General features: G+C 42.6%; 1 protein-coding gene across 1 annotated transcript; it reads left to right on the top strand.

Moving 5' to 3' along the window:
* Nucleotides 1-24,175: 24,175 nt before the first annotated feature.
* On the top strand, nucleotides 24,176-48,335 carry LOC110496833 (immunoglobulin superfamily DCC subclass member 3-like). Its single transcript, XM_021572852.2, has 14 exons — nucleotides 24,176-24,179; nucleotides 24,407-24,718; nucleotides 26,225-26,369; nucleotides 26,629-26,759; nucleotides 27,071-27,208; nucleotides 27,861-28,019; nucleotides 34,719-34,884; nucleotides 35,510-35,760; nucleotides 36,085-36,249; nucleotides 38,034-38,222; nucleotides 42,494-42,607; nucleotides 42,845-42,974; nucleotides 43,225-43,360; nucleotides 44,129-48,335. The coding sequence occupies exons 1-14, from the start codon at nucleotides 24,176-24,178 to the stop codon at nucleotides 44,231-44,233; spliced, it is 2,145 nt and encodes a 714-aa protein (XP_021428527.2). The 3' UTR covers nucleotides 44,234-48,335.
* The last annotated feature ends 13,839 nt before the right edge of the window (nucleotides 48,336-62,174 follow it).

Genomic DNA, 62,174 nt, shown 5'->3' with positions numbered 1-62,174 from the left:
GATGGTGTTGATGTGAGCTATGAGCAGCCTTTCAAAGCATTTCATGACTACAGATGTAAGTGCCTTGTGGTGATAGTAATTTAGACTGATTACGTTGGCGTTCTTGGGCCCAGGGAATATGGTGGTCTGCTTGAAACATGTGGGTATTACAGACAGGGTCAGGGAGAGCATGAACATTTCAGTGAAGACTCTTGGCAGCTGCTCTGAGTACGCGTCCTGGTAATACGTATGACCCTGCTGCCTTGTCAATGTTAACTTGTTTAAAGGTCTTACTCACATTGAATCTGTGATGACGCTCGCCGGAGCCAGTCTTAGTCCTGTATTGACACTTTGCTGTTTGATGGTTCGTCGGAGGGCGTAGTGGGATTTCTTATAAGTATCCGGGTTAGTGTTCTGTTCCTAGAAAGCGGCAGCTCTAGCCTTTAGCTCAGTGCGGATGTTGCCTGAAATCAATCACTTCTGATTGTGGTCACTGTGGGTACAACGTTGTCAATACAATAATTTATTAAGGAAGCCAGTGACTGATGTGTTAAACTCCTCAGTGCCTTCGGATGAGTCCGGAAACATTTTCCAGTCTGTCCTAGCAAAACACTCCTGTAGCTTAGCATCCGCTTCATCGGACCACTTCCGTATTGAGTGCATCACTGGTACTTCCTGTTTGAGTTTTGGCCTGTAAGCAGGAATCAGGAGGATAAAGTTATGGTCAGGTTTACCAAATGGAGGGTGCGGGAGAGCTTTGTATGCGTCTGTGTGTGGAGTAAAGGTGATCTAGAGTTTTTTCCCCCTAGTTGCACAGGTGACAGGATGGTAGAAATTAGGTCAAATGGATTTCAGTTTTCCTATATTAAAATCACCGGCCACTAGGAGCAACACCTCTGGATGTTAATTTTCTTGTTTACTTTCGGCCCTATACAGCTTGTTGAGTGCAGTCATTGCCAGCATTGATTTGTGGTGGTAAATAGACAGCTACGAAAAATATAGATGAAAACTCTTGGTAAATAGTATGGCCTACAGCCATGTGTGCCTGTGTGACGTAGGATGTGAAATCTGAAACCACTTGAAGCTGGGATGTCTCTCCTACAATTTAATTTGCTCTTCTGACTGTCCATCGACTCCTGCCTGAACTCTATGTCATAGCCACTGACAAAGCCACTGACAAAGCATAGCCACTCTCCGCCCCCCACTTGGTGGCGGAGAGAAGAAAATGCAATTATGAAGTACATTTCCTGCACTTCTACACATTTTGCCATGAGTAGAACATTTTTGAAATTCTGAAATTTTACACATTTTGCCATGGGGTGGAGAGAGAATTTAACAATTTAAATACTAATTTCATGCAATTCTGCTAATTTTCTGCAATTCTGCTCATTTAATGGGGTGGAGAGAAACTTCTGCAGTTTTCTGCTAATTTCCTGCAATTATACACATTTTGCCATAGGGTGGAGAGAAAATTTTGCCATTTTAAAGCCAATTTCCAGCTAATTTCTCACTCAGATATCTGAGTAAGAGTGACTAACAAAATCAATGAGGGCCCCCTAGAGGACTGGCATGTGCCCTGTGTGCCTTGTTGTTAATTCGGCCATGATTATGATAAGGTTTAGATAGCTGGCTAGATAGCTTACCTAGAACAAAAATAATTAATTACATGGTATTTGTTAGTTAGTTGAGATCTCAACTGAGTTTATTCATTTATTATTTGGGTGGGTGGGCTCTGTCATTCTGGAGTAATGTCTGTAAATTGATTGGAGAAGAAAGTAAAAGTGCAATATGTGCCATGTAAAAAAGCTAACATTTAAGTTCCTTGCTCAGAACATATGAAAGCTGGTCGTTCAATTTTCCCATTTCTTCAATATTCGCAGTTAAGAAGTTTTAGGTTGCAGTTATTATAGGAATTATGACTCGTCGACTATTTCTCTCTATACCATTTGTATTTCATATACATTTGACTATTGGATGTTCTAATAGGCACTTTAGTATTGCCAGCCTAATCTCAGGAGTTGATAGGCTTGAAGTCATAAGCAGCGCTGTGCATTCAAGCATTGCTAAGAGCTGCTGGCAAACGCAGTAAAGTTCGAATTCATTCTTATGAGCCTGCTCCTGCCTACCACCGCTCAGTCAGACTGCTCTATCAAATATGAAATCATAGACTATAATATAATAAACACAGAAATACGAGCCTTTGGTCAATTATATGGTCAAATCCGGGAACTATCATTTTGAAAATAAAACGTTCATTCTTTCAGTGAAATACGGAACCATTCCATATTTTATTGAACGGGTGGCAACCCTAAGTCTAAAAATTGCTGTTACATTGCACAACCTTCAATGTTATGTCTTAACATTGTCATAATTATGTAAAATTGTGTTTTGTTAAATTGTGTTTTGTTAAATCATCACTCGTTTGGCGAAGTAGGCTGTGATTCAACGCAGAACAAGCTAGTTAACCTAGCAATAGCATCAACCATGTGTAGTTAACTAGTGATTATGTGAAGATTGATTGTTTTTTATAATATAAGTTTAATGCTCGCTAGCAACTTACCTTAGCTCCTTGCTGCACTCTCGTAACAGGTGGTCAGCCTGCCACTGTCACGTTGTGAGTTGGGGTGGGCACTCTATGTTTTGTGTTTCTATGATTTTCTATTTCTATGTTTTGGCCGGGTATGGTTCTCAATCAGGGACAGCTGTCTATCGTTGTCTCTGATTGGGAACCATACTTAGGTACCCTTTTTCCCACCTCTGTGCACATAGCCTTTGAGCTTCATGGTTTGGTTTTGTAGTGTTTATTCTTTTGATTGGCGTCATTTTGAGTTAATAAAGAAAATGTACGCTTACCACGCTGCACCTTGGTCCAGTTCCTTCAACAGCCGTGACAGCCACGCAGTTTCTTCATGGAATGCAATGTAATCAGCCATAATTACCGATTGTTATGAGAACTTGAAATCGGCCCTAATTAATCGGCCATACCAATTAATCGGCCGACCTTTAAAACGTACCAAGACAGTCGTGAAGAGGGCACGACAAAACCGTTTCCCCCTCAGGAGACTGAAAAGATTGACATGGGCCCCCATATCCTCAAAAGGTTCTACAGCTGCACCATTGAGAGCATCCTGACCGGTTGCATCTACCCCTGGTAAGGCAACTGCTCGGCATCTACAGAGTAAGGCACTACAGAGGGTAGTGCGAACGGCCCAGTACATCACTGGGGCCAAGCTTCCTGCCATCCAGGACCTATATAATAGGCGGTGTCAGAGGAAAGCCCATAAAATAGTCAGAGACTCCAGTCACCCAAGTTGTAGACTGTTTTCTCTGCTACCACACGGCAAGTGGTACCGGAGCGTCAAGTCTAGGACCAAAAGACTCCTCAACAGCTTCTACCCCAAGCCATTAGACTGCTGAACAATTCATAGAAATCGCCACCGGACAATTTACATTGACCCCCCCATACACTGCTGCTACTCGCTGTTTGTTTGTTACCTATGCATAGTCACTTTGCCCCTACTGTACAGATTACCTCAACTAGCCTGTACCCCTGCACACTGACACTGGTACCGGTGCCCCCTGTATATAGCCTCGTTATTGTTATTCTTATTGTGTTACTTTTTATTATTACTTTTTATTTCAGCCTACTTGGTAAATATGTTCTTCTTCTTGAACTGCACTGTTGGTTAACGGCTTGTAAGTAAGCATTTCACGGTAAAGTCTACACTTGTTGTATTTGGCGCATGTGGCAAATAAAGTTTTGATTTGATTTTTATTTTTTATTTGTTCAAATGAGCACAGCACAGCAATGGTGAGTCCAAAAATGTCTTGTATACTGCTGCATAAATTATGTAATATGCCAGGGAGATATGTACACTATACTGTAGCTAAGAAAATAATACTGAGTGTATGTTGTTAGTAGCCCATGTGCCTCACCCTAATAATTTGGTCCAGTTTCCCCTCCTAATTTCGCCTACTGTTCTGACTTGGTGGTGCACATGTAGCCTATAGCCTGTTTTAGAGAAAGGTCATCAAATATTGTAAGAGCTTTCATTATCTGCTCATATGCCCCTACTATTTATCCTACGGTTCTGACTTGGTGTACAGGGAGAATACTGTAAGAACGGCCCATGTTCTGAATTCTGTTGCTGTACATTTCAAAAGTGCTGAACAAATTGTTATATTGACTACGTCCGTCCTAGCCTCTCATGAATGTCTTAATCAAAATTATGGATTGCCTCTCATCCGCAAGTCAGCCATATCAGCTATGTTTTGTTAAATGGCAGTAAATAAGGCTGAATGAATTTTTTCGCTGCCAGACAAGGCTCCGCTGATAGCCAGGTGAGGCAGGAGTAAGGATTCACTCCATGGTGTTGAAAAGAAAGCTCTGCCGTTGGGAATGCTTTATGTAGGCCCTAACAGTTTGTGAGCACTCTTTGTCACCATTATATTGCAATTGATCTATTGTTTAGTGTTGTGTAATGGCTATGTTGAGTTGGCCCCACCAAGATGTACATGCTAAAATCGCCACTGATTACAGTATATTCAATGGGCTACACCAACCCTGCGCAATTGCTGTACCCACACACCTCCAGAACCCAATTGACCCATTCAAAGCTTTAAATAACTCTACCTTTGCAGGCTTTCAACTCTCTTGTAGTCCAATAGTTACTGTATGATATTTCCTGACAGTGAGCTGTGAAAATATAACACTGCAGACATGCTGCAACATTCTGCATACAGTGGAGTTCACTATTTGATGCAAGACTGATACCCTCTATAAGAAATGTGCTAAAGGCCATATTTTACAGTCTAAATGTAATTTTAATTGGAAAATTATTGAATGGTGTACAGGCGGCGGAGAAGTCGAAAACTGATTTACAACCGTGTCGTTTAATCAACATAAAACCACCGTAAACAGAACAAAAACCCGGTAATCACCAGCATACCGTGCACAAGCACTACCAGAAACAGTTCCGGACAAGGACATGGGGGAAACAGAGGGTTAACTACACATGTAATTGATGGAATTAAAACCAGGTGTGAGGAAAGACAAGACAAAACCAATGGAAAATGAAAGGTGGATCGGCGATGGCTAGAAGACCGGTGACGTCGACCGCCGAACGCCGCCCGAACTAGGAGAGGGACCGACTTCGGCGGAAGTCGTGACAAATGGAAAATTCTCTTAACATTAATGAATAACTTAAAATAAATATAACTTAAATATACATTAACTTCTTCAATTAAAATACATTTACATTGTCATCTATAGACTGAAATAACAAACAAAATAATAAAATCAGCAGCAGATTTTTTGAACTAAGTATATATACCAACTAGAAAATAAGCAGCTGTAAAAGTGGAACTGGAAAATGGAAAACAAAATAGAAATGGAAATGAAAAGGCCTGATGGTGGCGCTAGAGGAAAGGTCAAGTGGTCACCAAATCAATACGTTTTTTCCACTTGGGGTCTTGATTGTGCAGAAACACATTTTATGGCAATCCTGCCATTAGTTTGAGATATATCTTGTTCTCAGCCTGTGGGCATCATGTCTGTACTGTTCCAATATCCATAGCCATTTAACAGTTATCACTGGCCCTTGCTCCTTACCCACCAAGAGCCCAGCGCCAAGCCTTCTTGCTAGCAAAGTCACTGATCAAGTCTTTGAAGTACAGCTTTCTAGATAACTGACTTTCAATGGACATCATTGCAAGACTGCAAAGCCTGTCCTGGGACATAGTGGACCTCAAATATTTTTTTTTAATCAGTTTTAGCTTACTGAAAGCTCTCTCGCCACCAGCAACAGTCACAGTCACAGTGTGCAAAATATACGTAAGGCAATTGTCACGTTGGTATAAATAATTCGGGAGACAGATGCAGGAATGCATAAAATGGGTTTTTATTTCACCCAAATGACGGCGTGCCTTATAAAGGCACAGGTACGAAGACCAAACAAACACGTAACAAAACACAGGATAGAAACCCAAAACAAAAGAGCGAGGAGCACCTCGAATAAATATCACACGCGTACAATGATTAACCCTCGGGACAAGACCCGTAATCATCTGCGCACCCCAATGGCACGAAAGTCAAAACACACAACACAGGGACCAACAGACATTGTAAAAATAATCGACAGCACCACGGTGAACATAGGGCACATATTTACAAATACACTGCTCAAAAAAATAAAGGGAACACTTAAACAACATAATGTAACTCCAAGTCAATCACACTTCTGTGAAATCAAACTGTCCACTTAGGAAGCAATTCTGATTGACAATAAATGTCATATGCTGTTGTGCAAATGGAATAGACAACAGGTGGAAATTATAGACCACTTCTCAGTTCCTATGCTTCCTGGCTGATGTTTTGGTCAGTTTTGAATGCTGGCGGTGCTTTCACTCTAGTGGTAGCATGAGACGGAGTCTACAACCCACACAAGTGGCTCAGGTAGTGCAGCTCATCCAGGATGGCACATCAATGCGAGCTGTGGCAAGAAGGTTTGCTGTGTCTGTCAGCGTAGTGTCCAGAGCATGGAGGCGCTACCAGGAGACAGGCCAGTACATCAGGAGACATGGAGGAGGCCGTAGGAGGGCAACAACCCAGCAGCAGGACCGCTACCTCCGCCTTTGTGCAAGGAGGAGCAGGAGGAGCACTGCCAGAGCCCTGCAAAATGACCTCGAGCAGGCCACAAATGTGCATGTGTCTGCTCAAACGGTCAGAAACAGACTACATGAGGGTGGTATGATGGCCCGACGTCCACAGGTGGGGGTTGTGCTTAAAGCCCAACACCGTGCAGGACGTTTGGCATTTGCCAGAGAACACCAAGATTGGCAAATTCGCCACTGGCGCCCTGTGCTCTTCACAGATGAAAGCAGGTTCACACTGAGCACATGTGACAGACGTGACAGTCTGGAGACGCCGTGGAGAACGTTCTGCTGCCTGCAACATCCTCCAGCATGACCGGTTTGGCGGTGGGTCAGTCATGGTGTGGGGTGGCATTTCTTTGGGGGGCCGCACAGCCCTCCATGTGCTCGCCAGAGGTAGCCTGACTGCCATTAGGTACCGAGATGAGCTCCTCAGACCCATTGTGAGACCATATGCTGGTGCGGTTGGCCCTGGGTTCCTCCTATAATGCAAGACAAGTCTAGACCTCATGTGGCTGGAGTGTGTCAGCAGTTCCTGCAAGAGGAAGGCATTGATGCTATGGACTGGCCCGCCCGTTCCCCAGACCTGAATCCAATTGAGCACATCTGGGACATCATGTCTCGCTCCATTCACCAACGCCACGTTGCACCACAGACTGTCCAGGAGTTGGCGGATGCTTTAGTCCAGGTCTGGGAGGAGATCCCTCAGGAGACCATCCGCCACCTCATCAGGAGCATGCCCAGGCGTTGTAGGGAGGTCATACAGGCACGTGGAGGCCACACACACTACTGAGCCTCATTTTGACTTGTTTTAAGGACATAACACCAAAGTTGGATCAGCCTGCAGTGTGGTTTTCCACTTTAATTTTGAGTGTGACTCCAAATCCAGAGCTCCATGGGTTGATAAATTTGATTTCCATTGATCATTTTTGTGTGATTTTGTTGTCAGCACATTCAACTATGTAAAGAAAAATTCATTCTGATCTAGCTGGTGGTAGCACCTCCAACTCCAGAAAACACATATTTGTAAGACTTTGGTTCAATTGGCATTTCTCTTCCCTAACTTCTAAATAAATGTTAAAAAAATGCTAAAGGACAATGGGATTCCATTCTTCTTTATAATCAGTTCTACATAGTAAGCCATCCCTTTTATGAAACCATCCCTTTTCAACATTACAGGTAACATTATGATATTAGTTAGAGTTGTCAAGAGTTTTCGGTAGGATTCACAACTATAACCCTTTCTAATTGGCGAGAATCCCTGGCATGGACAACATTATGCACATTATGCACAACATACAGCTCATGTATAGTGTAGCCCTCCCAATGTCCATTTAACATGGCTATTGAGAGGAAACAGTGCTTGGCTCCTCAATGAATGACTCCCGACTCCCAGTCTGTTGCTTGTCAGTTTCATGAGGGTTCCCTATTGCATAATGCTTAGGAAAATAAAAGCTAATTGTGTGTTTTGGGGGAGGGGGTCAGGAGTGGCGTCGATGCAACTTTCTAAATGTCATGGCCAAATCAACTGAAATCAACTCAATTATTTGGTTTGACATGACATAAAGTTGATTTAAAGTTGACCTCCAGCAGGTCCAGGTTTCCACACTATAGAGCAGGGTAGGAATGACCACTCTCTTAGACGTCAACTTTGGTCTTGGTGGTGATGTCATGGTGTTGCACACTCAATATGACCAGGTGCTTTGGAAATCGTCATATTGGATCAGTGACTTATCCGATATGGGAAACTGAGGGGGTGTTTTAAAGAAGAACACTGTTGGCTGTGATTGTAGGGTCAGGTGTGTACACCCGGTACTGGCTGATGTTGGACCTTTTGACTCTCTTCCTGCTATCCCGCTGTTAAGGTATGTAACCTGCAGAGGAGTTAAGAGATATGGAGACACTCTTGGGTTTGATCATTGGTTTGAACATTGACTGGCGATAGGGAGGAGTGGTTCCCCTCAGTGCCCTGTAGGCAAGTACCAGAGTCTTGGGGGATGCGGAGGAGTGGGCGAGTGATGGCAGCATTCATCATGCTTAATGACTTGAAGAAGTAGTGGAGTGGTGAGGGGCAGAATGAGAATGAACCAGTTGGGATGACTAGGAGGCAATGGGGAAAAAAAACTCTGGTACAAATATTTTATACAAATAATAGACACATTTTCAGAGAGGGAAACAGTTGAAAGAGGGATGAAAGGTAGAGGTGGAATGGGGGATTGAACCCTGTCTCCAGGGTAGGCTATATATGATCCTGAGATGGGCCCAACGCTGGATCAACCAACAGCACCACTGACCATTCTATTAGACTTCACTGTGCACATCTCACCTTTCATTACATAACACAGAGTCATGGGATTTCTTGCCATAGGACATATATCTCGATATGAATCTGTATGACCATTATGTGTGACATGAACTGCTCTGAAAAGGACTTGGTTAAGGTCATGTGGCTTGTGATGACAATGGACAAAATAAAAAGGATTATGTGAAAGGGGTCAATAAATATGGATAGCCCAGTTTTGCATAAAATTGCATCTTTCTGATACTGTTTTTCACAAATTAAAATAAACCAATGAGCTTTATCTTATTACATATTGCAATATAGTCATATATTGTATAAGTCTTACAATGCATTATAACCACATCATAAATGCATATCTGCAGGCTTAAAATAGTGCTACCAACCTCATGTCTCTCTCCACTTCTCTCAAAATATTGTCAACAAACCAAGACCTGCCTTGCCTTCATAGTGCCATAACTATATCCTGAAGAAAACAGAGCGCATGCGACGTCACTGCTCTCCGGGGTGACCACAGCTGTCCGTAGTGATTATGGTATGTGTATGTGACATCAAGCCAGAGCAGCGGAGCGGAGAAGTGGCCGGAGCTCCATTCAAATGAAAATCAATCATGCCTATGAGGCACAACGCACCTCCGCCTCCGAAGCCGCGCGTTATGTGATTGGTTCATTGGGCGGGACCAACCTGCCAGCGCCGGTGAAAGCTGTTGTGTCAATGTCCATTCACTGACCGCGGGTGTCAGCAGGGACAACAATGACGCTGCATACCTAATGTCCGCTGTCCCTTCCGTTGGTCCTGAATAGGCAAAACAGTATTCTGAAAGTAGCTTTGGACGTGACCATTTGCCAGCTCCGGCCAATACGCTGGACAAGGGTTTCTAAAGAAGAGTATAACTGTTTTAATAAAAGTGAATCACGTGTATTATAAGCTCTCCAAAGAAGACATCTCAGCACAAGCTTTCCAAAGACTCGTCTCAGCAATTGGAATATATATTTTTCGATTTTTGTTTTGTTTTTGGGAGGGCAAGAAGACATTTCAGCAAAGCCAAAATACTATTTTCTTTATTAGTAAAAAAAAATGAACCGGCCAAGGATGCTGCTCGCCTGTTTGGTGGCGTTCATCTGTTTGAGTAAGTATGCCTTTTATTATATGATTTATGTGGTTATATGGGTTTGTTGTTTGTGCACTACAACTTTGTAGTGGGGGACTGGGGACCTACTAACAGGCAACAATGGTTCAGCGGTTTATTCTTCTGTCTGTGTGTTTATGAAGTTAGTGTGTAACAGTTGGCCTATAATTCCTAGAAACTGCATGGTTTCTAATCGAACGTTTTAATTCATTGTTTAGTTTGTATAATTGAACAGCATCTGGTTATTCTGTTTCAATAGCCGTGTGTAAGCCCATATGCATTTTCTTTTGGTCGGCTCTACGTTTTGTTACACAGTATTTTCTCTCTTGATTTGAATTGATAGTGGTAGGCCTAGTTAAAGATGGATTTGGTCAGCTGCAATTCAAGTTTTATACGACGAGTCAAAGTTGATGGGATGTGTACCACCAGCTTTTACGATATCCACAGATATTGATGGTTGTGTATTAGGAAGAAGACATACCAACTTGTTTTCATCTGATGCACAGCAAACTAATATTTAGCACCTGCTCATGAACGAATGGTCCATTCCATTCAATTCGGGTTTAATCAAGATAATTGGACATATGTGATCGATTTTAACTGCTATGATGTTGTAGATTTTATGGCTTTGAATTATATCAACAATATCCATCATATAGGTGCAATAAGTTTTTGGAACTTGAAATAAAGTGTTGACCGAAAACGTCAAGTTCAAGTGGAACTTTGAATGTTGCGTTTTTCATTGATAGACTGATAGTACAACCCAAATCAAACCTATCTGATCAGGAAAGTGATAAATAATCAAATGTACATCGAAATCATTTATAGCTATGTATGTCAGTGAATCCACAATGACAATGGATGGCTGAGAATGACCTGAAATCATGCCACAGGACTCAGATATTCATCAGCACACCTAATCAGTACCAGTGTTAAGCAGTGTGCGTTCCCCCCTTTAATAAAAACAATGCGAACCGCATTGATTTGAGGATATTGAATCGAGGGGGAGGGGGGAGGGGGGGGGGTGGCTTATTTCGTATTACTCGGTTAATTACAATTGAAAACAGTAGGCCTACATTTGTATCCCGAAGGCCACCCCCTGGGAAACGACGTGGTTGATTAGGCTTAATTAATGAGGCTGTTAGCGCGCGTGCATAAACATGAGTGGAGCGTTGTGTGAGCCCAGTTTACACAGCTGTTCCGGACGGGACCCTTGTCATTTTGTTAATTGGATGATGAGTAGGCCTAGATATAAGATTGTTGAGAAATACATGTCAGAAGAGTTTTACTTGCCTTTCTCATGAACTGGTTCAATTACACGTAGATGTATACATTATCTATTAATGTATTGTTAATCATTTTACAACAATTTTGCTATTTTCAGGATAACATTCAACTTGTTGTTTTTCAGAGAACATTGAACACACACGTGTGTGTGTGCCTTATTTTGAAGTTAGTGTATGCCTATGTGATTATATGGGAATCTGTTTGGATACAACCTTTATAATTTGACCCCTTCCCCCTCCATTATTGCTGATGTAGAGTTCATTTTCCAACTCAAACTTAAAAACAAGAGGCTATTTTGTTTTACCTTTTTTCAAGTCAATGATAAATATCAAGACCAAATCTGGCGATATCAAATGAGTTGAAGAGGCCAAGGGTAGTTTGATTAGGCCTATACATAATTTGCCTAACACATACACAACATTGGGTTTACAGATAGGAACAACTCTCTTCAACCCTAGAATGTGATGATCAACTCTCTCAAGTCAAGTTAATTTCAGCTCCTTTCAGAACAGTACCAAAAAAATCACCCCCTCTTGTAACAAACTAAGAAATTAATAAGCCTAACAACTAATATAAAAAGTTAATATCAAGTAACTAAGATTTAACATTTCATATGCTTTAGAAAGTTAAGGCCTAACTTAAAATAGACTCTAGGCCCAATGTTTAGGGTCCAGTGTGTTGCGGTCCTTTGTATTGTAATGAAATCAGGCCTCATATAGTGTCCCATCCAAACAACAACTCATTGAAGGAGCAGAACTGGTGTTCTGGGATAGTTGGACTGGAGAAAGGGGTCGAGGGAGGGACCTATGACCTTTCTGGGAGAAAGAGGGGGCTGTTGTGACCTAGGGGGGTGGTGTAGTGTGGGGGACTTAACCCTTGGGGTCCCCCTCCTGGTCAATGGAGTGATTGGTGATGCGGGGACAAGAAAAGCCCAGGAGATAATGGCTAGGCGCCTCACCCCGCCCCAGTTGTGATCTGACCTTCACACACCCTCATCTCCATAACACTGGCCCCCGCTGCCTCTCTGTGAATCTGGCGCAGATTGAGACCTTATTAAAAAGGCTGTGTGTGTCCGTCCGCCAAGGGTAATCCTCCCACTGTTGCCCGTGACCATGTTCACATCACAACCACAACCACACACACACACACACACACACACACACACACACACACACACACACACACACACACACACACACACACACACACACACACACACACACACACACACACACACACACACACTGCCCAGAGGTGGCTAGATATAGGGATAACACCATAGGACCGCTCCAAGTCCAAAAAGACACCCCATTGGTTTAATCCACACGTGGACAATAGCCCTGTGCTGGGCCACTGCTCCATCCCTCCATACAGCATTAAAGGAGGGCAACATCTCTATCCTCCTAGGGCTTATAGTAATACATAGTAATACAGCAGATTTTCTCTGCTGAAGGTACAATTATAGGGGCCAATGTGACAGGCATATCGCAGCATGAGTCTGAGGGAGCTAATCCGACCCCAGAACCCATGCACGCGGGGCAACTCGTGGGAAACCTGACCCAGAGACATTGATAGGGTGCTTGTGACATGGTGTGTGGGTTTTACCACTGTGTTGTGTAAAGCAGATGTAGAACCAGTTCCATTCATCTCTTAAAATAATGTTCCACTCGAAACATAACCTAGTGTGATTTTTCAGATACATTCGGAATGGTATTGGATGATAATAGCATATCACAATCCCTACAGATGTAGGATCATAAGTTGAGGCCGCACGGAAACAATCCTGGAGCAACAGGAAATGTTAATTATTATGTGGATTATGATCAAGGGACATTGTTATAGGTGTCAATACATTAGGGAAAATTAAGTCTGACATTTCAAAGTGAATATTATAAACATCAGAAGCCTTTATAAACCTCAAATACACTACAAGGGTCAAATTAAGATCCTACATCTTTTAGGTGCTTAAATAGTTAAATAGTTAAAGTGTTTAATAGTGTGAGTTTACCTAGGCTACCTAGAGTTACCTGGCCTTAACAGAGGTTCAATATACTCTTCCTGTGTAGCATAGCAGCTCCCATTTGATTGGCTGCTGCATGAGAGGTGGCAGGTAGCCTAGTGGTTAGAGAGTTGGGCCAATAACCAGAAGGTTGCTGGATTGAATCCCCGAGCTGACAAGGTAAATATCTGTCATTCTGCCCCTGAGCAAGGCAGTTAACTCACTGTTCCCTGGGAGCCGAAGACTTGGATGTCGATTAAGGCAGCCCCCCCACACCTCTCTGATTCAGACACATTTCAGTTGAAGGCGTTCAGTTGTACAACTGACTAGGTATCCCCTTTTCCTACTATCGTCTTCCCCATCACTGACACTCACTGATGGGATGATGGGGACAGAGGAGTCCCTGTCATGATCTGCTAATTGATGCTACTGACATTTCTAATTACACAAGCAGTAAGCACCATTGGGACATGCTATTGTATTCTTACAGCTATGTCATCCAAACCGGTATCTGCAGAGAGTTATATACTGTACCATTGGCTATTTGTGGGCTATTAGTGAGACAAAAACTTGCTATACAGAACTGCAGCGGATATGAGATACAGACAGTCATTTGAAGTTGGTGACAAACATAGAACACTGTCTGACACACTCCAGTGGTTTCAGTAAGGGTTACATGTGTTTATCATCAAGGGCACCTGGGACTTTGGATATGGCTCTTGGCATGGGTGTTTATCAATGGACCGGAAGACAAATAGTGGCCTGATCGAACACCTGGTTAGTTAATCCTCTCTCGTATTAACGCTCGTTGTTTAACCCGAGCGCCAGTGTATACTACACACATTTGTTATTTGAATTAAAACACCCTCTGGTGATTACCGAGTGTGAGGTAACCTTTACAGAGGAGCTGGTGTTTTTAATTAAAAGACTGCATCATTGTAGGTTTTCATCAAGTCCCAACCCATCGTGTCGGTAAATAAAGTACAGACTTGTCAATGACAATTGTAGTGGTACCAACAGTGTACCTTGCTTGGTGCAATTTTCTGAAACCATATCCAGTGGTCGTGACCGTGGTATCAAACCCAAAAAGGAGGACATTATACTCAAAATTACCATAGAGGCTCTAAATACTTTAGCCAGTGTCCAAATCAAACAGACATTCAGACATGGAGAAGGTGAATAGAAGTATTAGTGACCCTATCAATGATCAGACAATAGTTTTCGAACTCGGCCGAACTATCTGAACTCATCCAATAAGAAAAGCTTGTTTTTGTTTTCCGTTGCAAAGCATTTTCTATAGTGTCCCCTGCTGAACATCACCCAGATACTGCAGGTATACCAGTAGATTGATTTGTCGAAAGCCTTTAGGCCCAGTGTGGTAGGACCTTACAAGATAGGGCCCTTTGTGTAGATTATTGTGTTATGTCCTAGGAGGACCCACCATGGCCCACAAGGCCTTTCTTTGTTTAATGATATTTCCTTGTTGGCTGTGTCCCCTTCTGCTTGCTTACATCCATCCCAGTGATTAAAAAGAGGGCATGCAGTAAGGTCTCCTCCCCATTGCATTGGAGATTATTTCTTATCGATCCTAAGAGGGGTCTAGAGTTGGCAGAAATTTGTTCAGGTCGTTTTAAGACCTGTGTGTTTGTCCATCCCCATCAGAAACAATCCAATCTACAAATGCAGATGGTCAATTCTGCTTTTTGACCTCTGGGGACTGTGATATCAATCAGAACTGAGAGGATCAATAATTTAAAAATAAAATAATAATTCATTGCTCTTTGTGTTGAGGTGGAGTGGAGGTGTTTTAAATTGAGCCTGGATTTTGTAGTTGATCCAAACACACAAATAGCCTGAAATGTAAGTCTGCCTGTTAAATGTGTTAATGTCTCCAGGCATGAAAACAATCCCACAACTAAGAAAGCCAAACTCAAAAATAGCTGATTCATTGTTTTTTCTCCCAATGAACTGGATGAATGGATAATATGGTGTGTCCATTATAAACAAAAGCAGTGCAGCAATTTGCGTGCAGTGTTAGTTAATTGCCCCCCATTGCCATTTATAAGGGAGGAGTTCAAACATGGGTGGCACATGCTTAGCTTCCTCCTCAATATTGGAAACAGTGATGTCGTGTTTATTCCACTTTGAACTTGGCATATGCCAGCTAATTACGATCAATCCTTAAACAAAAGATTTGGGCGACTTGGGTGTGTGTGTCGCCCCCCCACAATCTCGTAGCCCGCTACAATAGCATGTTTGCATAACCACTAAAAGGAGGCGGCGGGCTCAGAGCGAGGGAGAGAGTTTAACTCCCATTAGCGAGACAAAGGAGCGAGCCGCAGGGCACTGAGTCTCACACCTCCCAGCGATTCCCATTTTCCACACCCTGTTTCTTCAGGATTCCTCTCCCAAGCTCCATAGCTCCCTAGCTCCGCATTCAGCCATTGTTTACTCCGGTTCCCCCACTGCTTTAATATTTCTAAAGGGGGAGAAGGGTGGAAGGGAGCAATTTTTGGAGGTGCATAGTATACATTTGTAATCCCCACACAAAAAGCCGTGGATTACTTTTTAGATAGGAAGGATGGAGTTTCAATAGCTTGTCTTACGTTTTTTAATCATTTTTTGGCCACAGAAATTAAAATTATAATCAGTTGTGAACCAAGTAACCGAAGAAAGTCACATTGCACTTTTCTTACATTTGCATTTTTTACCATAAGATATTCCAAAACGTATTATCAGACATTATAAAAGCTCATAAGTTATATCAAGTTATAAAGCATTATGCCTGCAGGCTTTAAGTCTAGCACGGCCAAACTTTTTATTTTTTTATTTTTAGACATTTTTCAGCACAAGTGCAGCCTACGTGTTGATGCACTATTGATTATAAAACATAGGCCAATAGTGTCAGTAGATTTCTTCCCTCGAATATGCCACCCGATTACTAATGTGAGACCAAATCTTCTCTCCTTGCCACAACACTTCATTGCTCTTTTTAACAGCCCTGTAAAGTATGAGTTTCTCAGGTAACCCCTCCATACAAGTCCATTCAATAGATTGTTTATTGCCATATTAAAGCCTATAGCACTTTGTATGTACGTTTGGTCCAAGGCTCAGTTTTAATATACTGGTTCTTCAGTCACAGTGCAGCTGTAGCTGGCTGCCACTCAAACATGGATAAAGGGAGAGCGGGGTAAGGCTATGTGAGAGGAAGGCGTAACGCAATCAATGAGGGGATTTGCGCAGGTTTTGCCTTATCCCCGGTGCTCAGGACCCCCTTTCACTCACTCTCCCTCTCTTTTTGAGGGGTGGGTGGCTGGCTAAGATGATCCCTGGCCGCCATTACAATAGCCTGTAAAGTTCAGGGCCAATGGCCTAGGAGACAATGGTTTCCCGAGTGAGTGGGGATTCGAGGCAGACCTGGTGGCCGGACGCAAGCTGTCCCCTCCATCACCCACTCCCCCCTTCCATCAACTCTCCTCCAACTCTCTCATGGCCCCTGAAGGGTTAGGGTCGCATCCTCCAGGGTGGGGACTGGGTGGGGGATCCCCTGCTGCTCAGAAGAAGAAAAAACTCATTTCGGACCCTCCACCTCTGAAATTGGATTAATCCTCTAACTTGAGCACTCCATCCCACATCAATATAAGAACAGATCACATAGGTTATAGTGGATGATTAGCATAGTTGGATCAACATTTGGTAATCTTACAGAGAGAGAGCACATGTGGGCAAACCTCAAAGGCCTTAATCTAGCACCCTATTGCCTTGTCACTAGCTAGCAATATGTAGCAGCCAAGGCCATAGTGATTACCCAGATTAGGGCCATATGAATGCGTTTATTGGCATACAAAAGAAGGGGACCCCTGATCAATCTCTTTGTTGATGCATCAAGAAGCAATGTCTAATGCAGAAAGGCTATAGAGATGCATATTATTATCGTGGCTATTCAGTGCAAAGTTGGGTTGAGGCCTAGCAATTTGAACACATCTTAGAGAGCCATATATATAAAATATTTTGCTCTATTATACAGATACAGTGCCTTCTGAAAGTATTCATTCCTCTTGACTTATTCCACATTTGTGCTGTGCTGTGTTAGATTTCCCCAAACATAACGCTTTGTATTCAGGACATAAAGTAAAAAAATGTGAAGATCAACTTTAGTGCCTTATTGGGAAAGTTGCACAACCCCTTTGAATCAGAGAGGTACAGGGGGATGCTTTATTTGACTTCATCAGTGCCCAGGATGCAGTTGTTGGAGGTTAACTGCCTTGCTCCAGGGCAGAACAACGGATTATTACCTTGTCGGCTCAGGGATTCAATCCAGCAACCTGGCCCAGCGCTCCTACCTGCCAGGCTACCAGGATGCAAGTTTTGTAATATTTTTATTCTGTACAGCCTTCCTTCTTATCCCTCTGTCATTTAGGTTAGTATTGTGGAATAACTACAATGTTGTTGATCCATCCTCAGTTCTCTCGTATCACAGCCATTAAACTCTGTAACTGTTTTAAAGTCACCAGTGTGAAATCCCTGAGAGGTTTCCTTCCTCTCCGGCAACTGAGTTATTTTTTAATTTGACCTTTATTTAACTAGGCAAGTCAGTTAAGAACAAATTCTTATTTTCAATGAGGACCTAGTGGGTTAACTGCTTGTTCAGGGGCAGAACAACAGATTTGTACCTTGTCAGCCCCAGGATTTGAACATGAAACCTTTCGGTTACTAGCCCAACGCTCTAACCACTAGGAAACCCTGCCACCCCAAAAGTTAGGAATGATGCCTGTATCTTTTTAGTGACTGGGTGTATGGATACACCATTCAAAGTGTATTAAAAACATCACCATGCTCAAAGGGATATTCAATGTGTGGTTTAAAAAATATATTTACCCATCAACCAATAGGTGCCGTTTTTTGTGAGGCATTGGAAAACCTCCCTGGTCTTTGTAGTTGAATCTGTGTTTGAAGTTCACTGCTCTACTGAGGGACCTTACAGGTAATTGTATGCGTGGGGTATAAAGATAAGGCACACTGTTATTGTACATAGAGGGAGTCTGTGCAACTTATTATGTATCTTCTATGCATATTTTTATGCATACTCCTGAACTTATTTACTCCATAACAAAGGGGTTCAATACTTTTCAGCTTTTCATTTTTTATTAATTTGTAAAAATAAAAATTCCACTTTGATATTATTAAGGGGTATTGTGTGAAGGCCAGTGACACCAAATTCAGCCTGTAACACAACAAAATGTGGAAAATGTCAAGAGGTGTGAATACTTTCTGAAGGCACTCTATACACTATATATACAAAAGTATGTGGACACAGCTTCAAATTCGGGGATTCAGCTTTTTTAGCAACACGTGTTGCTGACAGGCATAGAAAGTCCAGCAGACAGCCATGCAATCTCCACAAACAAACATTTGCAATAGAATGGCCTTACTGAAGAGCTCAGTGACTTTCAACGTGCCACCGTCATAGGATGCCACCTTTCCAACAAGTCAGTTCGTCAAATTTCTGCCCTGCTAGAGCTGGCCTGGTCCACTGTAAGTGCGGTTACTGTGAAGTTAAAACGTTTAGGAGCAACAACGGCTCAGCCGTGAAGTGGTAGGCCACACAAGCTCACAGAACTGGACCGCCAAGTGCTGAAGCGCATAGCATGTAAAAATCGTCTGTCCTCGGTTGCAACACTCACTACCGAGTTCCAATCTGCCTCTGTCAGCACAAGAACTGTTCGTCGGGAGCTTCCTGAAATGTGTTTCCATGGCCGAGCAGACACACACAAGCCTAAGATCACCATGTGCAATGCCAAGCGTTGGCTGGAGTGGTGTAAAGCTCGCCGTTATTGGACTCTGGAGCAGTGGAAATGTGTTCTCTGAAATTATGAATCAAGCTTCACCATCTGGCAGTTTGATGGATGAATCGGGGTTTGACGGATGCCAGGAGAACGCTACGATGCCCGAATGCATAGTGCCAACTGTAAAGTTTGGTGGAGGAGCAATAATGGTCTGGGGCTGTTTTTCATGGTCCGGGCTAGGCCCCTTAGTTCCATTGAAGGGAAATCTTAACGCTACAGCATACAATGACATTCTAGACGATTCTGTGCTTCCAACTTTGTGGCAACAGTTTGGGGAAGGCCCTTTCCTGTTTCAGCATGACAGTGCCCCCGTGCACAAAGCGAGGTCCATACAGAAAAGGTTTGTCGAGGTCGGTGTGGAAGAACCTGACTGGCCTGCACAAAGCCCTGACCTCAACCCCATCGAACACCTTTGGGATACATTTTCTACGCCGACTGCGAGCCAGGCCTAATCGCCAAATATCAGTGCCCGACCTTACTAGTACTCTTGGGGCTGAATAGAAGTAAGTTCCCGTAGTAATGTTCCGACATCTAGTGGAAAGCCTTCGCAGAAGATTGGAGGCTGTTATAGCAGCAAAGGGAGGACCAACTCCATATTAATGCCCATGATTTTGGAATGAGATGTTCGACGAGCAGGTGTCCACATAATTTTGGTAATATAATGTACTGTCTGTTGTATGTGATATATTGGTCTGAGCTTAACTTGGAATCTGACTTTGCCACTTTGGACCTGTAGAAGCTTATAGGGAAAATCCACTCAAAATCTATCTTTTGGTATTTTTTCTCATTAGTCCACTGTTGAAATTCTCTAAATGTTTTGCATGTCAGCAGTCAAGTTTTCAAGATATTGGACTTTCAAGAAGCAAAGTGTCACCGGCCACATCATAATGAGGATGCAAGATGAAAGACTTGACAGCTGACAAATATTTTGTGACTCTATCAACAGTGGACTAATGGAGAAAAAAATAACATTTATATAGTTTTGGAGTTAAGTTTTATTTCAAGCTTGGCAAGTCACATATAGAAAAGAGGTGTTCTTCTGTCCAAAGTAAAAGTAATGTCTTCATTCCCCAGTTTGTGGGATTTGTTAGTCTATATATACTCTTTGGTCAGGGCCGTCTCCTAACAGTACATCAGATCATTTGTATTGCAATGGAAGAGATTATGACTGATTTTGGCACTGTGGTTCAGAAATAGAAGAAGAACACACACTTGATCCATACAAATGTTTATCAATATCATAGACACCAATAACATAAAATAGCCACCTGTTGTGACATAACTTAACCTGGTTATCACCAGGTTGTATCTCTATATCTTATACATCACTTACCCTGTCGTTCACAACCCCATATCATGTCACTCCTTCCCCCACACCCCTATTTTGTCAAGATAGACATTGGCCTCTAATGTCTTGCAACGCCATGTGTTCGATAACTTGGGCCACAGAATGTGACGCAAGTCCCCCATTTTTTTTAATTTAACCTTTATTTAACTAGACAAGTCAGTTAAGAACAAATTCGTATTTATTGGGACCCCTGAATTTCATTAAAACCCATATAAGGGAGGGGGAGATGGTATTAGAGGTGGGTGCGGGGCTGTGGCCAGCTGAGCTAGAGAACACCCACACCCCACCATACTCCTTGCTACATCTGCTGGGTGTGACTTAACTCATTCTAATGGGTGCAGATGCAGGGAATCTCTGATCAAATCAAATCGTATTGGTCACATACACATGGTTAGCAGATGTCATTGCGAGTGCAGCGAAATGCTTGTGCTTCTAGGTCTGACAGTGCAGCAATATCTAACAAGTAATCTAACAATTCCACAACAACAACCTAATACACACAAATCTAAGTAAAGGGATGGAATAAGAATATATACATATAAACATATGGATGAGCAATGACCGACCGGCATAGGCAAGATGCAATAGATGGTATAAAATACAGTATATATATGTGGGATGAGTGATGCAAGATATGTAAACATCATTATTAAAGTGGCATTAATAAAGTGACTAGTGATCCATTTGTTAGAGTAGCCAATGATTTCAAGTCTGTATGTAGGCAGCAGCCACTCTATGTTAGTGATGGCTGTTTAACAGTCTGATGGCCTTGAGATAGAAGCTATTTTTCAGTCTCTCGGTCCCAGCTTTGATGCACCTGTACTGACCACGCCTTCTGGATGGTAGCAGGGTGAACAGGCAGTGGCTTGGGTGGGTGTTGTCCTTCAAGATCTTTTTGGCCTTCCTGTGACATTGGGTGCTGTAGGTGTCCTGGAGGGCAGGTAGTTTGTCCCCAGTGATGCATTGTGCAGACCGCACCACCCTCTGGAGAGCCCTGTGGTTGTGGGCGGTGCAGTTGCCGTACCTGGCAGTGATACAGCCTGACAGGATGCTCTCAACTGTGCATCTGTAAAAGTTTGTGAGGGTTTTAGGTGACAAGCCAAATTTCTTCAGCCTCCTGTTGCACCTTCTTCACCACAATGTCTGTGTGGGTGAACCATTTCAGTTTGTCCGTGATGTGGACGACGAGGAACTTAAAACTATCCACCTTCTCCACTGCTGTCCCATCGTTGTGGATGGGAGGGGGGGCTGAGACACCAGGTGGGTGCAATTAATTACCAGGTGGATGTCCCAATGTCACAGGGACAAGCTGAAACCTTTATCAGGGTGTGTTGGAGAAAAGGACTGCTGACATCTCAGGCTGTGGGAATGGCTTATGGCTCTGCGATGCATTTATGGATGAAGTTTGGTCATGGTTGTCAGTTGGTTGACTGGGCTATGTTGGAGAGGATTTAATTTGAAGATGCTCTGATTTGATTGGTTGTTTCACAACCTTGTTCAACCATCAGATCACTTGTGATCAACCCTGCACAACAACAATTTTCTATACTTGCAACATGATCACAAGGGACAGATTGTAATTTTACTGTAGGGTCAGAATCAGTAGATCTATCTGTATATGTTATGAATAAAGTCACAATCAGTCCTGAAGGTTATGCAATATCTTGTAGTATTTGTCCTGCTGCAATCAAGAGATCCGTCAACAGACTCCGTAACATATTCTCTGCTCAATAGTATGGTATACGATGTATATATGTTAACAGAACTAGACAATCATTTGTGCCAGGTGTGATATCCCTCCTAAATAGCTCGGGCTAATGTTCCTATCGACTCAGTAAGGCCAACAGGCTAGTCTTTAAAAAAATAAATGTTTTATTGGTATGTAACTGTAATGAAAGTTGTATTGTCAATTTTGTTTTCTATTTAAACGCAACTTTAAACGTGTACATGACACTGCAACAAAATATACCCATAGGGACAATAAAGTAAGTAAAAAACGATTGACTTGCATTATTTACGTATTTAGATGGGGCACACCATTTGATAGAGTGCTCAAACTCAACCCTGGACCTTGAATCCAGTTCCACTGTGTTTCTTCATTGTTCCCCTCTAATCAGAGATTGATTTTGACCTGAGATACCAGGTGGACGCAATTAATTATCAGGTAGAACATAAAACCAGCAGGCATCAGACCTTGTACGAGTTGAATACCCCTGGGACAGAACGTTGATACAGGCACATTTATGAGCCATAGCATAGCCTTCAATAGAGATGAACCAGTTTAGGTTGTTTTAGGGTTTGAAATGGGAGTTGAAGTTTCGGCTTAATGTGGATGTTAGGACGAGAGACATACCCCGTTGTTAAACTGTAGAAGTCCATGGTTCTTAAGGAAAATTGGCTAAATAATACAATTTATATGAAATTGTAAAAGTAAGTTAAGGTGCACAGAGGACACTAATCAAGTGGAGTGGTCATTGGAAAGAAGAGGATGAAGAGAGGATCTGTGAGATCATTGTTGTTACAATTAAAGTCAAGGGCAAAAGTCATGGATGTGAGACCACAGCTTTGCCAGGTGCTGAATGGAAGGGTGTGAAGGTGTGATGTGATTGTGGTGGCGGTCAGAGGGAGGAGGGGACGGCTCTGTAGATGAGAAGAAGGGGGGGGGGGTTCACTACTAACTTGATGGTGCATCTCATCATGCAAGTTCAAGAGCATTGGGGCTTTGTGGCACTTTCTCACTCCCTTTTACCTCCCCACCTCAACAGCTGGGAGAAAGGGAGCGGCCATCTCGAGGGGTCAAGGTGGGGCAGGGTTTTTTGAGTCTGTTTGCCCACAAAACGATGAAGAAAATGGGGAAGACTTGCCGTGTCAGCGGGTTCAACTTCGAGAGGGGAATGGGGTGATTCAGTGGCATGGGAAAGTCACCCCGGAGCCTTGGTGAAAGGGATGCAGGGATGCGGGGGGGAATTAGAGGGGCAGATGGCCCCCATAGAGGGGTGTGTTGGTTTATGGTGATGAGAATTTCTAGGGGTTGTGGGGAGGTGGGGTAAGAACAAGTATGAGTGTCGTCACTGCGCCATTGACGCCAGTCTGCGCCTGGTTTAATAGAAGTTCTCCTAACTTGACCCCACTAACCCTTGCTAGTCTTCTGCCTCCGTCTCGGCCATTGTTCCCACCCTCTTTGGCTCAATGACTCCACGGCATTTGGCCCTATTATTGTGGCCGGTTTCGGTAAAAGTCTTGTGGACGCAGAACTAACACAGTCATCAATCAGTTGGCCGGTGTAGAGTGTCGAATGCCGTTTTTGGGATTGGAAGAGTTCGCCCCTGGGGGCGAACGTGGCTGTCCGTCTCCATTCTGGTCCCCTTCTGTGTTGTTGTGTCTACGTCTTTGCTTGTAAACACAGATACAGAGGTCATAGGACGGGAAACTTGGTGTATGAATGGATTAGAGACAGGCAAGGCTCCAGCCATGACATGCTCAGCGCCCCAGTACAAAGTGCTGTGAGGTGTAGTTTACAAGATCAGTTTGAATTTTTTTAGTTTACTAGATTGTCCCATAAGGTGCAATTATTAAGCTCCCTTACTGGTCTGTCACCCTTACCTCATCTTATAGGGATTGGGTTGAAAGGTACTTTATGGGTAAACTACATAGCCAACATTGCGTTCCTTTGGGAATGTACTTATACTAGGTGATTAGATAAACACATGCAATTGCATCACCAGTGTTCACAATAATAAACACAGTATTATCCTCATCATCCTGGACTACATGACACCATTTCTCCTTGCTGTACGGGTCTACAAAATGAACCAACACTGATGTTCTCAACCCTTATTGCCAATGATCTTCTTCCCCCCTTTTCTAGATGTATGTGGTGCCAAGGAGCTGGCATTCCTATTGGAGCCCAGCGACGTCATCGCTGTGCGGGATCGACCGCTGATGCTGGACTGCCGGGTGGAGGGCGAGGGTACCATCTTGATCACGTGGCGCAGGAACGGGGTTCCCGTGGTTGTGGAGGAGCGGGTACAGGTGCTGCCCAACGGGACCCTCTTCATTCAGAGCTTCCAGAAACGACTAGAGAGAGGCGGAAGTGAGACGGACGTTGGAGAGTACGACTGCGCCGCCCAGAACCGCTTTGGCATGCTGGTCAGCCGCAAGGCCCGGGTTCAGCTTGCATGTGAGTTCCCCTCCCTTACATACCGTTTCACCTAGTGTAATTTGTACCAGTCGCCAACATAACTGTCACTTATGTAGAGGGATGTCCAACACTCAACGCACATACAATACACAGAAAACACTTCACCCATCTATCTATACACAACACAAGATAGCATAGTGGTGACTATTAAGGGAAATTGTTAATTTGCACTTGCTGGCATCGTTGTTCTCCACCTGCCAACCCCTACTGGTGCTAATACAGTAGCTAAATAACTCATTTTAAAGACTATATCAATACAAAGATTACACATCTTGACTTATGGCCGAGGCGCAATTTTACAAATAACAAAAATACTCATTCATTTTCAGTCAAGGGAAAAATATAAGAGTTACATAATACATGTACATTATTGCCCAGTACATCAAACATCAATCTTGACGGAGTCTTGCCCCGCTACTGAACGAACAAGTGTAGCGCAAGATGGCGGAGAGCCCTCTCGTATTTTGGGAGATTGCAAAATATGACCTTTTCATTCATGGCAGGATAAATATATTGTTTCAGGAAATAATACATGTTTTGTTTAGTTACTTTGCAATCCCACTCTGTTGTGGACGTCCCCATTGAAATGCATGACATCCGGCGCAACGTAACAGAGTGCTTGTGGGTAATGTGAACGAGGCTTTACAATTAGTAATATGTTCAATGTGTAGCCTGGCTACACAAACACATGATTAGTCAATAATATTCCCTTCTGAATGTGATTTAGAGAGAACCAGCAGCAAATGTTACCAGGGTAAGGCTACAGAAGTCATAAAAACTGTGGAGAGGTCAAAGCATTTTGTCCTACTAAACTAAATGTAGTCCCCTCTGTCAAAACAGGCAAGAGTCTGTTCTTAATGATGCTCCATACTGCAAACACCTTTGTCGCATACCTGGCAACCCAAGACCCCCTCGGACTCTATAGACTCTGTTATAAATTATGCTCCATGCTGAGAGCACCTTAGTTGCATACCTGGCAACTTGAGACCACCTCAGACTCTTTCATCACTTTTGTTTATTTGAGTCACTGTGGGTGATGAATGGTACACCCCACTAAGTCTACTGACACGTGGACATACACAAAACACACACACACACAAAACATAGTGTTCAGACAAGATTTAAGATAAACACACTGCAACGCTGATGGGTTTTTCACGCTTAACAGTTTCCCGTGTGTATCAAGAATGGTCCACCACCAAAAGGACATCAATCCAACTTGACACAACTGTGGGAAGCATTGGAGTCTGTGGAAATCTTTTGACACTTTGTAGTATCCATGCCCTGACAAATTGAGGCAGTTTTCAGAGCAAAAGTGGGGGGAAGGTGTTCTTAATGTTTATATTTTTGTATAATATTGTTGACTCTGCTGCTTATCTTGGACCAGGTCTCCTCTTGCAAAATAGAGATTTTATCTCAATGAGACTAACCTGGGTCAATGAATGTTAAATGGGGATATATATTTTGTTGTTCTTTCTTTCTTAGTTCTCCCTAAGTTCCATACCCACCCAGAGTCCATGTCAGTGGACGATGGCGGTGTGGCTCGCTTCAAGTGCCAGGTCAACAGTGTGCCTGAGGCCAACATCACCTGGGAGAGGGACAGAAACCCACTCAGTACCACCGACAACAGGTATCATCATACTAATATATAGGCCTATACACTCACTCACACACACCTAAAAAAATGGGTTATTGTTGGATGATTGCTAATGAACTTGGCGCTTGCCGTCACCCTGCAAGAGAGTTTGCCATATTAGCGATGTAGCTACCTTGCTGCAGATAACTACTTTTTCAAAATGCCTAACTTTTAAATTCTCAGAATAACTATGTCACATCTACTGCATGTGGGCACTAACACCTCTTTCAACTCCTCCCCCTCACTTGTCTAGGTACACTCTCCTGCCCATGGGTATCCTCCAGGTGACTGGTGTGAGGCGGATCGACGCCGGGGTGTACCGTTGTGTGGCCTCCAACATCGCCAACACACGCTTCAGCCACGAGGCTGTGCTCAATGTGACCGGTGAGTGGGAACGACCCCACTGCTCAATGGCGACTCTCCATTGACAGCGCATCTTATTCCAGGACTAGGCTTAATCTGTGTCTGGGAAACCAGCCCTTACAATACAGATCATATAATTAGAGGGACCTGGCAATAGTGTTCCAATGGGTTTGTTCATGTTGCTTTTTTAAATCTATGATTTAAGTTGTTTGCGACACTCTCTAAATAATACTAAACTGACCATGTCTATGCTAATCACACAAATCGTGTTAAAAATCCTATAGGCTAGTGTCTTATCTCTCTTTGTTTGTGTCCTTTTCCTTTCTCTACAGGTGGGGCTTCCAGGATCTACAAGGAGCCAGTTATCCTCTCTGGGCCCCAGAACCTGACCATCACTGTCCACCAGACAGCCATTTTGGAGTGCATCGCCACAGGGAATCCCCGGCCCATCGTGTCTTGGAGCAGGCTGGGTAACGACTGTTCTCATGCAATCAGAATGGCGTACAATGGCCTTAATTTCTACCATACCCAGATGAGTTAATGCCAGCAGCTCAACAATGATTTGATCTCTGTGTCAGCTATTCTGCACTATGTTGCTCTGTAGGCAGGTTAGCTGAGAACGTCACGAAAACTATGCACATGCTTCAATGGAACAGAAGGCCATTGTTTTTGCGAATCTGTATGGCCAGATAGCTAACGACAATGACAAGAAGCTATCATGTGTGGAATCGTAATGGCTTGTTTCAGTTAGTTTCTTCTCGTTCTTGATACCATGCCTTGTTTTAAGGTCTTTTGACTGATGTCACATCTATGCTGACATGACAAAAGATTGCTAGCAAGCTAACCAACCGCTGTAACAATGTACTTGAGAGACAAGTGCTCATTGTGCAAATGTATTTATGTTTTCAATAAACATTGGAGATGAAATATAGTATACTTCTTGTCAACAATCTAAGCCAAACCCGTTTTGCCCCATAGTTGTGCATGCGTCAATTTAGTTGCTAAACAAACTTGATTTTGATTGTATGAACCCTGTGTTTTTTGTACTATGTTGGCCTATGTCTTATTCCTTTGTGTGTGTGTGTGTGTGTGTGTGTGTGTGTGTGTGTGTGCTCTCTCCAGATGGGCGCTCCATCGGGGTGGAGGGCATCCAGGTGTTGGGCACTGGAAACCTGATGATCTCGGACGTGTCGCTGGAGCACTCGGGGGTGTACGTGTGCGCCGCCAACCGCCCCGGGACCAGGATGAGGCGTACCGCACTGGGAAGACTGGTGGTTCAAGGTGAGCTCCCTCCAAACACTTATACCCTTTTCCGACTACTGTGAAGAAGTACGTCGAGCCAAGCTGTACAGAGCTGGCCTGGTTTAGCATCCACCAATGTTGCTGGCACAGTGATGTGAAAAGAAAATATCTGAGTCATCAGAGTACGGTTTAGGTCAACACAATAGTCTGAAAATGGTAATACTGTACCTGCCTCACCTCACTAAAAGGCACAGCCTGAAGGCTGAATCAAAGTAAAGTTTCAATAATTCATTAGGAATTTATTAAACAGTAAATTATATCCTCCAAGAATGGCTTTCCATATCACAGTGAGCCTTAGCCAATGATCATGACAACTGACCATGACACTGAGGGATACACAAGATCGCAGGAAGGGGGAGGGGGGTTCATGTCCGGAAGGTGGGGTGAGGGTGTGTGGGTGTAGGCTTTGGGCTTTTGGGACTGGCTGTATTGAATTTGGCCATGACTTCTGCCAGGGAATTGAAGGAAAAGGGGTAGGTTTCTGAGAGAGGAGTTGATACCCAAGCTCCACCCTCTCACCTCACCTTTGCCCCCCTTAGAGCTTTGAAGGGGGGGAGGTGAGGTGGGGATGGGAGTTGGTTGTTTTTTTTGGTGACACTATTGGCGTGATAGAGACCCCGTGCTCCCACTTGTAATTAAGCATTGACGCTAATCTCCAGCTGGACTTTGTGTGTGTCCACTGCTGTCACTACCTCAGTGACAAGGCCCATCCATCACCCAGCAACTGTCCATACGTTCACCCTCCTCATATTTCTAACTGTCATTACCCCCATTTTAATTGGCTATCCTAAGTGTTTCTCATTATACTGAGGACCACACAAGGGTCACAACACCTCTGGTTAATGTGAGAGACCAACAGCATAATAGGAAACAAATTGCCCTACCGTAAACAACTATGGAAAGGGAAAGGGGGATACCTAGTCAGTTGTACAACTGAATGCATTCAACTGAAATGTGTCTTCCGCATTTAACCCAACCCCTCTGATAGGTTTATATTAGAATGTAATCATGTTTGCTCTCCTGCCTCTCTAGAAGAGATAATCGGCACAGAATATGTAACTGATGTGCAATATATTGATGTTGATGTCTTAACATTGCATTTGCACTTTCAAAGTCAATCAATATCTTTTACTTAATGAACTAGCCAAATATAGCTCTTATGAAGTACTTATTACAATACCTAGTTACCATACCTGCGATAGATTAGCGTCCTGTCCAGTGGGTGTACTTGTACATAAAGCTGCCTCATGCTCCTGCCCCTATGGGCGTTCTGGTTTGGACAAGTTTTGCCTACTTAGTTACAATAGCTAGCGGCTAGCAAACTGTTACAATACCTTTTTTTTTTAATTTTTTTATTTTACCTTTATTTAACCAGGCAAGTCAGTTAAGAACAAATTCTTATTTTCAATGACGGCCTGGGAACAGTGGGTTAACTGCCTGATCAGGGGCAGAACGACAGATTTGTACCTTGTCAGCTCGGGGGTTTGAACTCACAACCTTCCGGTTATTAGTCCAACGCTCTAACCACTAGGCTACCCTGACGCCCTAGCTACCAACATGTTACCTAATACCAAAACAAAATGTAGCCTATAGCAACAAAATGTTACCTAATACCTAGCTAGAAAAATATGACCTATAAAGTAAACTAGATCTCCATATATCCCTTCACCCCTATAATCCATTTAAATTACTCTAGTTTGCACCCAGCTGTTAAGGCTCTCCTGATCCATGTTGTGTCAGCCTCTTTGACCTGGTCAATCAATAGTTCTCCCTATCAGTCTTTCACAAGTGGATTGGCCATGGAGGACGTGGTCTTTAATGTATTCATACGTTTATTGATTTCGCTCTATTTGTTAAAGAAAAAAGAACAAAGAGCTTTTTAGGATGGCGGTCACATGAAATGGGTGAAATTATTGGTTCATGGACATTGTCAATGTCAAATACAAATTTGACAAAATCCCCCAATTCCCTTTTAAAATGTAATACTGGAGGTATATTCAGCTAGAATGTCTGCTTAATATTTGCTGATACTTGATACTGTTCTCAAAAGGTGTCTATGATACTGTTCTCAAAAGGTGTCTATGATACTGTTCTCAAAAGGTGTCTATGATACTGTTCTCAAAAGGTGTCTATGATACTGTTCTCAAAAGGTGTCTATGATACTGTTCTCAAAAGGTGTCTATGATACTGTTCTCAAAAAGTGGCTACAATCCACCACCGTAGTATGGACTTAAATTTGCCAGGTTGCATCCAATAATAACAATACAAAGGTATTGGTTAGGCACAAATCATATAGAATAGCAATGGCCATGAGACTAATTACTTCACCTATTTTTAGCTCTCACATGTTCCCTATTCCTGCCAATAAGGCAAGTCTGATCATATAGAATAATATGAAATACTTGATGCTATGATGATGATATGATGCTATTAATATGTGAGACACCACTCAAGTTCAAAGTCCTACTTTGCAGTTGGAGACCTTTAGATATATGCACTGTGTAAAGGAGGTGATTGGAGGCCATAGAGGTCTGCTATTTCACACACTCTGTCCTCTTGACAGACTGTCTGTTTCCCTGTCCCTTCTGCTCTTAAACATTCCGGTCATAGTCATGATATGACGGGACAGGGGGACAGCCAGGATAGGACAGGACAGATGCAAGGCCAGAGATTTGGACAATGGGAGAGAGGAGAGAAAGAACAAGTGAGAAAAAAACAAGGGTCAGGATGTGCAGACGGTCATTGTGTGTGGGGAAGGGGGAGTGAAGGATCACCTCTCACCTTTAAACTCTGACCCCTTACCCCTGACCCTGTCCTTGGAAAATGGTCGGAGTCGGGGAATAGAGAGAGAATAGAGAGAACACCGTACCGGTCAGGACAGATATGGAAGGAGAGAGAGAAGGGGGTGGTTTTTGGTGTGGAGGAGGGTAAGATTGATGTGTCCCCCAAAGAGAGAGGAGGGTGACCAGTCCCCATACCCTGTCATTCGTTACTACGGTTTTTGGGTGAGTGGGGAGGGGGGACAGTTGTTCTCGTCACAGCTGGATGTCAGGCGGTGGGGGCAGAGTTCAGGGGACACCGAGGGAGGGGGGACACAAAGGGTGCAGGGCATTGAGTGATGACTGCTTTCTCTGAATGGAGGGCCGGTTAAATCATCCCCCTCATCCATTGCCTTCTTTGGGGTAGAACATTTTCTTTTAAAAAATGTGGAGATGGTTGGAATCGTTGAAAGGCTTTAAAATGCAGATCCCACAGCTGCCGGCTTTACTGAGAGGGTCTTTTTCACATTAGATATGAGTGTCAGAACCAAACAGCATATATGTCAGAGAGTAGAACATACGCTATATAGACACAAAAGTATGGACACCCCTTCAAATTAGCGGATTCGGCTATTTCAGCCACACCCGTTGCTGGCAGGTGTAGAAAATCGAGCACACAGCCATGCAATCTCCATAGACAAACATTGGCAGGAGAATGGCCTTACTGAAGAGCTCAGTGACTTTCAATGTGGCACTGTCATAGGATGCCACCTTTCCAACAAGTCAGTTCATCAAATTTCTGCCCTGCTAGAGCTTCCCCGGTCAACTGTAAGTACTGTTATTGTGAAGTGGAAATGTCTAGGAGCCACAACGGCTCATCCGCGAAGTGGAAGGCCACACAAGCTCACAGAACGGGACTGCGGAGTGCTGTAGCGTGTAAAAATATACATTTTTGTTCAGCTCTGCTTGGCTCCACCTCCATGGTTGAAGCGAGCATGTAATAAATCCCCCCCCCCCCACACACACACACACGTGACAAACACACAAAACACCCTCCTTGTGCTTCAGACGTCCATTCCAGTCGCCCCTTCCATTCAGTCCAACAATTGGCTCAATAGTTATCCCTCAACAGTCCCCCCCTGTCGTCATCATCTATCCTAACCCTAAACACAAATGCAACTTATTCGCAGAACAACAACAGTCTGGGTGTATGAATTCAGTATACGCTATCAACAGCAATTATTAAATTATAGGTCATCAGGCTAGTGATATGATCTAGCCACTCTCAATTTCAAGTTGTTGTACATCATCCATTAGGGCTCCGTGAGAAATTGGTAGGAAATACAATGCAAAAACATAGTGTAGACATATTGAAGGCCATTAACCTAAAAGCTACAATGACATACTAAACCAAGCAGTTAGAGACTGGCTGAAGTGACAATCAGATGTGCTGATCAACTGGCAGGTGTCTTCACTGACATTTTCAACATGTCCCTGATTGAGTCTGTAATACCAACATTTTTCAAGCAGACCACCATAGTCCCTGTGCCCAAGAACACTAAGGCAACCTGCCTAAATGACTACAGACCCGTAGCACTCACGTCCGTAGCCATGAAGTGCTTTGAAAGGCTGGTAATGGCTCACATCAACACCATTATCCCAGAAACCCTAGACCCACTCCAATTTACATACCCATCAAACAGATCCACAGATGATGCAATTTCTATTGCACTCCACACTGCCCTTTCCCACCTGGACAAAAGGAACACTTGTGAGAATGCTATTCATTAACTACAGCTCAGCGTTCAACACCATAGTACCCTCTAAGCTCATCACTAAGCTAAGGATCCTGGGATTAAACACCTCCCTCTGCAACTGGATCCTGGACTTCGAGACGGGCCGCCCCCAGATGATGAGGGTAGGTAGCAACACATCTGCCACGCTGATCCTCAACAGTGGAGCACCCCAGGGGTGCGTGCTCAGTCCCCTCCTGTACTCCCTGTTCACCCATGACTGCATGGCCAGGCACGACTCCAACACCATCATTAAGTTTGCAGATGACACAACAGTGGTAGGCCTGATCACCAACAACGACAAGACAGCCTATAGAGAGGGGGTCAGAGACCTGGCCGGGTTGTGCCAGATTAACAACCTATCCCTCAACGTAACCAAGACTAAGGAGATGATTGTGGACTACAGGAAAAGGAGAACTGAGCACGCCCCCATTCTCATCGACGGGGCTATAGTGGAGCAGGTTGAGAGCTTCAAGTTCCTTGGTGTCCACATCAACAACAAACTAGAATGGTCCAAACAAGACGGTCGTGAAGAGGGCACGACAAAGCCTATTCCCCCTCAGGAAACTAAAAAGATTTGGCATGGGTCCTGAGATCCTCAAAAGGTTCTACAGCTGCAACTTCAAGAGCATCCTGACTGGTTGCATCACTGCCTGGTACGGCAATTGCTTGGCCTCCGACCGCAAGGCACTACAGAGGGTAGTGGGTACAGCCCAGTACATCACTGAGGCTAAGCTGCCTGCCATCCAGGACCTCTACACCAGGCGGTGTCAGAGGAAGGACCTAAAAAGTGTCAAAGACCCCAGCCACTCCAGTCATAGACTGTTCTCTCTACTACCGCATGGCAAGTGGTACCAGAGAGCCAAGTCTAGGACAAAAAGGCTTAACAGTTTTTACCCCCAAAAGACTCCTGAACAGGTAATCAAATGGCTACCCGGACTATTTGCATTGTGTGTGTGTGTGTGTGTGTGTGTCCCGCTCTCTCTCTCTGCTCTCATACTACCTCTCCCTTAGACCCTGTTTATCTCTCTTCCCAGGCCCAGTTTCTCTGGGCCTCAGCCAGGGAGGGGAGAGGGCAGGGGCTCAGGGGGTGTCAGTGTCAATAAATCAATGAGATGCTTAGATGGCAAGAGGGGCTAGGGCTGGGGGTCTCTACATATATGCATGTCCCATTGTGTGCTATTGAACTTGGTGTCAGGCTGGACCGTGAACCCCGCATATGTCCTGGGGACACCGGAGAGCCAGGAAGAGTCAGAAGGGGGTAGAGAAGTGGGGGTTAGGGTAATATTAGGCTGTCCTCTGGAAGTCTCTCCCTATGTTAAGTTCAAGCTCCAGGAAGAGGAGAGGAATGTTTGTATAGATCTGTTGGGGTAGATGTAGGGATGTTTGTATGTATTGATACACCTGCAATTGTTAACATTTAGGTATATGTAATGTGGCAGCATGCTATAGGCTACTATAACTATGGACAAAGTGTTTTCTGGTCAGGTCACATTGTCAGGACAAACTCAGGATCCTACTGTGCATTTAGGATTTGAGAGCTATGTTTCTATCAGGTCAGAGAAAACTGTATAAAACTATATGGTCTAGAGATATGGTCAAATCAAATTCACTTCTGAAAGTCCTTAATATTAGGACTGCAATACGATAGTACAGCTAACCTCTATAGTTCATTATAAGAATGACAGCACGTAGAATTCAATGCTCTCCCCAAAAAGGCCTTGTCATTCTAATCAATGCCTTTCTCCTCTCTCTCTGTTTACCCTCAACATCTTTCTTCTGGCATCCTCCTCTTTCATTCATCCTCCTTTTCTATACAACTGTTCTTCTGCCTTTCAATTTTTTTCTCGAAACAACTTTTTTATCCCTCCACTTATCACTAGCCTGCTTACGTTCCTCTCTTCTCCTATCCTCTCATATTGTCCTCCTTCCATTCTCCTCATCTCAGCCACTTCCCCTCTTGACTTTTTGAAAGTGCTAAGCCTATATCTTACTTTCATGCAGTTATATAGTATCACAAGCGAATGCAATTGTAGATTGAATTTCCCCCACAGTGATACAAGGATTAATCACTTATATATATACACAATACACTTACAACAAATTCATAATTCTCTCCCCACCAGCTCCCCCTGAGTTCATGCAGTGGCCGCAGTCTGTCTCGAAACCAGCGGGGGGCAGTGCTGTATTCACCTGTGTGGCCCAGGGGGTCCCTGAGCCTCACCTCATCTGGCTGAAGAATGGCAAGATCCTGATGCCCAGCGACAACGTCAAGCTCACCAACAACAACAGGTACTGTACACCAGGGGTGTATTCATTCCGCCGATTCGGTTTTAACACATGTCTTAAACGGAATGAAATGGGGAGGGACCTACCAGAATTTGTCCAATAGAAACTCTTGTTTTGCTCTCTTTGCTTCCGTTTGGTAAACGGTAATGAATACACAGCTGGGTTTACATTTAAGCAGACACTAAGTCTTATCTATAGCAACTTAGGCCTATAGTCAGTGCATTCAACTTGATTATGTAAAACAAACATACCAAAATGCAAGTAAAATGTTTGTTGAAATAATATACGCTAAATCTGCAAAATCAGCACTTCCCCTAGATTATTTTCCAAGTGGACCTACAGAAGAGCAGTTCATATATTTCACCACAAGGTGGCATTTTTGGATAGTGGCTGAAATCTCCCTCTGATGAGTAGGCTGAAGCTCTGTATTTACACTGAACAAGAGAGGATGGGAATCAATGATTATGTTTTTAATCACAAAGAATTCCATTGTTTATCTGAATATTTGTTTGAATACATACAACCAACCCATTTTTATGTTGTTTACACAATATAGCAATGTTTTAATCTGTCCTAACTCAAATAAACAATCAAAAAACGGAGTTAATCTTTTATCTCCATTATCCAGCACCCTGGCCATGACGCGCATCACTTCGGAGGACGAGGCCATCTACCAGTGCATCGCTGAGAACATGGCAGGCACCAACCAGGCTAGCGCCCGTCTGGCTGTGTCCCTGGCCAAGGATCTGCCCGACTCCCCCCAGGGCCTCACGGCCACAGCCCTCTCCCCCAGGGCCCTGCAGCTCGCCTGGATCCAACCGCCAGCCGAGATCACCGACGGCATCATCGGCTATGTGCTCCACAGCCGCAAGATCGGAGGTGAGTGAGAGTCTGTGTGATAATCTATCAGCGTTCAAAGCAGAGCTAAGAGAAAGTTATTTCTTAATTGCCTCAAAAGAATCTGTCCTCTCCTAGCCTCCTGTCCTTCATTGTGCTGATCTAAAAGAACTGGCCAGGTGAAAGCCAGCCTAATGATGAGTTTACTAAGGACAGATTTTTAAGCAATTGAGATAGCACTTTGTTTTCTTTCAAATACTTTAGTTGCACTTGCCTGAGTGTGCCTGCTGCAATGGAACTTAACCCTAATTTATATTTCTTCTGCCACAACAACTAATGATGATACTGCTTGTTGTTCCCCCCCAGAGCCGGACAGCAGAGAGCTGCAGGAGGCAGTCAGTAAAACCACCTTCCAACACAACTTTATCAACCTGGAGCCAGCCACCACCTACTCCATCTACCTCAAGGCCTACTCCCCACTGGGTGCCAGCCAGCAGTCCAGCACTGTGGTGGCCACAACACTAGGGGGCGGTATGTCACCAGGAACATGCACACTGCTCAAGTTGCAAAATAAATCTACACATACATCTTATCCAATCATTGCACTCACACTGCTGTTGCGCGTCAACGAGCGTTTGCGTAGCCAGGCGCTGAAATGGAACTTGGTTCTATTTGTGAAGCTCGACGCGCTGCAAGTCTTGCCTTACCCATCTCCTCGTTGGTTTTTAGGAACATATACCCACGTGGGTGATTGAAAGATGAACTGAGGTCTGCACTCTAGTCCAGTTGGTAGTGGTAATGCACCATAAAGTTGGTTGCCTTCTGCCATATAAATTCAGAAGAAGAAGAAGCCTGAAGGAGGAGAGATTACAAAAAACGAACTCGGTTTACCCTTTTATCTGTGGATTAATTGTCGGAGTAGAGGACCTTGTGCATTTCAGGTGTCACGCTCTGATCTGTTTCACCTGTCCTTGTGCTTGTCTCCACACCTCTCCAGGTGTCGTCCATTTGCCCATCTCCAGGTATCGCCCACCAGGCTGTCTGTGCCAGTTCATTTTGTTCGTTCATACCTGCCAGCTTCCTTGCTCCTGTCTTTGCTATAGTCCCTGTTTTCTAGTTCCCAGTTTTGACCTTTCCTGCCTGACCTGACCCTGAGCCCGCCTGCTGTTCCGGTGTCTTACACCCTCTCTGAATCATTCACCCCTGCCTGCCTTGACCTGTCATTTGCCTGACAAATTAGCTAACAACAGCAAGCTAGCTAGCTAGAATGGAATAGATGTTTAATGCTCTTCAACCTGTCCCCAATTTAATATAGTTTGTTCAGAATTAGTTTTGATACTTTAACCTGCGTGTCCTGATCGCATCTGGTGTGGGTGGGCAAAATCAACATGCAAGCAGCCTGGTCAGCATGTTAGCTTCCCCAAAGCCTAACCGTAACCATTTCCCCATATGCAACATAAAGGGTTACACTTTATAATTACGTTCAACAATTACAATTTATAAACTGTGTATGAATAGTGTACTATTATACTTATAGTGTACATATGCTATTAATAAATGAGTGTTTTTTAATTTAACACATTTTAACTTAACACATTTACTCACATTTATAAGCATTCCTAAACATTTATAAGCATAAATCATGTCTTATTTATAAAAGTTTTAATTAAATATAACCAAATAAATTGATTCTATTATATTATGGGGGAAAAAATGTAACGCTAACCTAGGATCAGTGTCTAGTGGCTTCTTCACTCTACCCCACATACAGTAGCTCCATGTACAGTATATTGCACAAAGAGGACAGCAGAGTGCTTTAGGATGATGTAGCTAGACTAGTGTAAGATTGGGAATATGTCCTGTGTAAGATGTAGATTTTTTTTTATAAATGACTCTACGGCCTGATAGCCTGCCTGGTTATTTACAACCTGTGATCGAATGAAGGTGTTTATCTCCTCTTCCCTCTTTTGATGTCATTTCATCCTTTTTACATCCCGCATCCCCCTTTTCTCATCTGTTCTCTCCATGTCTGGGCACTTATGTCAATACTCATACTATTTCACTCTTCTTCCGTCACTGATAAACACTTCCTTGTTTAACTCTCCTGGTTTTACTATCTCTTTGAGCTTTATCATAATTTCATCCTCGTCCCTCTTTTACTCTCTCTTCAATCGTATTCAATTCATACACCTTCTCTTTCATACTGCCTCTCTAACCATCTCTACACTATTTCTATCTTTCTGCTGTCCTTTCCAATCATTGATTAATGTATTGTTTTTTTTTTACATCCAATGTCCTAATCTCTACTCCTGTAGTGCCCACTCCACCTACCTTCTTCACCAAGGTGGTGAACTCCACTGCGGTCCAGGTGCTATGGGAGCTCCCCAGCAAGCCTGGCAAGGCAGAGGGCTTCAGGCTCACCTACCGCAGGGTCCCGCACACCAACTTCCAAGGGCCAGTTCAGTTCCCCTGCCACGTCAATGCCCACACCATCTCCCGTCTTGGTGAGTGAGAGTGAATGAGTGAGTGAGTGTGTGAGAGAGAGAATGTGTATGCATGAATTATGCAAGAACAGAATCATATCACCTCCAGCTACAGAGACGATGAATTATTAGTTTTTTTTTATTTGTCTCTTAGACACTGGAAAGAATCAGTTAAACATAGTAATGTAATTATCTTTATAATATTTTGTGCACTTTTCCTACCACATTAGTCAATGTAATAATAATGATGCAAGGCTGAAATAATAAGAGAGTGAGGAAAGAAATACAGGAAACCATTTACATTTTAGTCATTTAGCAGAATGTCTTATCTTGGAATGAAAAACAAATAAACACACCTGGGGTAATATATGTACTCTCTCCTATGCTATTAGAAAAAGCAATAACGTGGGAAAAAAAACAGGCAAATAATTAGAGGGTTTGAAAGTCTTTATTACATGAGCATGACAAGGGCTTTAAAATCCACTTGATATTGGTGTTCCAATTTTTTGTTGTTGATAAAGTTATTATAATATTATATTCAGATTAATAGTCCCCGCGATATGCATATTCACATTGAATAGTCCCCGCGATATGCAACTTTTCAGGGAAGTCAGGAACCAATATACACAGTCAGTTAGGAAAGCAAAGGCTAGCTTTTTCAAACAGAAATTTGCATCCAAAAGGTTTTGGGACGCTGTAAAGTCCATGGAGAATAAGAGCACCTCCACTCAGCTGCCCACTACACTGAGGCTAGGAAACACTGTCACCACCGATAAATCCCGGATAATCGAGAATTTCAATAAGCATTTCTCTACGGCTGGCCATGCTTTCCACCTGGCTACCCCAGCCTCGGCTAACAGCTCTGCACCCCCCACAGCAACTGGCCCAAAGTCGCAGTTTCTCAAATGACTGCCTCGCCTGGTTCACTAACTACTTCTCAGATAGAGTTCAGTGTGTCAAATCGGAGTGCCTGTTTTCCGGACCTCTGGCAGTCTCTATGGGGGTGTCACAGGGTTCAATTCTCAGGCTGACTATTTTCTCTGTAAATATCAATGATGTCGCTCTTGCTGCAGGTGATTCTTTGATCCACCTCTACGCAGACGACACCATTCTGTATACATCTGGCCCATCTTTGGACACTGTGTAAACAAACTTCCAAATGAGCTTCAATGCCATACAACTCTCCTTCTGTGGCCTCCAACTGCTCTTAAATGCTAGTAAAACTAAATGCATGCTCTTCAACCGATCGCTGCCCGCACCCGCCCGCCCGACTAGCATCACTACTCTGGACGGTTCTGACTTAGAATATTTAGGTGTCTGGCTAGACTGTAAACTCTCTTTTCAGACTCATTAGCCTATCCAATCCAAAATTAAATCTAGAATCAGCTTCCTATTTTGCAGCAAAGTGTCGTGTCTTTGGCATAATTAAAGTGAAGACTTATTTTATCAAATCAAAACTCTGTAATTATTATTAGGTGATTAAACTAATCATGTAAATGTAATTAACTAGGAAGTCTGGGCACCAAGGAAAATCTTCAGATTACAAAATTATGATTTTCCTAATATAACTCTTCAGATATTTTAATATCTGATCAATTCTTATTAAAGAATTATTCTTTACCTCACGTTAGTCTCATTCCAAATATCGTAAATCGCTGGTTATCTGCATGAACCCAGCCTTTACTATGAATCATCCAGACACCAATTGTCTTAATCATTCATTTACTAACTAAATAATCACAGAAATGCATAAACAAACAACAGTTATGGTTACAAGGAAATGATAGGGGAGGTTCCCTAGTGAGCTAAGCCGATATGACGGCTTGGTGGACAAAGGGAAGTGGGTGTGGACTGAAAAGGGCGGGAAAAGACAAACGAGTCCCTACACAGTTGATAATTCTATTAATTGAAATGCTTTGCACATGAAAGCTCACTCATTCGGGGATAATTGTATTCACCATATATTTACACCCAGTGTGTCATCGTGATCTCTGTTGGAATCATCAGTCCTTCTGTTGGAGAGTACATACGAGTCTCTCTCTTTCTGCTTCCCTGAAGATCAAAGTATTTCATGGTTAGAATGGATACATCAGAGTACCATTCAGAAATGTTCTCATAGATACAGTGGGGCAAAAAAGTATTTAGTCAGCCACCAATTGTGCAAGTTCTCCCACTTAAAAAGATGAGAGAGGCCTGTAATTGTCATCATAGGTACACTTCAACTATGACAGACAAAAGGAGAAAAAAAGAATGCAGAAAATCACATTGTAGGATTTTTAATGAATTCATTTGCAAAATATGGTGGAAAATAAGTATTAGATTCTTATTAGATAAGAATTAGATGCAAACCCCATGATTGAGAAATGTACATATTCAGAGATATAGAGATATAGTGTTTTCCTGTCCTCTCTGAGGTCACCAAATTAAACACACTTGTCATACCTGTCCCTTAAGTGTCCACGGACCATTCCCACCTTCTCACAAGTGGACTTTTTGTATCAAATCCCCATTTTGTGGATTTAGGAGTTCGCCATATGAAATACTTTGTTCTCTCTGTGTCTCTTTCTGCATGGCCAGGGGGAGAGAGTCTCCTCCAGGAATTTACGACTTGAGATAACAGAACCTGGGTGAGGGAGAGAGAGGGGATGCCACGATCTTTACCTAGAAAGGGCCACATCTTGACAAAAGCCTCCTTCACTCATGCTGCCAAACATACCCTCGTAACACTGACTATCCTACCGATCCTTGACTTCGGCGATGTCATTTACAAAATAGCCTCCAACACTCTACTCAACAAATTGGATGCAGTCTATCACAGTGCCATTTGTTTTGTCACCAAAGCCCCATATACTACCCACCACTGCGACCCGTATGCTCTTGTTGGCTGGTCCTTGCTAAATATTCGTCGCCAAACCCACGGGCTCCAGGTCATCTGTAAGTCTTTGCAAGGTAAAGCTCCGCCTTATCTCAGCTCACTGGTCACCATAGCAACACCCACCCGTAGCACGCGCTCCAGCAGGTATATTTCACTGGTCATCCCAAAAGCCAACACATACTTTGGCCACCTTTCCTTCCAGTTCTCTGCTGCCAATGACTGGAACGAATTGCAAAAATCACTGAAGTTGGAGACTTATATCTCCCTCACTAACTTTAAGCATCAGCTGTCAGAGCAGCTTACTGATCTCTGCAGCTGTACACAGGCCATCTGTAAATAGCCCATCCAACTACCTACCTCATCCCCATATTTGTTTTTGTTTTTCTGCTCCTTTGCACACCAGTATTTCTACCTGCACATCATCATCTGCACATCTATCACTCCAGTGTTAATGCTAAATTGTAATTATTTTGCCACTATGGCCTATCTATTGCCTACCTCCCTAATCTTACTACATTTGCACACACTGTATATAGATGTTTCTATTGTGTTATTGACTGGACGTTTGTTTGTCCCATGTGTAACTCTGTGTTGTTGTGTTTTTCGCACTGCTTTGCTCTATCTTGGCCAGGTCGCAGTTGTAAAAGAGAACTTGTTCTCAACTGGCCTACCTGGTTAAATAAAGATGAAAATAAAGAATTTAAAAAACACATTGTCTTAACTGAATTGCAGAAAATTCAGGAAAAAGATGTGATGTAAGACATGTGACATTGGTTTTCCATTAAGGCTAGCTTTAGGCCAGAGCTGGCTTTAAAAGGTTGCAGTGGTGCAGAGAATAACAATTACCCCATATTTGAATGATTATGTGACATCAAGTTAATTACCATGAACATGGAAGAGAAACTTAATATCCCTCTGTAGCACAGACATGTGAAAGGGAGCTCTTTAAAAGTGTTTTTTTCCCCTTACATGCTTTGCTGTATTTGTAAAGAATTAAAAAAATTAAATGTAAAGACACCTAGTGGAAAATGACTGGATGGGTTGGTGTCATTGCATTTAGAACTTAAGTTTTCTCCTACTGTAGCAATAACTAAATCTATATCGAGATATTAAAAGATGGAGACATGGGAGGATGTTGGCGGTATCGAGTTAGAGATGACAGAGTGAGAGAGTTGAGAGGAAAGACAGTTGTGAGTTAGGGGGGAGGGAGGGAGTAGGGGAAAGGAACAGTCCAGGCAAGAGAAGTGAAAAATGACATGCTCCTCAATCTCTTTCAATCGCCCAATCAATAGCTTTGCTTTTATCGAGCAAGCAATCTATACAACTCGGCCAATATCTCTCCATTTAAATATGACCTTCAAAGTTGTCAAAGGGAATTTATAATGTGATACTGTCACCTTATGACTTGTTCTTGCAGAAACCGGCGCGGTGTATGAAGTCAATCTAGTGGCCTATAACGGGAACGGCGAGAGCGGTTGCTCCAAGAGGCTGGTGTCACTGACAGAAGAGGGCACCAACGCCAAAACCAGTGGTGAGTGTCCAATAAATATTAGAGTCAAGTCAGTATTGAATAATAAACTATATTTTCTAGACAAGTATTCGTTTTTTGGTGATCTTCTGTCCTTTTACCTTCAAGTGCATTTTTCAGTGACTCTTAGTTTGTTTTTTGGCATTGCCTTATGATCTAATATGTTTTTCTGTATGTTACTGTGTATAGTACTGGCTAATGAGTGTATGGATGTGCACATCATGTGTTTCTTGGTTGCAGGTGGGGAGAACCAGTGTAACTGTATACAGGATGGCGAGGGCTCGATGGGCGGTATCGTGGTTGGCATTCATATTAGCATGGCCTGCATCATCTTCTGTGTGCTCTTCCTCATGTTTGGATACCGTCGCAGGTAAGTAGGGGCCCTACCTGATGGGACCCACTAGGTGTTGCTTTGCTTCTAATACTGTACTTTCAGATTGGATTTTTAAAGCCAGGTAAACTTCAGATATATCCTGATCACCCATGATTAATCATGGCAGAGTGAGATTATGAATGTTAACTTTGGTATATTACATGTTAGTTGTATTCGTAAAGTTGTGTGTTGTTTTTAGAGTGGACTTGTGTGTGTGTAATATTGAAACATGTATTAATGTCCCCAGTCTGTTCTGCAGTAAAGGGACTCAGGACAGCTGGTCTGTGCCAAGGGGGGAGGACCGGGGACACCTGGGACAAAACGGGATCCCCAAAGAGGGGGTCACTCATCCGGCAGAAGTCGCCCTCAAGTTAGTGCCTCAGGTAGGAGGACCGGTGCACTGACACATTGACAGACTAACCTGACTCATTCACTAAACTGAAAACACTAAGCTAACCTCTCACATAATGTGGCCATTAGTTTTGTTCATCCATGGCTCCATCGGCTGTTTTCATCCCTGTAACAGACAGGAGGTGACTGAATAGATGTCCCGGTCTTATAATTGAATCATAGATGACATTTAGAGCTGCATGATATGGGTTGCCAGGACACGGCATTGACGTCACAGTAGTTTGGCCTCCAGGGATAACTTAGTTTCTAAAACAAAGTTGACACCTTCAGGACATCTCGAGTCGCCAATATCTCAGGATGAAGTGATCTATCATGCTCACAATCCCGTCTCTCTGTTGTCACAAGCTCATCCAACTATTCGATCTGAGATCTATATCTCATCCGTCTGTGATTTCTGACCCCATGGGTTACAAGCCTCAGGACTCGAGTCAATCAAACCTGGATTTGTTACCACTGAATGAAACATTTTTACCACGTCAAGCAAAAAATGTTTTACTTCAAAGTGTTCTAGAGACCAGGGTGTGTTTTTCTAAAGGGCTTTAAACGTTTTATTTGATTGAATTGTCAGAGCTGTGTTGAACAACATCGATGTTACTATGTCCAGGGGTAGAAATTATGAACAAGATGATTGGTCAACAACAATGCAGAAGTAATCATCAGTGGACAAAAGGAGAGATAAGATCGAAGTTGCCAAATTATAGACTCTGACACTCCGTCTTTTGTCTCTTTTTCTTTTCCAGAGTCGTGACTCCACATCTCAGGGAGGGGCTCTGGTGCGTCCAGCCCAATGCCAGGTCCTCATCGAGCAGCACTTGTCTGGTCTGCCTGGGACGGGCACTGGCTAACACTCGCCAATAACCCCCTAAACCTCTCTTTACCAACAATTACCCACCCTCCACCCCAAAGGTTTGCCTGTTGATGGTTCCTCCACCCCGCCTGCCCAACCAAAGCCCCCCCCCCCCTATGCCACCCTAGAGTCCTGCGATGCCAGGGGTCCGCCATTGTTCTATCAGTCGCCAAAAAAAACGTTCTGCTGCTAACGAACAAAAGCTCAAAGTAGCTGAGTGACATAATGCTCCATGTTTCCACTGAACTCTCTCGCCTTCCCTCCCTTCTCTTAAACCAAAGTCTAACGCCTTTATGTTCGGTGTACATGTGAATGCAGAATGCTAGCTTTGAGAAATGCCTCGGGCTTTCTTATGTTACCGAGGGGAGCATCTATAACCAAAATGTTCTCTTTCAATGGCGTCCCCTTGGTAACAGTACATGCACTTGCACTGTGCTTATCTCTAGGATCTCTATATATGTTCCAGTCCACTTAGGAAATGTTTGAACTAAGTGTACTAAAGAATTCCTGATAACTTGTTAGAGGGAACAGTACATTTTTGTTTGCCTTTGATTAGCCTTAGCTCTGCAATACGTAACAGACGCAAATGACAAAGCGGCCTTGTTAATAGCCTTATGGAGGTATGAGTCTCATTGAGTTGATTGTCTTTATCACCGTACTAGCCTTGAGACAGGTTGAGGTCCGGAGGAACCATAAAAGGCAACCCCCCCCCCCCCCCCCCCCCCCCCCCCCCCTTTTACAAACACTCAAACCCAATTCTGCCTCCAAAGATAGCTACCTCAGTCTGATGTGATTGTCCGAATCACAGTTGAGGCTAACCTTAGCCTGCTGGATGCTGCTAGAGCAAGCCTACCTCAGAACTCAAAAATAAATCCTGTACCCTTAATACCCCCCCCCCCCCCCCCCCCTCACTCTTTGTGCCAATGCCAGTGTCCCGTGCCAGCCATTGCCACTGCCCCACGTCAGGGTACACACCTGGATGACTACCATGGGAAGCCAAACCTTGGTAGTATCTGAGTGTCACTGTCCCCCATCTCCTGTTCACCCTGCACTTGCCTTAGCCAAGTCTTCTTCGTTCTTTGTCACAAGCACAAGCCTTTGTCTTTCGAAGTCTGAGGTGGTCCAACAGGTTTGGTGATTTTCCTTCAAGATGCAGGGATGACTTTTTATAAAGTGTTTGGTGATCATACATGCGACAACTCCTCCTATGTTGCACAAATGTCCATCTCCAATGATGTATTTGTGATTGGATGGTACCTTATGGAAAACATGGACCTGAAAGAATGTATCTACGATCCTTTGCCCCGTTTAGAAAGGAAATGAGATATGCTCAGGCCTGTTTCATAGTCCTCCTCCTCCAAAAAAAAAAAGAAGAACTGGTCATCCTTAGAAAAGATTAAAGTCACTTGCTTGTTTTGTCCACACAAACGAGATGGAATTCCCCAAAGCCAAACAGGTGATTGTTCTAGGCCATGCTGATTGGTTGGCTCTCCAGATGCCAAATCAGTTGCCATGGGAACTTGCGGGTGCTGTGAGTTGATGGCTGAAAATATTGTTTCCAGAGAGATTAATGGAGATACTAACCTGGAACGCACGGACACTGCACTAGTTTCCACTGTAGAACACCTCGTCAGCCTATCCCAAAAAGTTTTTATATGAAAACCAAGCTGAATGATGTCCAAAGATGTACAATTTGTAATGGTTATCGTTTTTTCCTTCATAACCTTCTTTTAAGAGAAACTACGCCGTTGTTTTCAGATTTTCGTTGTTCCTGTTTTAAGGGGTAGCCAGTATGAAATGCTTTAACTGAACCTAAGCCAAAAACATTATTTTTTGATTTAATTGCCATTATATGATACCTGAAATAGCATTGTTTAAGTCCTTTTGTATGGCTTTCTTGGCTTGCCCCTTTTGACATGGAACTGTCACATTTTGTTGAATATAACTTTAAACGTTTAAAGAGTAACCAAATGAAAATGGGATATATTTTCGAGGAGATGTTCTATGTTGATGCAAAAAAAGGAGTATTTTTGTTTTCTCTTTCTAATAGTAGCGTTGAAATTGCCAAATACCTAGCTGTCTTATGGAAAATACTATTGTGATCAAATACGTCTGACTTTTTATGACACTTCCTCATGACCAAAGCACAGGATCATCCACGTATGTGTGTTCTCTGTGACAGTTTGTGAACCTTGAGGTCAAAAGATGCCAACACAAACCATGTAAAACAGCTTTAAATTGTTAACATAAGATGGCCGGATAAACCAAAGAACATAACTATTTTAGTGCTCACACTTGGTTGTATTAAACATGTAACTGAAATGTTATTAAAGTCTTTAGCAGGCTATCTTTGTACAAAATAAAAACAGTTGAATAGGCCCACAGCGGCTCCCATATTCCAAGGAAAACGGACCAAAATAGGTGGTTTCTTAATAAAGCTCTACAGTCCTCAAGGTTCATGTCAAACCCCTAAGGAGTGTTAAAGGTTTACGCAGAAACACTGCAGTAAAAAGTCTGACAAAGTATTTTACTCCCATCCTCATTTCTTATTTTATAAATGAAAGGGGTGAAACGAATGTGATACCAAAAGAAAAAAAGTGTTGTGATATGGGAGATTTTTGTTGTGTGTGAAGTCATGTAGTGGTAAAGCTAGATGTATCCTTTTTTTTAAACAAACTGCTGGTTCTTTTTTTAGAACTTGATTTCTACTACTCCTTTTTTTTTATTCTACTCAACATTTTATTCTTACTGCGGTGGACAGAAAAAGTTGCCAAAACTGAGACTTTATGTGAATAAAAAAAAAAAAATGTCATTGTTATTAATAATATTAATATTATTGCTGTTTTATTTGACCCTTACCCCTTATTTCCAAATGTGTTTGTTTGTAGAAACATAAGGATGATGTGCAAATGTTTGTTAGAAATGAGAGAAAAACATGGACACGTGTTGGGTCTTCGGCAAGAAGGTGGGATTTTATTGAGAAGACACTTTAATGATAAGTTGTACCCAAACAGAGAATAATATTCATGCTTTTCCTGGCATCAAAGCCTTAAAGTGATACCCATCTGCCCACAAGGCCCATCAGATAGTAAAATTTGAAAACGAATGTAGGGAACTAGAAACTGATTGCTAGAACCAATGAGAAAAAAAATGCTTTAATCTTTGTTGTTTTTTTTTTTGCGTTCTGAAACCCTGTTGAGTATATAATATGAAACTGAAAACCCTAAAGCTTTAAACTGTTTAGAGACGAGGATGTGTTCTTGTCTCAGGGCCATAAAAGAAAGAAATAAAGAAATTAAGTGAGACTGGCATGTGTTTGAAAGCTGTAGCTATAGACGGAGACCAAGCTGTCTGATTTTCTTCATGTGTTTGTATTGATCATTTCACAGGCAGCGTGTTACAAAAAAAATGTACTGTATTACAGATGTATTTATCTAATTATTTCAAGACACAGAATGACATATATGAACTGAAGTATGCCGTGCTTCTGTCAACCTATTCACACTGAAGTTGAATTCATTGAGCGGTCTGGCCCATTATCTCGCTACCTTGTAACATAGAACAAGTCGGACATCTTGGTGACACAATGTTTTCTTGAGACTATTTAACACATAACACTCTAGAGAGAACCCATACACACGTTTCACAGACTACTCACTCAGAGAGAGATCTGACAGTGCCTGCTTTAGCCTCATTGGCATTCTGGTCATCCATAGTGGATGAAGAAAAGACAGTGTTCCAGGAGCTCCATTGCCACAGGCCTGATAAATTTTAAGAGACATAAGAGTCTGTCAACTCTTTTCAGTCTTCATTGCTCATTCATTCTAAGACTGCTGAATGCAGCTATTTTTCCTCTTCCCCCCCTGGTAGGTTACAACTGAACTAAAATCTTGCTACCCGTTGCTACTTATGAGATCCTCTTTTCTCAACATTATACTCATACATTTAAATACCAACCTTTGGAATTATCACAGGGGATCATACAGCTTGGTCTCTACATATGTCGATGTATTTGTTTAAAAGGCTTTTAAAATGTCTAACTTCACTTTCTGCTCTCTTCTTCCGTGCTCAGATTCCAATGCACCTACACAAAATTAAACAAAGACATTTAACTAGAGACTAACTTGTCCAGTCATTTTCTTTGCCTTTTTCATGTGGCTGCAATTCTACATATTTTGCCATGGGGAGTAGAGAAAGTGTTGTCATTTTAAAGCAATTTTGCTGCAATTTTACACATTTTGCCATGGGGCTGAGAGAAGATTTTGCAATTTTACAACTAATTTCATGCAATTCTACACATTTTGCCGTAGGGTGGAGAGAAATGTTTGTTTTTAATATGATATCTGAGTGGGACTGACTTACAAAATCAATGTGGGGCCTTGTGTATTCTACTATTCTAACTTGCAACAGTAAGTTGAGACACCGACTGAGGGCCTTCAAAAAGGGTGGCGCAGCGCATGGTCCACCAGTTACCCATCCCTGGGCTAATACAACAAATGTACCATTTTAACCCCACCATATCAACACAATTATGTTCCACTTATCAAGTTTCAAGCATTTGGTACTTAGACTTTCAGCCAAGCTTTTCCATATGATTGATTTGATTAGTAGCCTATCAAAATGGGAGAAACCACCCAGATGGCCTGCTGGTCATGGTGCATTTGATTGTTAATATTCATTAAATGTGCTCAAAAAAACATAGTGCTCACCCCTTAGGAAAAACAACACCAAAGCTATGTTCATTTGTTTATAAGTTCATTGCCTTTTTTCCTCAAGAGTGACAGATGGAGAGCATGAATGTTGTGTCTAATCAAACTATCAAAGATTTGAAATTACTTTCAAGTTACCCTAATCATACTTTGCTACTAATTAAGCTACATAATAAGTAACAACAGTACTGCACAAACCTAGATGAGCAAATTAAGTTCTATTTTTACTTTAATGACAAAGGCCAGTAGGCCAATAAGTAAACTGTCTGTGTGAGACTTCCACAGCGTGTCACTATGTTCAAGGTTTCAAGCTGGCTGCTTCAAAAAATAATAAGTTAAAATTGGTTTCCTATTGAACATACTTCTTTCTGGAATAAATATTATTGTTTGATTACATTTTAGGGTATCTGAGGAGTAAATAGAAAAGTATTTTAACTTGTTGAAACAAAGTTTAGGGGTAGATTTTTGGATTCCTTTCTCTGCATGTTGAACAAGTGGATTACTCAACTCGATGGTGCCAACTAAACAGACTTTTTGGGATATAAAGAAGGATTTTATCTAACAAAACGACACTACATGTTATAGCTGGGACATTTTGGATGACAAATCAGAGGAAAATGTTCAAAAAGTAAGTGAATGTTTAATTGCTATTTGTGAATTTATGAAAAAAATATTTTGAAGTAGGGCGCCGTCCTCAAACAATCGCATGGCATGTTTTCACTATAAAAGCTTCTGTAAATCGGACAGTGCAGTTAGATTAACAAGAATATAAGATTTCAACCGATATAAAACACATATGTTTCCTAAATGTTTAATATCCATAATTTTTATGATTATTTATTTGAATTGCGCGCCCTCCAGTTTCATCGGAAGTTGTCCGGCAAGCGGGACGCCTAGCCCTAAAAGTTATGAAACATCATGTCAGTAAAAGGCTGCATTTGCTGTCAATGACTAATACCCAACATTTCCCCTCTCAGAGTCATAATTACTCCTCTGGGGCTGTGTACATTTATTTTCATTACACTTGAAAACATCTACCTTCTGTATTCTATGCATTCCTTTGAGATTATTACAAGTTAGACTGTGTAAAGTGCAAATTAACTTTGTGAATGATCACAAACAGCGAGCAGTGCGAGAGCAGTACATTTGATGGATTGGTGTTGCGGTGAGCTGAGGATGTAATTTCATAGGGCCACCAGTCATGCTTGGTTTATTTCCATCCATTCCCTGCATCCCTCTAAGTGCATAGCCCATGGGCTGTGGATCCTAAACTTTTACATTTAGCATACGCCAACATCCACACCAATATTGTGATTTGCAAAGCATGAACTTGCCATGAAAGTTTGTAAATTATGTTTTAAATGCAAAGTGACACCTGTTTGATTTAGACATCTTTATTCATGTCTACAAGCAGTAGAAGTGTCATTTCCTTTCCTGGTAAAAATCTGTGTGAGACCAGAAAGGTAAGTTTACTTTCTGCCAGTGACACCTATACAGCCACTCTCCACCGGTTGAAATGGTTGGCCCCTGATTTACTTTCAGTTCACAGCTGATAGTTAAAAGCATATCAAATGAGTAGGTGTGTCCAAACATTTGACTTGTATTGTATGTATGACAAAAGTAGTGCACTGGGTCTTTATTACTCCTATGAAGTCTCTAGCAAGGACAGGAGAAAACGGGCCATCAACAAACTACCAAACAAAGTCCAATCTATTACTCCAGCTCTCTGCACTTTACATCATAGCGATTTGAGTGCCTACAGTGTCATAAAACCAACAAAACGCTAACTACAATTTCAGCGAAACAATTTCTGAGAATACCTGCAGATTTGTTAGTGTTGACAGTTCACTCTTACAACACTCAGGAGTTTGTCTGTCCAAGAGTTCAAGGAGAAAAGAATCATGAGTCTGACATCATTGTGAGTGAAAGTTCTTTATCTGTGCACTTTTATGTCCATTTCATGTCTCCTGTCCTTGAGAATAGTGTCAATCTGATGCCAGTTCATTCATGGTACAGTGCCTTCAGAAAGTTTTCACCCCCTTGACTTTTTCCACATTTTGTTGTGTTACGGTTGGAATTTAAAGTTGATTACGTTTAGATTTTTTGTCACTGGTCTACACACTATACCACATAATGTCAAAGTGGAATTATGTTTTTTCCCAAACAATTGTGGTGGCTGCATCATGTTATGGGTATACTTGTAATAGTTAAGGACTGGGGAATTTTTCAGGATAAAAAATAAATGGAATGGAGCTAAGCACAGGAAAATCTGGTTCAGTCTCCTTTCCTCCAGACACTGGGAGATTAATTCACCTTTCAGCAGGACAATAACCTAAAACACGAGGCCAAATACGGACGCTTATAAGAATCCCACTATGCCCTCAGACAAACCATCAAACAGGCAAAGTGTCAATACAGGACTAAGATTGAATTCTACTACACCGGCTCTGACATTCGTCGGATATGGCAGGGCTTGCAAACTATTACGGACTGCAAAGGGAAACCCAGCCGCGAGCTGCCCAGTGACATGAGCCAACCAGACGAGCGAAATTACTTTAATGCTCTCTTCGAGGCAAGCAACAATGAAGCATGCCTGAGAGCACCAGCTGTTCTGGATCTCTGTGTGATCACTATCGCCGTAGCCAATGTGAGCAGGACCTTTAAACTGGTCAACATTTACAAGGCCGCGGGGCCATAGGGATTACCAAGCATTCGCAGACCAACTGGCAAGTGTCTTCACTGACATTTTCAACCTCTCCCTGACCGAGTCTGTAATACCTACATGTTTCAAGCAAACCTCCACAGTCGCTGTAATCAAGAAAGTGAAGGAAACCTTCCTAAATGACCACCGTCCAATAGCACTCACGTTGGTAGCCATGAAGTGCTTTGAAAGGCTGGTCATGACTCACATCAACACCATCATTCTGGAAAACCTAGACCCACTCCAATTTGTAAACCGCCCAAACAGATCCACAGATGACGCAATTTCAATCGCACTCCACACTGCCACGCTGAACCTCAACACTGGGGACACTCAGGGGTGTGTGCTCAGTCAACTCCTGTACTCCCTGTTCACCCAAGACTGCGTGGCCAACCATGACTCCAACACCATCATTAAGTTTGCTGATGACACAACAGTGGTAGGCCTTATCACCGACAACGACGAGACAGCCTACACGGAGGAGGTCAGAGACCTGGCAGTGTGGTGCCAGGACAACAACCTCCCCCTCTATGTGAGCAAGACAAAGGAGCTGATCGTGGACTACAGGAAGAGGAGGGCCGAACAGGCACCAATTGACATCGACGGGGCTGTAGTGGAATGGATTGAAAGTTTCAAGTTCCTTGGTGTCCACATCACCAACAAACTAGAATGGTCCAAACACACCAAGACAGTCCTGAAAAGGGCATGAGGACACATTTTCCCCCTCAGGAGACTGAAAAGATTTGTCATGGGTCCCTAAAACGTTCTACGGCTGCACCAGCGAGAGCATGCTGATCGGTTGCATCACTGCCTGGTATGGAAACTGCTCGGCATCCGACCGTAAGGCGCTACAGAGGGTGCTTCTACACCTGCATTGCTTGCTATTTGGGGTTTTAGGCTGAGTTTCTATACTTCACTTTGTGACATCAGCTGATGTAAGAAGGGCTTTATAAATACCTTTGATTGATTGGTAGTGCGTACAGCCCAGTACACCACCAGGGCCAAGGTTCCTACCACCCAGGACCTATATACTAGGTCAGAGGAAGGCCCCAAAAATGGTCAGTCCAGTAACCCAAGTCATAGTAGACTGTTCTCTCTGCTACCGCACGGCAAGACTAGGCCATAAGACCGCTGAACAATTAATCAAATGGCCACCTGGACTATTTACATTACCCCCCCCCCCTCTTGATTTTACTGCTGCTACTGGCTGTTTTTTTATTATCTACGCATAGTCACTTTACACCTACCTACTGTATGTACAGTCACCGTTTGGACGTTGTCGATGCACTTATTGGTGAAGTCGTGTGAGTAGGTACGCTTTGGTGCAGCTGTTATGCTGCATGCTATATATATTGTGTATTACGGGTATCGTCCTGCGTCGTTCAACGAGGTTTACCCTCGCTCTTTTGTTTGGTACAGCCCAGTGTTTTTGTATACTTGTTTTGGGAGTATTAAAAAACCCTATTTTGTGATCCTGCGCTTGTCGATTTTACAACAGCCGCTAATTAACCAGTTGCCTCTATCAGTCTCATAATCTGAACGTCGTATATAGCCCTTGAATCTGCACGGACCCGGGTCCCACTAATAAATTTGTACCACACCAATCTTAATTTAATATTTATTACACACTATGGCGCATGTTACCCACAATGGGAATTTCAAAAGAGAGAGAAAAAGAAGTATACATTTGGGTGAATTTGTCAGCTATGCTATTCTAACCCTAGCCTTGCCTCAAACTGCCGCTCTTATGGGTCGGAATATAATGATGTAATTACGTGGGGGGTGATCACCGGGGATTCGCTGCGTGGACCGTTCCGTTGTTCGATGACGCACTTCTCCTGCGGTCTTCCCGGTGTCCGTGTCCCTTTTGGCTTAGGAGTCAGTTCCCTCCCCCCTTTTCTCTGGAAGGGGTCTTCTGAGGACAGACAGCTCTGTAGCTCAGAGCTCACAGCATAGGAATGAAACCCTTTAGATACCACGATTCGATGGGAGATGGAGGCTAGGTGGTTCGACTTGAATTCACCAGATTAGAAACAGCTACTCATCCGTAGCTTGAGTAGAAAAGGATTCTTTGTTCTCAAACTTGCGTTGCGTTCTGGGTTGGTTGACTTTTTCAGACTCTGCTGCAGCTGGGGTCATGTAGTCCTGTCGTAAATTCTATACTCACAGGTTTTATACCCTTGGGTCAGAAGTGGGCGTAACCACCTTTAGGGCAATTCTCTGGGCGTACCAAGTTAATGAGGCAAGGGTTAGGTTTTTCTCAAATCCCATTTTAGTAAACTTAATTAAACTTAACTTCCCCAAAACATTCTCTTTGATTTTGATATTTTCCATACAACGTGCAATGTATAAACATCAGACATATACTAGGAAAATTACAATGGAATTTACAATGTCACATTATAATGTTTTCGTAATAACGTCATCTATTAACCTTTAATAACAGAACAAAAATGACATACATTTTCATTGTCCATCTATCGTCATGACCACCATTGTGGCTGACGGAAACCATTGTTCCAAAGTCCCTTTACTTCATGTTTAATGTTCTGAGGCTAGTTCTCCATAGTAACGGGACAAAGGAATTTGTCTGTGGCCTGAGATTTACCAGGGCCGTGAGGGGCCAATAAACCCCCCGGCATAATCAGAACCCTAGATCTCTCCTCCTCTGTTGGGGTTGAGAGATAATCTGTAGGGTTGTGGTCTCCTGTAACCTGACCTGATCAAGACAGTCATGACAGCAGGAATCAGGAGGATAGAATTATGGTCAGATTTTCCAAATGGAGGGCGGGGAGATCTTTGTATGCATCTCTGTGTGTGGAGTAAAGGTGGTCTAGGATTTATTTATTTTTTGGTTGTGAAATGAAATGCTGGTAAATAGTTGGTAAAACTGATTTAAGTTTGCCTGCATTAAAGTCCCTGGCCACTAGGAGCGCCGCTTCTGGGTGAGCATTTTCTTCTTTGCTTATGGCCTTATAGAGTTGGTTGAGAGCGGTCTTAGTACCAGCTTCGTTCTGTGGTGGTAAATAGACGGTTGCGAATAATATATATGAGAACTCTCTTGGTAGATAGTGTGGCCTACAGCTTATCATAAGGTACTCTACCTCAGGCGAGCATTACCTTGAGACTTCTTTAATATTAGACATCGCAACCAGCTGTTATAGACAAATAGACACCCACCCCCATCCCTCGTCTTACCAGAGGTAGCGTCTCTGTTTTGCCGGTGCATGGAAAATCCCGCTAGCTCTATATTGTCCATTCAGCCACGCCTGGGTGAAACATAACATGTTACAGTTTTTAATGTCCCATTGTTAGGATAATCTTAATCGTAGGTCATCAATTTTATTTTCCAATGATTGCACGTTAGCAAGAAGACAGATGACAGTGGGAGTCTACTCGCTTGCCTACGGATTCTCAGAAGGCTGCCAGATCTGCGGGCCCTTTTCCTGTGTCTTTTCTTCACGCAAAAGGCGTGGATCTGGGCCTGTTCCAGTGAAAGCAGGATATCCTTCTCGTCGGACTCGATAAAGGAAAAAGTTTATTCCAGTACCCGGTGAGTAATCGCTGTTCTGATGTCCAGAAGTAGCAGCAACATTATGTACACAGTAAGTAAAAAAATGTATTACACAAAACGCAAAAAAACGAACATAATAGCACTATTGGTTGGGAGAATGTAAAACGTCAGAAATGTTCTTCGGCGCCATCTTTCCGGAGAGACAGAGCTTGAGAGGATCTGCAGAGAAGAATAGGAGAAACTCCCCAAATACAGGTGTGCCAAGCGTGTAGCATCATTTACAAGAAAACTCAAGGCTGTAATCGCTGACAAATGTGCTTCAACAAAGTACTGAGTAAAGGGCCTGAAGACTTATGTAAATGTGATATTTCAGTTATTTATTTTATTTTATAAATTAGCAAAAATTCTAAAATCCTGTTTTTGCTTTGTCATTATGGGTTATTATGTGTAGATTGATAAGGGGAAAAACTATTCAATGAATTTTAGAATAAGACTTTAACCTATCAAAATATGGAAAAAGTCAAGCGGTCTGAATACTTTCCAAGGTCAATGTATATGTATGTTTGTTATCATTTTCCTTCCACTTTGACATTAGAGTATTTTGTATACGTCGTTGACAAAAAAACAACAATTAAATACATTTTTAGGTCTTTTATCTTCTGATCTCTCAGTCCCTTGCCTAACCCCATCAATCCATCCTCTGCTCAAGGAAACAAAAAGAGGAGGGGGGAGAGGTGTCTGCTGCCGCAGTGCTGCAGTATGAAGCAGACGCAGCAGCACATCTATTGGCTGTGGCAGCCGGAGGTATGGAAGCTACATTAGCGCCACATGTCTCCACGTTTTTTTGTTTTTTTTTTGCTAGTACAGCACTTTCCTGCCTCATCTTTCCTTTTGCCAAAGCACTGCATACCACTCTTAACAAGAAATTATGTTTAAGGCATAAAGCCCATATTTCAGGTTGAATTTGTTAACAAAATACAATATAACACCTCCAAGATGACAATTTAAACATATTTTTCACATTGCTAGAGCGGAAGCCTTCTCAAAGCCCTTAAAGTCCCATATAAATGATTCATTTGCAAATATCTTGATGTGGCAAAAAAGGTTTTGCAAAAGGATATGAAAAAAATTGTCACAGCACCAGATGTAGAGAACATCAGCGACAGGGCAATGGGTGTTAATGTACTAAGCTTGTCCTTATCAGGGATATTAAAGTCACACAAAAATTTAGATTGGGGTGTTTAATCACAGATTACAATGTTGGGGGAGAGAACTTAGCAAAAGCTTTCTGTCACCTCATGTAAAGCATGCCACCGTCATCAACCTGGAACTTCTTTACAATAAATCCTACTTATTTCATGGGAGGAGAACTGCAAAAATGAACTGAGGTGAGCTTCCCAATAGCCTCAGCAAAAGTGCTGTTTAACTTTTTCCGACAAACCATGAATAACCAATGGATAGTGGAGTACGTCTGGATTGTCGAGAGAGATGAGACGTAAGCTACAAGGCTTTTGGTAAACCTACAAGTTATGAGTGGTTAACAAACAAATGTAAAAAATGTTGTTTAAAGTAACGGTCATGTCTTTTTTACAGCAGGCAGGGGAAGGAACATTTGCACAGACGTTTCAATCTATCACCTTCCTCCGTGTTTTGAAGTCAGTTGTGTGAGAATTAGGAATTTCTAACTTTGCGCACACGTTTCAACAACTAGAAGCCAATCTAAAGTGAGATGAACCCTATATGCCTCACGATTTAGGTCCAAATTAAGATTTTAGTGTGACAGCCACTGTGACTTATCTGTTGCCTACCATTCAGAGAGTAATATAAGTACAAAATGATAGTGTCTGGCAGTCACAGTAGCTCATTAATCTGACACACACAATACTGTATACAATAAAATGAATCAAAAAGTCCAAAAAGGTAGTATATACTGTATTTTTTTGTGAAACGTTGCACGATTAACACTCATATTCATTCAGAGGATGTTTCGTGTGTGTCAACCTACCTTTCACTCCATCAAAAAGGACAGATGTGCCTGGCTAATTGTTGTATTTGTTTTCTGAAGGCAAGGTGTACTTCAGGCACTGCTGAGTTTGCCTCGCATCATGGGTTATCGGATTGATTGGTTGTTTCTTCCGTCTCCACCACCAGGTTACCCATGGGATGATGTTGTTTTCATTCTTATTTGGAATGATGAAAAAACATTATGAAATGAATAGTGAAAATAACAGCCACCCCAGTCATGAACTCTATTAAATTAGAAACGGAAATCGGTACACAATGTAGACACAGGACACACGTTTTAATGTTTAAATGCGCTGAACCGTGATCGGAATGTGAAATGATAGTCTTATAAAAGCTGCTTATAAATGTCAAGTGTAGAGAAGCCTTCCAGTGTCCTGTTCCTCTTAACATACTCAACAATCTTGCATCGGTTGTGCTGAGGCTGAGATTCAATCAAAACCGCATTGTTGGCGAGTGCACTGCAATGCGCCTTAAAATGGTAATTTCCCTGACATTCGCAGAGATCGAATTCATTGTAAATACTGCGGAAGTCAGCTAAAGCATAAATTACCTTAATGTTAAATGTCAAGTGCAGCGCGCTTCAACAATGCTGCTTGGATTGAATCCTGTCCCAAATCTCTGACACTGAAGCCAGTTCTCAAGAGTACACAAAGCCTTGAATGTCAACCTCTTTCACTGCTGCTGCACCAAATCTTCTTATTACTGATTGCGACAATCATATAAATAATTGATGACTCACTCACACAGTTTCATTTCCTATGCATTTTTAACAGGATGGAATAGTGAACAGTAGCATTAAATAACATTTGGCAAAATATTGGTTCAGTGCAGCTCAAGGACTCATTTGCGTTTGGTGAAATTAGGAGACGTCATCGTACTCGGGCATTTGAAGGCCTGAAGTTTACATTTTAAAGCATGAATAGGCCTCATAATTGGGAAATGAATGACTATTGAGCAACATTCATGACTTCTCAGTCCTCAAATCCTTCAACGTAAATCATGAAGATAAATCATGGGAATACCACCTTGGCCATGCATCTTCTTAATGTGGCAACAAGTTTATACTATCTTTGAAATATTCATGTACTAATATCAACAAAAACATTTTTCTTATTCAGTTTATCTGAAAATATGTCACTGAGAATATACAGCAGATTTAAAATCATGGCTTTCATTCAGTTTGTGTGGCTCCACAAAGTATTTTGGTTCCATTTCAATCACACAAAACAGAACTGAACTGCAGAAACTACTGAAATGTCACTACACAACTGTAACAATTTTTGATAATAGATACAGAAGCATTTCTAACCACTAATTGTCAAGCTGTATTAAAATAGTGGGAAACTTTCCTTGCTTATTCTTTTTTTTCTTAGAACGGGTCCAGTATTGTAACCTAGGGGCATAACGCACATGCCACCTCATACACCACTTTGTTTAGGCATTTAGCCATGACATGTTTGCCTACCCTGCTTCACCGGTTGAGGCAATCTCAATTGTCTTTCTCCTCTCTGTCATTAATCTGAGGTCTTAAGATAAAACCTGGACTGAAGATAGGATCAAGCCTGAATCAGAGATTAGGCACAGCCCTATTGAATCTGGCAGTTATTGTTGAGAGCGTGGGCAGGGAAAGAAACACAGCCACAACGGAAGACAGTGAGGTACACAGTCTACGATAACCTGCAGTTATTTATAGTGGCTGTGGCATTCACTGTCAGTCCATTCGGCATCTGAGCTCTGACACATTCTGTAGATAAGGTGGTGGCTCCACCACTCAGGGGAGGGGGGGGGGGGTGTTGGAGGGATTAGAGGAAGCTTGTGATCCTCCACTGTGGGAGCTGTCGTACAGTACAGTGAGTTATTCAGTCACAAAGCATACCTGCAGGTGTGGATAATAAACCCGTTTTGGGAGAAACTATAGCAGGGACTGTCAGAGATCACAGTAAGGAAGATCTTGAAAGAGGTCATCATGATTCATTTGGAAATGTATACATCTTTCCTTCCTTCATCACATGGCAAACCTCATCAACAGTTCACATAACAGTCAAGCTAATAAGTGGTGATATGGTAATGGGTGGCAATAATGGACGCATTTGTTAGCAATATGACAGAATGAGGGCATCATTAATGGTCTTACGTGCGGAAGTAGGCAATAAACTGTTCCAATCAACAGGTTGATATGATCATTACGGATGTCCTCAGAGGTGTCCTTGCACATTTCAACTTTTCAGTATTTCATTACAGTACTTCACCTCCTCTCCTCTGTCAATTCCCACTGTATATTTAAATGCTTCTGCAAGTAGAAGATAAACACACTCAGATGTGCAGAAGAAGGCAAAGTAGATTGTACGCTGTATACAGCTTCTGTAAAGTGTCGTCTCGTCTTGGCCCTTACCCCCTGCCTGCTTCTTGCGCTCTTCTCTCCCTATCCCCACTTCACTCCCATTTCAGTGGAGCACGTCCACAGTGTACTATAATGAGGCCCTGCTATTTAATTACCAACCTGTTTACACAGGTATTCGCCCAGGTATAGCAATCAAGACCGTCAACAAAAGCCTTTCTTCAATAGCTATGTTAGAGCAAGTACACCCATTCCTAACATTGTTTCTTGCAGCCTCCCAGCTACATTTGTTTTGCCATTTTCCATCAGTCATCCTACATAGCATGAGTTTATCATCTTTCTCTGTTTTCTAGTTCACTCCTCATTGGCACTGCCATCTGTCTTCTCTGCCTGGCTTTGGCAAAGAGGATTTGGAGTTGGCTGTCTCCATTGCCATAGTCAAGAAAATAGTTGTTTTGAGTAACTTAGTCATGCAACATTCAGGGGAAAGACTAGTTGCTATTTATGGGGGAAAAATCTAACTTGTAAATACAAGTTTTTTTCCAGGACGCCAAATGTATGTACAGCGCTCATTTTAGGAGGAATGTGCTGAAATGGACACTGTACAACAAGGTTGTCACCATGGGGTCACAGTGATGCACAGCTCGGTCACAGACAGCTGAGTGCACAGACAGCTGAGTCTGAGTTAGGGATATGATCCTGTGAAGTGCAGTAAAGCCGAGACTGTCTCTGAACCTTCCTGTCACAGAGTAGTATAAGTACCACAGCGCCAGGAGTACCACAGCACCAGGAGTACCACAGCGTAGGAGTACCACAGCGTAGGAGTACCACAGCGTCAGGAGTACCACAGCGTAGGAGTACCACAGCGTAGGAGTACCACAGCGTAGGAGTACCACAGCGTAGGAGTACTACAGGGTAGGAAAGCAGAATGGTGTAGTGCAGTCACTTTATGACACCTTTTTTCAACAAAGCTGAAGATGCAATATGGAGGGAGGATGACAAAATTATAGTCATGGCCATTGACTATACTGTTCACAGACATTGACAAACCACAGGACTGCTGTTGATAAATATTTTCTGTAGAAATTGTACATGTCATTTGTATTTGATACCAAAGTTAATACGTGCCAGAATCATAGTTATTCAACCGGACATGTCTGTAGCCCGCTGCACCTGAGATGAATCAAAGATCCCCAGAAGAAGCAAAGATGTTTAATGGCCACCTCAAATGCCATAATTCACACCAGAGGCATTGTCAAAAACACCTCCATAGCTTTTGACAGTATTAGACCCCAGGAAGAGTAGCCTTTGCCAAGGCAGGAGCTATTGTAGATTTGAATAAAACACACAAAAAAATGCATTGGACAGACTGTCAGGTGAAGCCGTAAACAAGTTCTTATCAGAGCTACAGTACTTGATGAGGCACCGGGCTGATCATCTCATCAATGATCCGTCTGAATAGCTGGTGTCTCACACGTATTCTTCTCCCAACCTGGTCCTTCCCCATATCTCAGATTCAGTCATAAATGGCGACAGACATTAGCATTTATGTGAACGATCTGTCACAAGACATTACTCTGCCTTCATTGTAAGTTCTCCTACAGATTTGGATCTCTTAATTTGTGGAAGCCAGGGTCCTAATAATGAGAAAATGCATCTTTCCCTTCTGTAGTGACTGTAGTGACCTGTGTCAAGCCTTGAAACAAGCTGTCCACTGTAACCCTTTGTAAATAATTGTTATAAAATCTCTGATGTTTGAGCTTTCTCCTCAATGAATGTATGTATTTATCAACTTTGTTGTAGACAAGCAAGAATGTCTCCCTCTTTTTCATTGCTGGGCAGCTTGAGGCATCTCTGGGGAAAAGGAAATGTCATCTCAGACATTGCCTGACTAAATCATGCTTCAATAACGGTTTGATCAACGATGGCAACTTAGAGGTGAGATTCTTTTGCCTTCTACCCAGCTTCAAAAACAACTTCAATTCAATCAGATTATTCTTGAATCAATGGCACAGTATGTCAATTTTCCCTAACTGAATGTTAGGTCAGGCAGGTTTTAGAATTTATCTCCTCTCATGTTTGTTAGATACTTGATTCTAACTGTCCTCAAATTGCTTGAGTAAATTCAGCTCAAAGCAATACCAGTCACTCTCATTGTGTGTAATATGATATAAATATGATTTGTCCCTGAAACATGCACTCAATCAAGTAGAATATCCTAAACAAAGCAGTGAAAGTTGAATAATGTAAAACTACAGTACCTTAGTTCTGCTTGATCACAGCCACACACACACACAGTAGAAATACATCTCATTATGTATTGCTATCCACACTTCATATTCCTATTCCTATCTCGCTACAAATGGGAAACTGATTGACTTGAGTCGTGATTGTAAAATTATGTTGGACATGATTTCCTGGATACAAACACTGTTGATTTTAGTCTATATTCTGCATCGAATTGCTAGCCACAGAGTGAATCTGATGTCGTGAGTCAGCCATCATGGGTAGGGGAGACTGGGGGCAATTGTAATTTATTTTACTCTCTTGCTCAGAAACCACTTGAACTAGGTCAGTCATTCCTTTGATATAAGAAACTTACATCTCTCCTTATCATTTATGCCATTTATAGGTCTGTACATAAGACGGTCA

The sequence above is a fragment of the Oncorhynchus mykiss genome, chromosome 18 (assembly GCF_013265735.2).
Source record: "Oncorhynchus mykiss isolate Arlee chromosome 18, USDA_OmykA_1.1, whole genome shotgun sequence".
Classification (NCBI taxonomy): domain Eukaryota; kingdom Metazoa; phylum Chordata; class Actinopteri; order Salmoniformes; family Salmonidae; genus Oncorhynchus; species Oncorhynchus mykiss.
The sequence above is the reverse complement of the archived record's forward strand: the minus strand, read 5'-3'. Positions and strand labels throughout refer to the sequence as shown.

Coding starts and splice junctions, on each gene's coding strand:
- LOC110496833 (XM_021572852.2), top strand. Junction 24,719..26,224: donor GGCCCGGGTTCAGCTTGCAT/GTGAGTTCCCCT, acceptor TTTCTTTCTTAG/TTCTCCCTAAGTTCCATACC. Junction 42,975..43,224: donor ATGTTTGGATACCGTCGCAG/GTAAGTAGGGGC, acceptor TAATGTCCCCAG/TCTGTTCTGCAGTAAAGGGA.